Source organism: Diabrotica virgifera, chromosome 1 (assembly GCF_917563875.1).
Source record: "Diabrotica virgifera virgifera chromosome 1, PGI_DIABVI_V3a".
Lineage (NCBI taxonomy): Eukaryota > Metazoa > Arthropoda > Insecta > Coleoptera > Chrysomelidae > Diabrotica > Diabrotica virgifera.
The window spans coordinates 140,557,633-140,621,547 of NC_065443.1; the positions used below are offsets into that span (position 1 = coordinate 140,557,633).

General features: G+C 33.7%; 1 protein-coding gene across 2 annotated transcripts; it reads right to left on the reverse strand.

The window, feature by feature from the left end:
• Positions 1-10,671: 10,671 nt before the first annotated feature.
• Positions 10,672-20,875, reverse strand: LOC126881074 (uncharacterized). 2 transcript variants are annotated; one of them, XM_050645110.1, is made up of 4 exons: positions 20,810-20,875; positions 15,300-15,348; positions 14,612-15,046; positions 10,672-10,797 (listed from the first exon to the last, which is right to left on the reverse strand). In XM_050645110.1, exons 1-4 carry the CDS (start codon positions 20,813-20,815, stop codon positions 10,787-10,789), a joined length of 501 nt encoding a protein of 166 aa, XP_050501067.1. In that variant the 5' UTR covers positions 20,816-20,875; the 3' UTR covers positions 10,672-10,786. The 2 variants fall into 2 exon arrangements, with proteins under 2 accessions (XP_050501067.1, XP_050501065.1); XM_050645108.1 differs by lacking the exon at positions 20,810-20,875 and adding an exon at positions 19,495-19,695.
• Positions 20,876-63,915: the final 43,040 nt, after the last annotated feature.

The window sequence follows — 63,915 nt, forward strand, 5'->3', positions numbered from 1 at the left end:
AAATCCTCAGCGAAAAGTACGAACACACCTCACAAAGGCACAAAAACACCACCCTAAAAGTGCAGTAGAACGAACGACATTACCCCGGTATTTAGGACGAAGAGGACTTATGGATATAGGTGAGCAATTAGATAAACAAATTGCTAATTTAAGAACTTATTTTCAGATGCAGGCTGAGACATCTACTCTACATCGCGCTATCTGCGCAGTAGATGACACAACACCGATCAAACTGAGGGAAGCAGAATTGCGCATAAACCACCTTACTAAGGACGAAAAAGTGCGCGCCTGGATGGGTAAACCTTTGCACGGACGACATCCCAATGAGGTCAGCCAAGATTATGTCGACAATATAGCGTCGAACTACTGGTTGACATCAGGAAAGATGTTCCCTGAAACGGAAGGTTCACTACTGGCCATTCAGGATCAGGTTATACCAACCAGAAACTACCTGAAATATATCATCAAAGACCCTCAGGTTCAAAACGACAGATGCCGATATGGATGTCAAGCCCAAGAAACCATCCAACATCTTACAGGGGGCTGCCAGGCATTTGCTGCAACTGAATACAAGGAACGGCATGACGCAGTGGGAAAAATTATTCATCAAGAGATAGCTATCAAGCTGGGACTTCTCCAAACGGACCATCTCCCGTATTATCAATACGTCCCTGAGAGTATGCTTGAGGATGGCAACTACAAGCTATACTGGGACCGCAGTGTGCTCACAGACCAAACAGTGGCACATAATAGACCAGATCTCGTGCTAGTTAATAAATTAACAAAACAAACAACACTAATTGATGTGGCGATACCTAACAACCATAATCTACGTAGTAAATTCACTGAAAATATCGCCAAGTACAGAGATCTAGAAATTCAAATAAGAAGACAATGGAGAATGCAAAGTACCCAGACGATACCTATTGTTATGTCTACTACTGGAGTCATTCCGAAGAACCTCCTCGAAAGCATAAAAAGGCTGGGTCTAAATGAACATCTTTACAAGACCATGCAGAAAGCTGTACTACTCGCAACCGCCAGATGTGTACGAAAATTTTTGGGAGATACACCTGCATACCAAGTCATCTAGGGCTCGATAACACGGAAAGAGTCCCACCAGAGCTCAATCCTTTTGATACCGTAGGTATCTGGGATGAGTCAATTTTCCCCTTCGAGGGAGTGTGAGCCGTATGGCTAAATCTGGATAATAATAATAATAATAATAATAAACAAAAACTCTCCGTCTATTCAGGACGATTAAGAAGGTATAAAGTTAGTAACAACCGAAAATGTGACAATGCACTTTTTGAGAACTCTGAGAAGGCGTTTTACCGAAAACTCAATTCCACCGTGGAAAGTGTCGACAAGTCTTACACAAGCCAAGAAGAAATTCATAAGTTTTGGGGAAATCAACTTTCCACGCCAGCTGCTTTTAACAACAATGCTGGCTGGATAGAAGATACGACGCACAACTGTCACCACTACGTCACTGCTAACTACGAACCACTCACGACTGAAGAAGTCTCAAATGTCGTCAAAGAGCTTCATAACTGGAAATCTCCTGGACCAGACGGAGTTCAGCACTTCTGGCTTAAAAAGTTTTATAGTATTCATGAGTGCTTACCAAAATTAATTAATCATGTTATTTCTAATCCGCAGGAGTTACCATCCTTTCTAACTCAGGGAACTACTTATTTATTACCCAAGGATCAAAGTAACACCCAAGATCCATCCAAGTACCGCCCAATTACTTGTCTTCCAACTTTGTATAAATTGGTCACATCCTGTGTAACCCGGCGTATCTACCAACACTGTGCTCTAAAGGATATCATAGAGCCTCAACAGAAAGGATGCGCTAAGGGTTCCATGGGTTGCAAAGAACAGCTTATCATCGACTCAGTCATTTCTAATCAGGCATTAACTAAAAAAAGGAACCTTTTTACTGCTTTTATTGACTACAAAAAGGCCTTTGATTCAGTACCGCATGAATGGCTAATAGATATTTTGAAAATATACAAAGTTGATGATAACATAGTGACCTTTTTAAGTCATATAATGAGAGATTGGAAGACTAAAATTCACCTCCAAATACCTGTTGAAAAAAATATTGAAACCGAAAATATCGCAAGCAACCGGGGCCTGTTTCAAGGAGACTCGTTGAGTCCACTGTGGTTCTGTTTAGCTTTGAACCCCCTTTCCCAGCTATTAAACTCCACTGAGTCAGGTTTTAGCATTAAAAGCAATAATACTGTAGTAGCGAAGCTCAATCATCTGTTGTATATGGATGATTTGAAATTAATGGCTTCCACTCGAGAACATCTAGAAGAGATGCTAAAAACTGTAGAAACATTCTCTAATGATATTAGTATGCAGTTCGGTCTAGACAAGTGCCGTGTTTTGAATATAGTCAGAGGAAAGGTACAGCCCGGTGGATTCGATATGCAAAATTGCCAGAACATCGAGGCCATGGGCGATAACGATATGTACAAATATCTTGGAGTAAAGCAGGCGCGGAAAATTGACCATAAGCAAATGAAAACTGAGATAACTACTGAGTTTATAAGAAGGGTAAAACAGCTGCTTCGTTCACAGCTTAACAGTAAAAATTTGTTTAAAGCACTGAACACCTACGCTTGTTCTGCGCTTAGCTATTCATTTGGTATTGTTAAGTGGACAAAAACGGATATAGAAAATCTTCAGCGAAAAGTACGAACACACCTCACAAAGGCACAAAAACACCACCCTAAAAGTGCAGTAGAACGAACGACATTACCCCGGTATTTAGGAGGAAGAGGACTTATGGATATAGGTGAGCAATTAGATAAACAGATTGCTAATTTAAGAACTTATTTTCAGATGCAGGCTGAGACATCTACTCTACACCGCGCAATTTTCGCAGTAGATGACACAACACCGATCAAACTGAGGGAACCAGAAATGCGCATAAACCACCTTACTAAGGACCAAAAACTGCGCACCTGGATGGGTAAACCTCTGCACGGGCGACATCCCAATGAAGTTACCAAGACTATGTCGACAATACAGCGTCGAACTATTGGTTGACATCAGGAAAGATGTTCCCTGAAACGGAGGGTTCATTACTGGCCATTTAGGATCAGGTTATACCAACCAGAAATTACCTGAAATATATCGTCAAAGACCCTCAGGTTCAAAACGACAGATGCCGATATGGATGTCAAGCCCAAGAAACCATCCAACATATTACAGGGGGCTGCCAGGCATTTGCTGCAACTGAATACAAGGAACGGCATGACGAGTGGGAAAAATCCTTCATCAAGAGATAGCTAACAAGCTGGGACTTCTCCAAACGGACCATCTCCCATATTATCAATACGTTCCTGAGAGTATGCTTGAGGATGGCAACTACAAGCTATACTGGGACCGCAGTGTGCTCACAGACCAAACAGTGGCACATAATAGACCAGATCTCGTACTAGTTAATAAATTAACAAGACAAACAACACTAATTGATGTGGCGATACCTAACAACAATAATCTACGTAGTAAATTTACTGAAAAGATCGCCAAGTATAGAGATCTGGAAATTCAAATACGGAGACAATGGAGAATGCAAAGTACCCAGACGATACCTATTGTTATGTCTACTACTGGAGTCATTCCGAAGACCCTCCTCGAAAGCATAAAAAAGCTGGGTCTCAATGAAAATATTTATAAGACCATGCATAAAGCTGTACTACTTGCGACGGCCAAAAGTGTAAGAAAATTTTTGGGAGATACACCTGCATTCCAAGTCACCTAGGGCTCGATAACACGGAAAGAGTCCCACCAGAGCTCAATCCTTTTGATACCGTAGGTATCTGGGATGAGTCAATTTTCCCCTCAGAGGGAGTGTGAGCCGTATGGCTAAATCTGGATAATAATAATAAGCCTGTGGGAGTTTTACGTCAGTTCTTCTATCAGGCGCGGCCCCCTGCGAATGGGGGATGCTTTCTGGGTATTCGTAGCGCCAATACCCAGAGAGTAGCAGGAATACTTGCCGTGGAACAAAAACTGACACCTGGCAGTAGGTATAAAATGCACACCCATGAGAATGGAGACTAATAGTTTATGTTTAGGGCCGCTGCCTGGGGATCGCCAGGGCACGTCTGGAGCCGACGCTGGACGTGACAGCATGCGGGACGTCGGTGGCAGGGTGTTGAGGAGGCGGGCCCCTGTCACACAAACAGCTACAGCCCAACAACAAGAACAACAACCACAAGCGAGCCAAACAACAGCAAGAGCTCCACTCGCTGAAGGTGCTGAGCCGGAACATCAGCCGGCTCTCACTCAAGCGGGACGACCGAGGCAGCGCATGAAATGGACTGTGTCCATTAACGAAAGCATTTTGCGCTTCTATTATAAGGTGACAAACCTCGGTCAAGAAACGATCGGCTACAGACAACAGCTGCATGCCGAATTTTGCAGGGAGTACCCAGATATTCAAGTATCGGAGCAAAGAGTATCAGATCAATACCGGGTAATCGTAAGAAACAACCTTATCCCAGAGAATAGACGCAATACGATCAAAAGCGAAGTCGAACGGGAGATTAATAACCAAGCGCTAGTTTTAGATCAAGTCCCTAATGAAATCCTTGATGAGCAGCTTCCTGAGATTCCCATACCAGAAACTCAACCTGACAATACACAGCAGGAAAACAACGAGTTGCGCGATAGTCTAGAAAACGAAATGGCTCGTGCCGTACAAGAGTTTAATGGAACAAATCCACTTAGCAGGCCACCGCTACCACGAATAAACTCTTGTAAGAAACTAGGTGCCCTGTTAAAAATTGTGAATACTGAAGTCCTACCCAATTATGTCATAGAAGCCCACACATTGGAGTATCTGCATATGCTAATCTACTGTGCAGCTACAGCAATTGCCAATGTAATGGGCGTTAAGATCAGAACACGACGGGGGTACTAATAACGGAAGGACTGGTAACAGAATTGCACCCTGGAAAAAAAGACTTCTCGGAAAAATTGAATTACTGCGTAGGGATATTGGTCAAGTTACAGAATATAAAGAGGTGTAACAAGTAGAAAAGTCATTAAAAGAGCTGAAGAAATAATGCGGAGCACTGCAAGACACTCGAGATACGATCCAGAAAATAACACAGCCCAACAGTGTCTGGATACATTAAAACAAAAACTCTCCGTCTATTCAGGACGATTAAGAAGGTATAAAGTTAGTAACAACCGAAAATGTGACAATGCACTTTTTGAGAACTCTGAGAAGGCGTTCTACCGAAAACTCAATTCCACCGTAGAAAGTGTCGACAAGTCTTACCCAAGCCAAGAAGAAATTCATGAGTTTTGGGGAAATCAACTTTCCACACCAGCTGCTTTTAACAACAATGCTGGCTGGATAGAAGATACGACTCACAACTGTCACCACTACGTCACTGCTAACTACGAACTATTCACGGCTGAAGAAGTCTCAAATGTCATCAAAGAGCTTCATAACTGGAAATCTCCTGGACCAGACGGAGTTCAGAACTTCTGGCTTAAAAAATTTTGGAGTATTCATGAGTGCTTATCAACATTAATTAATCACGTTATTTCTAATCCGCAGGAATTACCATCATTTCTAACTCAGGGAACTACTTATTTAATACCCAAGATCCATCCAAGTACCGCCCAATTACTTGTCTTCCAACTTTGTATAAATTGGTCACATCCTGTGTAACCCGGCGTATCTACCAACACTGTGTTCTAAACAATATTATAGAGCCTCAACAGAAAGGATGCGCTAAGGGTTCCATGGGTTGCAAAGAACAGCTTATCATCTACTCAGTCATTTCTAACCAGGCATTCACTAAAAAAGGAACCTTTTTACTGCTTTTATTGACTATCAAAAGGCCTTTGATTCAGTACCGCATGAATGGCTAATAGATATATTGAAAATATACAAAGTAGATGATACCATAGTGACCTTTTTAAGGCATATAATGAGAGATTGGAAGACTAAAATTCACCTCCAAATACCTGGTGAAAACAATATCGAAACCGAAAATGTCGCAATCAATCGGGGCCTATTTCGAGGAGACTCGTTGAGTCCATTGTGGTTCTGTTTAGCTTTGAACCCCCTTTCCCAGCTATTAAACTCCACTGACTCAGGTTTTAGCATTAAAAGCAATAATACTGTGGTAGCGAAGCTCAATCATCTCTTGTATATGGATGATTTGAAATTAATGGCTTCCACTCGAGAACACCTAGAAGAGATGCTAAAAACTGTAGAAACATTTTCTAATGATATTAGTATGCAGTTCGGTCTAGACAAGTGCCGTGTTTTGAATATAGTCAGAAGAAAGTTACAGCCCGGTGGATTCGATATGCAAAATGGCCAGAATATCGAGGCCATGGGCGACAAAGATATGTACAAATATCTTGGAGTAAAGCTGGCGCGGAAAATTGACCATAAGCAAATGAAAACTGAGATAACTACTGAGTTTATAAGAAGGGTAAAACAGCTGCTTCGTTCACAGCTTAACAGTAAAAATTTGTTTAAGGCACTTAACACCTACGCTTGTTCCGCGCTTAGCTATTCATTTGGTATTATTAAGTGGACAAAAACGGATATAGAAAATCTTCAGCGAAAAGTACGAACACACCTCACAAAGGCACAAAAACACCACCCTAAAAGTGCAGTAGAACGAACGACATTACCCCGGTATTTAGGAGGAAGAGGACTTATGGATATAGGTGAGCAATTAGATAAACAAATTGCTAGTTTAAGAACTTATTTTCAGATGCAGGCTGAGACATCTACTCTACATCGTGCTATCTGCGCAGTAGATGACACAACACCGATCAAACTGAGGGAAGCAGAACTGCGCATAAACCACCTTACTAAGGACGAAAAAGTGCGCGCCTGGATGGGTAAACCTTTGCACGGGCGACATCCCAATGAGGTCAGCCAAGATTATGTCGACAATATAGCGTCGAACTACTGGTTGACATCAGGAAAGATGTTCCCTGAAACGGAAGGTTCACTACTGGCCATTCAGGATCAGGTTATACCAACCAGAAACTACCTGAAATATATCATCAAAGACCCTCAGGTTCAAAACGACAGATGCCGATATGGATGTCAAGCCCAAGAAACCATCCAACATCTTACAGGGGGCTGCCAGGCATTTGCTGCAACTGAATACAAGGAACGGCATGACGCAGTGGGAAAAATCCTTCATCAAGAGATAGCTATCAAGCTGGGACTTATTCAAACGGACCATCTCCCGTATTATCAATACGTCCCTGAGAGTATGCTTGAGGATGGCAACTACAAGCTATACAAGCACTGTGCTCACAGACCAAACAGTGGCACATAATAGACCAGATCTCGTACTAGTTAATAAATTAACAAGACAAACAACACTAATTGATGTGGCGATACCTAACAACAATAATCTACGTAGTAAATTCACTGAAAAGATCGCCAAGTACAGAGATCTAGAAATTCATCTTTACAAGAACATCTTTACAAGACCATGCAGAAAGCTGTACTACTCGCAACGGCCAGATGTGTACGAAAATTTTTGGGAGATACACCTGCATACCAAGTCACCTAGGGCTCGATAACACGGAAAGAGTCCCACCAGAGCTCAATCGTTTTGATACCGTAGGTATCTGGGATGAGTAAATTTTCCCCTTAGAGGGAGTGTGAGCCGTATGGCTAAATCTGGATAATAATAATAATGAAGTTGAAGGAGTGTGAGCCGTATGGCTAAATCTGGATGAAGTTAAACAAAAAAAATCAATTACAAAATTTAAATAAATTGCAAATGCATAGTCTACCTAGTAATTAATAAGTTTAAAAGTAAAGCTGCTGCATATGACACCCACAGACCCACATATAGATAAAAAAAAATAATAAAAATACTACTTGTGCAAAGGGTACTCTAATTTCTTAGTTATTGATTAAGAAAATCTTCTACTCAATAATATAGTCTTTCAGATAAGTAGGCTTTTGTCAGTTTATGGAATTTGGGGAAAGATGCTGCAGATTTAAGTTGTAGAGGGAGATGGTTGTAAAGTTTTTTTGCGAAATATAATATATATTTCTTTACTAACTCAGAGGACGAGGTCGGCAAATAGACGTCAAACGTAGAATTTCTCGTGAAGTAGTCGTGATTAGCTCTTGGTGGAAAGACATGTAGATGTTTACGGATTAAGCAAACAGTTTCTAAAATATACAAAGATGGAAGGGTTAAAATTCCGTGATCTTTGAAGTAACTTCTGCAATGTGTTGTTCTTCTGAGGCCAAACAGATATCTTATTGCTCTTTTTTGTAATTTGAAAATAACATCGAATTGGGCAGCTGTACCAGAACCCAGCTGTACCCAAAAAGGAAGTCCGTAACGAAGATGTGGCTGGAACAAAAAAAAATATGTTATTTTGGAAGATGCTAAATTGAGTTAATTCGAAACAGATCTTATAGCATAGCAAGCTGAAGATAGTTTCTTCCTTAACAAATCGATATGGAGGGACCATTTAAGGTTGCTGTCTAAAAAATACCAAGAAATTTTACAGAATCAACAGTACTGATCTGGCTGTTATTAAGAGGTAAGGGTTGAAGAGCTCCTTTATAAGACAATCCTACTGTTTTATCTACGTTAAACGAGAGTAAATTAGAGTCAGACCAGGTTTTTATTGTAAGTAGATCAGAAGTTATAGTAGCATGAAGAGTTGCAATATTTGAGTTGTTCTAAGTGATACTGGTATCATCAGCAAAAAGAAAGATTTTTCCATCGATTTTTAAACTAGTGATGTCATTAATAAAGATAACTTGTTACTTCGACTGCTTGAATCAAAACTTCTCTAAGAACTGAATTCCTGTCCAAACTAAAACTGAAAACTGGCTGTATCCTGAGAACCACAGTACCACCCCTTTTCGATCATAGGATACTTTCATCTTTTCCCCGCCCAGAGAGATGTGATGGTACACGACAACCCTCACGGAATTTTCCTAATTTATTTGTTATAAAAATAAGGTCAATATTATAGTTGCAATTTGTATAATTTATTACGACAGTAGCAAAGTTCAAAGTATTCAACTCATTCGAAAGACTGCAAACAAAGCACACGTCATTATTGAAATACGTATAGTATAACCATATATGGTGATACATATGGGCATTGTTTTTAATATAATAGATATAAATAGGAAGTTTGAGTACCTGAGAGATCTTTTGTGTTCGTTGCACTCTGTCGCGCTTAGTCAGGAGATATAGTTACCGAGATATGGGTCACCTTGACCTATCATAACGATAATGTCGGTCGACGTAATTGTAATTGTACCTTTAACCTTATAAGAATAAAGTTTATGAAAAAAGTTTAAGTTTGTTTGTTCGGGGTAGTGTCTTCGTCCAGCAACCCCCAACTTCACACTATCCAATTAAAAAAATCAAATATTCCTTCCAGTCCCTTCAGACCAATAAAGAAAGTAAAATAGGTATGTCTTCACTCACGCCTACAAAAGTAGCCATCAACTTTTGAACCAATAGAATAATGATAAATGAAGACGTCAGGTGTTACCCGACCAACAAGTTACCAACAAGTTCACACGCAACTGTACTGAATACAAAATAATGCAGCTGTGGTTTTTTGACTGCAAACTCAAAGCCAAAAAGACCAAAAGAAGAAAGATATAATTGAATCAACACATAGAAATAATGACAGAAAATAGAATAGTACGAATAGCAAGAGACAAATCGCTAAATGGAAGAAGATCATTGGGACGACCGAGGAAAAGATGGTCAGACAATGTCAATTGAGGCTAAAAACCGAAGTAAAACAGCCATTGAGCCTATTTATAAAGTAGGAAGAAGAAGAAGAAATTCAAAGCATTTATCGGCTTATATAAATAATTCCAGCTATAAAATAAACATTCTTCAATATGTTCGTCGCCTGCCAGATAATTAAATTCTTTATCGGCGGACTTACTATAAACACTCCAAAATAAAACTTAGAGCAGAGAGATAAAAACGATGATTATAATAATGTAATAAAATCAGCGGTTTTCGAAATGGGATCCTCAGAGATAGAATATTTATACCGGGGGCGCTCAATAAATACGGTCTTATAAAATCGGATATAATTAAAAAAAAGTAAGGGGTGAAACGATCGTGATTTTGGCACCGTTTTGCCATCATTATTATTTTAGTTTCATTGTTGTCGTCTATAGCTTTTTGAAGGTCTTCGTAAAAAGTATTGATTTCAGTATCAGTTGCTTTTTCAGTTGGTTAAAACATAAGCCTGCACAATCGTTATTCTGGTTTCTGAGTTTAGTTTGAAGATCATGCATGTAACCCTGTCCGAGATGCATAAAATCCCAAATATCTGAAACTAGAAATTAACGACGAAATATTCGAACAAATCTCGAAATTCGAGTATTTTAAAGTAAAACGATCTTTAACCGAACCTAACCCAAACACCTAATTTAAAAATAGAAACTTATTTCCCTCCTTGCCCTATTCATCTAATTTCTTTTGCAGATTCTTTACTCAGATTACTGCAATATAGGTTTGGTATTCTTACACTTCTGAGAGAATCTCTAGATTTTTCAAAAATATGTTTCAATATGAAATCTAAATCCTAATATGATATGTACGGTTAACCTAACTTATAGCCAAAAAAAAAATCATCATATAAAAAATATACATTTATTATCACTTAATTATATTTTACAATTTTTACAGCTTTTTTGGCATTTTACTTCTTCGTTGATCAATCGCTTTAAAGAACTGAGCAGAATTAAGTAAATTTACCACCAACCTGAAACACAAAACATGCATGATTAGAAGAAAGATAAATTTTCATAGAAATTTTTATGGTTACAAAAAACGACATATTTTCCTAATATTCTTAAGTATGTCTTAGAAATAGAAAACACTTTTACACACGCTATATTTATACTGAGGCAAGTTTAAGACAAATCGTTATAATACTACAAATTGGCATATTTATGTTTCGTGGACCTTAAAAAGGCATTTGAGAGTGTCATAATACAGGACAATATCCATTTATTATATGCCAGAGAGATACCTCTAGAATTAAAACAATCAAAAATATAGTATTTTTACTACAAAAACGTTATTACGTAGGTCAAAATTTTTGACGTAAGAGAACTGTCAAAACATTAGAACGTGACTTTTCATTATTAGATATGTTTATTATAAACATGGCAATAATTAAAAGACACATTCTAATGTTTTGACAGTTCTCTTACGTCAAAAATTTTGCCTTCGTAATAACGTTTTTGTAGTAAAAATACTATAACTACCGGAACAACACAATAAAACTAAAAGTAGAGGAAGAACTAACTGACTCAATTGAAGCTGGCAATGGGATCATGGATGAAATAATAAAAATAAGAACTAAAAAAGAATACGAAATGGGAGAAAAACAATTTAAAATAATTTGCTATGCAGACGATGCAATACTAATCTCTCAAAATGAAGATTATTTACAACGTATGCTGCACCAATTTAATGTAACGAACAGAAAATTTAAAATGTTAATTTCCCCAAAAAAACACAAAATGCATGGTTATGACAGCAAATCTACCAAGATGTAAATTAGAGCTGGAGGGTCATATAATAGAATAAGTGATGATATTGTGATCCCTAAATATCTAAACTTCAAACTACGGAAGGCTCGAAACAAAAGTGGAAGATCAAGTTAATAAAGCAAACAGAGCCGCAGCCGCAGGTTGCCTTAGTGAAACAATATTTAGAAATAAAAATATCGGAAAAGAAATGAAAAGCAGAATTTACAAAACAATCATCACACCCGTAATGACATACGCGGCAAAAACACCACCTAACACAGAGAAGACAAAAATAATTCTAGAAACAGCAGAGATGAAAACCCTTCCAAAAATCTATGGTAAGACTTTAAGGGACAGAGCTAAAAATGAAGGATATGCCAGGTAGAAAACATTTATAACTGGGTAAGATACCGAAGAGTAGAATGGAACGACCACATAAGCCGAATAACAACAAATAGAATAGTAAGGACGGCGATTGACGGTTCCCAATAGGAAGACTATCAGTGGGAAGACCACGAAAACAATGGAACAACAATTTACTGGAGGCATATTGAAAAAAAAAACAAACAGAGTTATGTCTACATAAAATAAGAAGAAATCGAAAGCACTTTGTAATGTTCTCTAAATATTCTAATCCTTGCCTTGTATCCATAATGTATGACTTGGATTAAACAGTTCTCTCCTCATATATATTTTTGAAAATTTGTAGCATCCATCTGAATACCTTCTGGAACTCAGTGTATCTATTTAAATCTTCATTTTGGATTTACCAAATATCTTTTCACCATTTTGTATTTTGTGTAGGCAAGTTTATATCTGGTTTCTCAGATTTTTTTTTAAATATAGTTGTAGCCAAATAGATTTTCACAATTTTCAAAATGTAAAACAGGGTTGTGTCTTATATTGTACATTATTACTTGGTTACTTTCATCGACTGTAATTACAGACAGAACTTGTTTTTAATACATTTTCTGTCATAAACAAATAAAAATTGCTCATTATTATGTAAAATTTAGGCAATTTAGCTGGTTTAACATCAAATTGTGTCTGTACGATCTTATTTAAAGCTAGCGTATAGGCCTGGAAGAGGCCTATCTCCAGCAGCGGACGAACACAGGTTGAAGAAGAAGAAGAAGAAGAAGAAGAATAGTCTTTTAACTGTTGTTTCCGACGGAGCAGAGTCAAAGTAACACTTAAGCGCTGGTTTCCTCGAAAGAGGTGCCGAAAAACTGAGACCGTAACAATGCGATGAATGACGTCATAGAAAACTGTACCATGCAAAACATTAGCGGTGGTTTCCAAGGATGCGTTGGAAGCCACCCCTTGCTGAGCTTGCACATTCCATTACCCCAGTGAAGAATCTTGAATTTTTCACCGTAACCTGACGTAATTCATCGCAGTGCTACGGTCGCAGTTTGTCGGTGCCGCTTTCGAGGAAACCAGCGCTTTAGGTCCGCTTGCTCATTCGGAGTTCAACTCAAGTACAGCGCAATAATCGAGTTCAAGGCATGAAGTTCGTTGTACGGTGGTACGCACTTCATGCCTTGAACTCGGTAATGGCGCTGAACTTGAGTTGAACTCCGAATGAGCAAGCGGGCCTTAGTCATTGCTTTGTTGAAAAGTATTTTTTCTACGAGCGTGCAAAAATGTCTACTTTCGCGAACGTGTTTTAGTTTAGAATGTTTTACTTTTCCGCATTACTTTTCCGCACTACTTTTCCACACTAAATTTAGATATTTTAATATAGCCTTAAAATAATTATAATACGAACAATTAACTAATATTTAGATATTATTTACTAATTTATTTCAAATGTATCTTATTGTGTTCATGTTTTAATGAAATTAACGCGGCAATTCGATGAAAAAAAATTATTTTGACATAATATTTGAAAGTCAAATCAGTAGACAATAACAGTGGTTTTGAATCTTCGTCTTGGAAACCAAGATCGTGGTCATGCTAACCAATTATTCTGAAAGTTCGGTTTTCACAACCTTGTCAACGAATTAATTTGTGTATGTATTTTAAGTAGTAATTGCACAAGAGCTCTAAAACTATTGAATTTTTCCCGAGTGTCACTTTGGAAGTTTTAATTTCACGAGCCGAAGGCGAGTGAAATTATGTCAAAGTGTCACGAGGGCAAAAATTCTATATTAATTTTAGAGTTCGAGTGCAATTTGTTGCGATTATTTCATGAATAAAACTGTTCAAAACCAAAATTTTATTGTAATTTATATATGTAAGTACCAATTAGTGAAATTAAACACACAGTTGTTATAAATATGTATTTGACGGTTGAAAGTCATCACTTTTATAATTTTTAAAACATTTGTCATTAATGTCACTGAATGTATTTTTTCGTAGCAACGAAGGGCATCTGACGTAATATGCTTAACGACGGGAGATTATCAAAAATTATCACCTTAATTTGCATGTCTGTAGCTTTCTATTGGTCAGAATCTCCTATGAATGAAATAATCATATTAATTAAATTAATTGATTAAGATTTGGTCATTTTTTAAATGCTCGTAGAAAAAATATTGTTCCTAACTCTTGCATAAACTCCCACTTCGCGTCGTTCGGCAAACTGCAGTGGCGTGCAGAAAAGTATGACATTCTGCACTTGTTAGGAAAATAACTATATTAATATTAAGACGATATGTTTTTTCAACACCATAAATTTCATCTTTTTCGTGACGTTTGAAAGTTACTACTTTCCAAATTTTACTTTGATTTGTCATTAGTGACGCCATATTAGTGGTGTGGTATACAATCTTTAAATTTTCAAGTATTTCATTTTATAATTGATGGATTCGACCGTTACTTGATGGAAGTTCATGTTATCTCACAATAAAACACTGAAAAACGTTTGTTTTTCTATACTTCCACAAAATTTATCACAACTATGTTATTACTACAGCTCTTTCGGCAAAGTGCCTTTCTCAAGTGATATATTTTACAATGTGTTTGCCTTTTTAAGTCTTTAACTGAAGAGGTTGAGGTTCATTTTATGTTTTTATGAAAAATATAAAAAATTACCTGGGTTCCATCCGCCACCACTAGTCGTTACAACTCTGACAACTTTGAAAGCTGGTGGTGGGGGAGCTACATATCCAACGCCTCCGCCATATCCAATGCCTCCTCCATAACCTCCTCCATATCCATAACCTCCTCCAACACCGTAACCGCCTCCATAGCCACCGCCGTTAACGATCTTGATGATTTTGACTGGTGGTGGTGGTGGTGGTGGTGGTGGTGGTAGTGGTAGAGGTGGGGGTCCAGCACTTATTATTTTGACAATTCCAACACCTCCTCCAATACCTCCTCCAATGCCTCCTCCGTAGCCCCCATATCCACCATATCCGCCTCCATAACCACCTGGATATCCACCTCCATAACCACCTGGATATCCACCTCCATAACCACCGCCGCCATATCCATAGCCACCTCCATAGCCACCGCCGTAGACTCCAGCTGAAACAGAAAGAGCATTAAAAAGGGATTAGGAAAATATATTTTAAATTATGTTGTTATAAAACTCATCAACGAAGTCTCATGTGGGAGATAATTCTTTTTTTAAAGTCTGGGCCCAAGGTCTATAAGAATATTATACTGTAGTGCCTCATTATATCTCCAAGGTACGCTATTTTCCTGGATTTGCCGAAATATGTGTAATGATAAAAATATATAATTAAAAAATATTTTAATTTTAATTTTAAAATATTACCTTGGCTATAGGCTGCCAAAACTGCGAATACCAGTGCCCCCAGGAAAGCCTAAAAATTGTTTTTCAAATATTATTAACAGTTTAAACTTAATAAATTTATGGTAATAAGAATAAAATATATGTATACTTAAATTAAAATTAATATAACAAAAACAAATTTTAAACAAAACACAGATTCGAATTTAATAGTATAATTTATGTAGAGAAAGTTAGGAAACTAACAGATTTTAATACTGGTTTCAAGAGAACGAGAAAAAACATATTTACTTAATTATTATAGCAGTTTATCCTGCTTTTATTGTTTGTGTTATTGTTATATTTTGTGTTATTGTTTGTGTTATATCTGCTATTCAACAAATAACACATGATCAATTTGCGTGATTTAACCTCTACATGAATTTAAGTCCAAAAGAAATTTTCATTATCATTAGAGTTGAATTCTATTGCTTCATCATATTTACTTTCGGTGATCAGAAGTTTTCAACTTTTAACGTGAAAATTTTGTCTAAAATAACTTATTTATTCAAAAATTATTATGTATTAGATCGCTTATTATTAATAGAAGAGCTTCGAACTTAAAATAAATAAGTTGATTGAAATTTGCCAAGGACATTAACGCCAAGTTTCTAAAAATTTTAAGAAGAACACAGGAAATTATTATAGAATCATAATAGTATATTATGCAACGAGCATTTAATGATGGTCATTATGATGCGAGTAAGACGAATAAGAAACGAGCCGCGTAGCGGCGAGTATATAGATTACGAGCTTCATAATGATAATTAAATGCAAATTGTATACATGATTTTATCTATGATCATTCACAACAAAAAAATATTCAAATTTATTAATTTTGTAACTGACAAACTTTTAAATTAGTCAGTTTGTTTACATAGTGAGAACTGTCAAAGCGTATGTATTTGACTCGACATTAGTCACAGTGCGCGTGCCACCTTTATCGCGAATGTCATGTCGCGATTATATTGGTTAAAAATCTGTATCATCATGAAAATCTGTATCATAATGAAGTTCATTATTAGTCTGGCCTGATTATCGGAGAATAGGCCATTTTTGGGAAAAGTTATTTACCAGCAATTTTATTGCTGGAATCGAATTATAAGATCCTATATATTAATAATATAGGTATGCAAAGTCCTCAGATAGTGTGCTACTTTTTTTATAAACAAAATGGCGCCCGAAAATCGTGTTTTTTTCAATTATAGCTCTATAACTCCGAAGATTTTAACTTTACAACAAAAACACTCAAATAAAAATTTACCGTGATTAAATTCTGCATAGAGACGTGTTTTTGCGGATCTGCTCCGACGAAAATTTTCCTCGGAAAATGCGGGTTTTCCCAACAAAATCTTTAATTTCCAAAGAAAGTTTTAGATAAGTAATTATCTACCAATAATTAAATAATTTGGTGACTTAAAAGCCTTCTTGGTTTAGATTATAGTTCCAGAAGCTGGTGAAAATTAAACTAATATTTTAGCAACAATTCAATTGTTAATTAATAATTTATGGTCGCAATAATAACCAAAATAATTATGATACACTGATCAAAATTTGAAATCTTATAAAGACGAGATGCCTATTTAACATTTTGTCGACAAAATATAATTTTTTTGCAAAATCTTTAAATGTTTAAAAAAAATAGTTATAAACAAATTAACGTTTCTCAGAAAGTTTTTATTATATTATAATTTTAAAAAATAGCTAAAATGCGTATTTCAAATATCTTGAAAATGAATGCTTTAAAACTTTTTTGCAACCATTTTCAAAAAGTTATGAAACAGCAAAATAAACATACGATTACTACGGTGTTTATAATTTTTTTAAATTCTTTCAAAGCGTATAAGTGAGTTTAAAGTACAAGCTAATTATTTACAAAAAAATATCGATTACCAGTTGAATGGTTATATTTTAATTAAAGATTATAAATATATCTTTTTGTAATTTACATGGGTGAAAGTAGACTAATACAGTACTGTAGCTAAAATTTTCACTCGGAGCGACGACCGGCCGTGCAACGTACACTTTTAATAAATAATGTATGCTGCGTGTCAGTCGCTTCGAGTGAACATTTTAGCTCCGACTCTGTATCAGGCCTACTTTTGCGCTAAAAATTACAAAAAAAAGTATTTTTAATCTTTGATTAAAATATAACCATTGCACTAATTTTTGACATTCTTTGTGAGTAATTAGTTTGTACCATAGATTCACATTTAAGCTTTGAAACAATTAAAACAAATTATAAACAACGGAGAAATCGTATATTTATTTTGCTGTTTCATAACTTTTTTGCAAATGGTTGTAAAAATTTTTTAAAGCATTCATTTTCAAGACCTATGAAATACGCATTTTAAGTATTTTTTAAAATTAGAATATAATAAACAATTTCTGAGAAATGTTAATTTGTTTATAACAATTTTTTTAAACATTTAAAGATTTTGCAAAAAAATGAAAAAATTTATATTTTGTCAACAAAATATTAAATAGGCATCACACCTTTATAATCTTTCTAAGTTTGATCAATGTCTCATGGTTATTTTGGTTGTTATTGCGACTGTAAATTGTTAATTAACAATTGAATTGTTGCTAAAATATTCGTTTCATTTTCACCGGCTTTTGAATTTATAATCTATACCAAGAAAGCTTTTATTTCACCAAGCTATATAATTATTGATAAATAATTACTGGCCCAAAAAATTTATTTGAAAATTCGAGATTTTGTTGGGAAAACCCACATTTTCCGAGGAAAATTTTCGTCGGAGCAAATCGGGAAAATCTTGCCACTATGTAGAATTAAATTGGGGTGAATTTTTATTTGAGTGTTTTTGGTGTAAAGCTAAAATCTTCCGAGTTATAGAGCAATAATTGAAAAAAAATACGATTTGTCGGCGCCATTTTGTTTATAAAAAAAGTAGCACACAAAAAAGTAGATATTATTTAAAATCTTTTGGACCATTACAAACTAAAAAGGTCTTTTGTAATTTTCCTCTTTGAGTTGATCGTTTTTGAGTTATAAACAATTTAAAACTGAAAAAAAGAACAAAAGATGAGCGACTGTCAAGCCTTAACAATATAAGTAAAAAATACCAATTTTAAAATTACAAAGTGCCTTAATTCATGTTCAAACCTTATTCTATGCAGTTCTTGATAAGTATTTCAGATTTATTTCATTTTAAAAAAGGGTTTTTAGTTGTTAATGCCCGCCCGCCCGTCTTCCCATAAGGAATCTTCCTCATTACCCATTAAAAAATATATTATTATTTTAGAATAAAACATGGCAAATCGGGATCTGATAGAAGAAGGTTTGAACTTGAATTTAGGTACCTACTTGATGATTACAGAAATAATGTTTACAAAAAACTTGTGTTTTTGATCCTTGAAAATCGTCATCTTTCGTTCTTTTTTCAGTTTTAAATTATTTATTAACTCGAAAATAATCAACTTAAGACAAAAATCACAAAGGGCCTTTTTTTGTTTAGAATGATCTAAAAAATCTGAAATATCTGTCAGGGTCGATTTTTTTTTTAATTTATAAAAAAATGTCATTTTTTAGTTATTAATTAATTATAGTCAGAACAAAATTATATCGTAACGATATTGTTTTTTATAATTGTTAACATAATATTACCTATCCAATAATTTTTATTTATTAAACAGATCGGCGCAGATCGACCTTATGTCGGATCCTCTACTAATATAAAAGATCTCACAAGCAAAGGGAGTAAAGCTCAAAAATCTACTAATATTAAAAACAGTCACATAAGTAAACTACCAAACCGAAGACCACGTGGACGCCCTCGGATTCGTTGGCGACATAATATAGCAGGATACCTTAAAGCTATGGGTTTGGAGAATTGGATGGAGAGTGCTCAAGACAGAGAGGAATAGAGGTAAGTTGTCGAATCGGTGCAACCAGATCGGTCGGTAGAAAGTAACCAAATGAATTTTACAGTACCCACTGACAACAATTGAAACAACACAAAACTTGAACAACTTACCCACTATATATAAAGAATTAATACTAACCAAAACTTGCTTGACTCTACACGATCACAAATAGAATGATCAACTGGAATCAGAATAAAGGAAGAAATAATTAACCAAACTTAGTTGTGAGGTAAATATATTCGCGGAAGCATTAGAAACATTAACATATTAAGCGTAGACTCGGCATACTCACCAAAAAAGCGTAACGCGGAAACAGCATGGAAACAGTCGATCGGTGGTCTATCTATCTCATTTAACCAAACGATCCTGCACATGTGACTGACAAAGGTGGCTAGACCTCTCAATCCTATGTCGACGTTACACCCCTATGCATTGAGTGGCATATCCCTTGCCAAGTCTATCCTTTTACGTGTCTCTGATTAGAAAGCACGAAATTAGGCATTAAGGTGAACCAATTAAGGATACCAATTAGCAACCGACGTGACGTTATGCGGACGACACAGTGATTATAACCGACAATTTGGAAGATCAGCAGTTATTATTAGATAGGGTGAATAGCATAGGTAAAATCTATGGCCTCAACATCTATGGTTCAACATTTTGAAAACGAAATATATGGCCATTAGCAGAAACCCTCCAGAAGACCCAATAATATGCATAGGTGACGATCGTATAAAATGCGTGAAAACTTTTAAATACCTTGGCACCACAATCAATGACCAATGGGACCCACATGAAATAAAAACCCGAATACAAATGGCAAGCCAATTTCTAAATACGCTACAGAATGGTCAAGTGCTACATATGGTCCATCTTGCTTTATGGCATGGAAACGTGGACTTTGAAAATAACATCAGTCAACAAACTGGAAGCATTTGAAATGTGGTCATTGAGAAGAATGATGCGCATACCGTGGGTGGATAGAGTTCGAAACGATGACGTCCTTAAGAAAGCTGGCGTGGAAAGAGAACTATTTAGATTATTTAAGAAACGTAAGATTAATTACCTTGGACACATATTAAGAAGAGCAAAATATGAAATACCACAGTTAATCCTACAAGGGAAGATCGAAGGTGGGAGAGGAGTCCGCCGCAAACAACTATCCTGGTTAAAGAATATTAAAGAATGGACAGGAATACACAACACAGACGAGCTGTATGACGCCGACCTCAAGAACAGAACCTTATGTAACAGAACCGTAATGATATAGTGTATGGCATGTTAAGAAGAAGAAGAAGTTGTGAGGTGGAAGTCACGAGGTCATAGAAAATAAAGAAAAAAAAAAGAATTACTTTAAACAAGAATTAGTCAAAATATCCATATACTAGTTTAGATAACCCAATTTATGAATAAAAAACGAAAACAAATATAATAAAATAATAAATGAAAAATAAGAAGTAATCTATATTAATTAATAATAAATAACACGTCAATCTAAATTGAATTTACGATTGATTACTGTAAACTTTGCACACTATTTTTACTATTTTCTTCACTAACTAATCACTACAATTAAAAACGTAATGGTAATTTCGAATATTTTTTACCTTCATTTTAGTGAGTTTACTATTTAGATTAAAAAACTCGACTATACTTTTCTTCAGAAGCCATTCGGTTTATATACCTACCAAATTCAACTAATGCATGCCCCCTTAGTTGACATGACAGGTCAACGATATTACCAAATTTTTGATATTTTGAATAATTTTGCTGTTTATTTACAAATGTCATGATTTTTGTTGATGTTTCTTAGATTAAAGTAATAAATTAGACTTCTATCACCATTTTTACCGGTACGACCGCAGACTCATTTATTGATGCACCTCGATTTCACTTCTTTATTGTCATTTTAATGGGGTGATTGGTTTCAAAAGTTTCTTCTTTTTGGCAAAAAAAGGAGCAATTCTCTAACATACCTAGCTTCTGACGGATGTTGCAAACTTTTTGTGATGTAGTGTAGCGTAAAATAGTTTTACATTTGAAGGTAAGTTTTTTAGATTAATTATTGACACTGAATTTTTAATTGTAAGGTTGCTGCCTTGATTTTTGTAATAATATATAATATACAACCGTACGTTACAGTACCATCAATAGTGATGGGGTGGAATAAACTTTTATCTTTTTTTTAATGGAACAACCAGTATATTTTTACATTTCCGAGGGCATCGAAGGTTTTACAATGTTATACGGAATGGTATAAAAGATCATTGCAATTTTTTAAATAATTTAGTAGCAAAATTAATACCCCGTAGAATTGTTGTGATTTGATATAAAACAATCTATTTATATTAAAGCGATTTTTACTTATACATTAGTATATACTATTTACTATTTACATTAGTATATATATTTACTTATACATAGAAATATTTCATTTTGGTATATAGGGTTGATCGAAACTCGGAATGAAAATTTTCTGAATGAGAGTTTTCTTAAATAAAACATTCTGCATTTTAGTAATATAACGAACTTTTAGCTATTTTATGGTACTTAATTATTTCTTAATTTCCTATACCTAGTTGCTTTAATTTGTCAGTTATTCGTGATTCTTTGATGGCCGGTTTCACCAACGACAAATAGTAGTTTATTCGATGAATAAAGTTATTTGACCAATAAAACTGACAAACATATGTTTCACGAACGTCAAATAAGACTTAATTTATTTATTTATCAAATAAATATGAATTCTTCGAATAAACTGATAATTTAACCTCGCTTTAAATATCGTCAATTTAACTTTAAATTATCAAAATTGTATTGAAACACAATAACAATATAATCGCCTAATTTTTATTCGACGAATAATCATTCAACGATTTATTTGTTGTTGGTGAAACCGGCCCTTATCCAAACATTAATATTGCGACAACAATTAGGTGAAATTTTGTTAGGTTGGCCACAAAGATATTAAATCAAAAATAATTTTTAGCAAATAAGACATAATAATCTAAAGTGATCCTTAATTTGTTAATATTAGATGGGATATCAAAAGACATGTATTTACATATATGATATATAATGTATTTACTTAACAAAAATAAGAAAATTTAGTTTATAATAAATGGTTAAAATGCCCCACAGTCTACTGAAATGTTACATTTAGGGTTGCATTTCTTAGAGGAGTCAATTTTATTTTTTTAATGTGAAGGGGGGAACAGTAGAAGCTTAAGTTCAAGTTTGTGGGTCGCCACCCCTTTCCCCCGGCCGCCATCTTGGAAAAAGGGGTGCAAAAGGCTTTCGCGCTGTATCTCGTAAACTAGCAGCTCTATACAGAAAATTTAATTACACATAAAATATAGCAAACTAAATTTTCCATAATTTTTTATTATTTACTTTTCAAGCAACCAACAAAAAAGTTATAAACAAAAATAAGATAAAATTTTGTAACAAGTTTCCTTTTGGAAATTATAACTTTTTTTCCGTTCATTTTACAATAAAATGACATAATAGCAATTTTGTAGAGTTTTTCAACTAACAATTTCCAGTATAAAGTTGTTTAATATTATTTAATTATCTTGGTTTAACAGCTCTCCAAACTTAACCAGATTCTCGAATGCTCATAGGGATACAATAAGAACAAAACGTTAGGCTTACTATTACTAACTACTTATTCTATCTATAAATTTTTATTCATACAATTTATTGTGATCTTAATTTTCCTATGCTATTAATAAACTATTTTTGCACCTTTTCCATTGGCATTATTCACCTTTACACCAATATGCCTTTACACCAATAGAACGACCCTGTATTAAGAATCATAGGAGCCACTTTGTTATTGATGGTGGTTTGCAGATACATAAAGTGGGTTGGGAGAGAAATTCCTTTTTTAAAAACATTCTCGATAAGTATTAGTGGAGTCACTGAAGGTGGATATGAGCTATTACCTCCGATTTCGTTCAACCTCAATCGATTTGCATGAAAATTGGTGAGTGGTTAGAGGATATCTCAAGGAACAAAGGTGACATGGTGCCAACTTGCGCTTTTACCCTGGGGATGGATACCACCCCTTCTCGGGGTGAAAATTATTTTATTAAAAATAACCCCATAATTAGATAGGGGGACAAATTCTAAGCAAAATTTGTTATATAAAGTTATTAAAATAAATCAAAACTTTTTAAGTTATTAAAGATCAAAAATTTTAATTTTTTGTAAGAAAAATGCATGTTTTTAACCGATTTTTCATAGATAACTCAAAAACTATAAGTTTTTACAAAAAAGTTATTATAAACAAAATTGAAGCTAATAAAAAATTAAATAAACTCCTTACTAAAATACCTTTTAGTATTAACTAAAAGTGAGTTATAGGTAATTGAATGCATATTTTTTTCGGCGAGTAGCCAAATCTAAGTATTCAAGCTTAAATTACGGGAAAATGGTGTATTTTATAAAATAAACTTATTAAACATTAGTGAAAGTACTTAGAAATACCTATCAAATGAGATATAGGCTATTGATTATATTCGAAATAAGATAGCTAAAAGGAACTACAACGTTAACGGGGTTTTATTATTTCATATGGTCAATGGACATCTATATATGAAAAAACCGCGGAGTGCTACCATTTAAAGGGGTGCGTTTTTGAGAAATGGGTGAATTAGTCCCTGGGCACAGGTTACATTAGGGTGAGTTCTATGCACTTTTGGTACAAACATATCTACATAAAAATTGTTCCTGGTTAAATTTCCTATCTAAATATCACTTTATAAAGTCAATGATACTTTTTTTTACAAAAATATATTCAAAAGAAAAAGCACAAAGAAACCCAAAAGAAAGAAATTTTGTTTATTGTCCTATAACTTTTGTCCATCAGGATATAAGTATAGACATTACTTTACAGAAAACAAATCTGCCTATTTCTTCTTTAAAATGCTGTTTAGTAGAGGTAATTAGGATTTATAGTTTTCGAAATATGATTTTTCAAATTTCGCCACTCACAGCAATTTTGGGCAAGTTTCCTTGTTATTTCGCAAATATTGTTCTGTAACTATTTTCTACGTAACTTTAGGTATATGCAACGGTACACGTAATAGGAATAGAAGTCAATTACTTTTAAAATGGTCTACTGTATATCGTTGTACGACTTTTTTTAAAGAGATTATGGTTTTTCAAGGTTTTATACTTTTAACGATTTTTTATAATATAATATAAAAATAAAATAACATTATTATATAATATATTATATATTATATAATATTATATTATATATAGTATATATAATATTATTAATATATTATATATTATATAATACCTAATACAAAAAGATATTATTTTTACATTTTTTACGATTATTTTTGAAATTTGTCATTATAACTTTTTTTCTTGTACATGAATATACTATATATTGCTCAATAAAGAGGGCTTACTTTCTGTTCTTTAAAATGGTGTAACATCTACATTTAAATAATATGTAATGGAAACCGAGTGATTCTTTGATATTTGTTTACCTGTATTATTTAATATTATTTCTTTTACAAAAATTACATAAACATTAGTCTTAGAAAACATCACTTTAGCTAAAATTATTTAAACGTTGACATTTAAAAAATTTTCAAAATCAAAGTCCATCTCTTGGTTATTATTAGCTTCAATAACTTCCTCTGACACCTCATGAACAACTAATTCCTATCTTCCTACAACCGCAGTTTTTTTACATCCTTTGGTACATTTACATGCTATTTTTTCAAGCAAAGCTTGTGGTGCAGGAGCTTTGACAATAAATATTGGAATTAATCCATATTTTGAAGTTTGCCCGACCGAGTCAAGTGGATCCAAAGTATTACCTATAAAAAATAAGCTTCAATCATAACACACAATCACATAAAAAGTTATAATGGGGAATTTAAAAAATAATCCTAAAATCAAAAAGCTTTGCAAGTACTTATTACATTTTGAAAAAGCATATCTTATTCAAAAATAATCCTATAATTTTTTATAATACACCATTTTAAAGTAAACAGAATAAGCTATCTTTTTTATTATATAATATATACCTAAATGTAGAAAAAAAGGTTATAATGGGAAATTTACAAAATAATCGTAAAAAATATAAAAACTCAATAAAAGTATAAAGCCTTGAAAAAGATAACCTCTTTAAATGAAGTCGTACAACATTATACAGTAGAATATTTTTAAAGGTAATTGATTTCTATTCCTCTTACATGTACCATTGCCTATGCCTAAAGTTACGTAGAAAAAAGTTACAGAACAAGATTTGCGAAATAACAAGGAAAATTGCCCAAAATTGCTGTGAGTGGCGAACTTTGAAAAATCATATTTCGAAAACTGTAAATCGTAATGACCGCTACCAAACATCATTTTAAAGACAAAATATGTAAGTTTTTTTTCTGTGAAGCAATGTCTATACCTATATGCCTGTGGACAAAAGTTATGGGACAAAACAAAATTCCTTTCTTTTGGGTTCCTTTGTGCTTTTTCTTTTAAATATATTTTTGTAAAAAAAAAGTATCTTTGACTTTAAAAAGTTAAATTTAGATAGGAAATTTAACCAGGAACACTTTTTATGTAGACGTGTTTGTAACAAAAGTGCATAGAACTCACCCTAATATAACGTGTGCCCAGGGACTAATTCACCCATTACTCAAAAACGCACCCCTTTAAAGGGTAGCACTCCGCGGTTTTTTCATATATAGAGATTCATTGACCATATGAAATAATAAAACCCCGTTAACGTTGTAGTTCCTTTCTATAGTACATAATCAATATCCTAATACCGAACAAGTTAATAGCATTAAAATTTATGCTCCAAAAATTTTTCAAACTATATCTTTTAAAAAATTTTCCAAAAAATGTTATCGTTTTTTTTTTTAATAACTCAGTTAATTTTTAAGATATCACGTTCACCTAAAAACGGTTTGAAAGGTAATTCTAAAGGCTATTAAAATGCTTTGAATTTAATCTTTTAAACCCCTTACTTTTTTAAAAATCAAAGATTAAATGGCCACGGTTACATGGTTCTCGCAGCAAAATTTAAGCTTTAAACGTTTTTATCTCGGTTATTTTTCACCCTATGGAAATGGTAAAACAGGTATAAGATTTGAGATACAAAAAACTAATATTTGGTTAATTACCATTTTTTACGCATATTGAGTAATTTTATAGTTATTATCAAAAGGAAATTAAAATGACGATAATTTTAAAAATTCTGATTCTTTTAAATTATATCTTTTTCTCAAAAATATGCATTCTAAACCGGTGAAAATTGCTAAATGCATTACTTATACTAATAAATACAAAGAAATTTTTACCCGTGTTGAGCTGCCCCCCCCCCCCACTTGCAAAAATTAAAAAACAAATAGCCCTGATTTATGAGCTATTTATGAGCTCTCATATTCCGCAAACTAAAAATTTTGAGCTCGTTCCACTGAGCAGGAATTTAATACCCTAGTGGGGGGTCTGAGTCAGCCCCCCCCCCACTACTTAAAAATAGGAATATTGAATCGGTTTTTGCGGCAGATTTACGAGCTATTTATGAGCTCTTGAAATTATATAGTTTCGATTTTTGAGCTCATCCCCTTCACCCCCAAACAACCCTTTAATTGATTTAACTTTAGAGAAAGATGCTGAGGAAACTTAAAATATATCGTATTGCGGATATAATTCATATAGCTTATATACTCTAAGAATAAACTATTAAATCAAGAGCATTTCGATTATTGAGCTACAACCCCTTCGCAAGAAAACCACCCTATCTTCCCGGCTTAAGAGAAAGTTGTACTTAAAATGCATTAAACTAATTATTTGGCGACTACATATCATTTAATAATTTATAAGCTTCCAAATTACGCGCATTTAGATCAGCAGATTGCAATTTATTTTGTATAGTGCAGTCACTGAAGGTAAAAATCAACGATTACCTTCAATTTCGGTGAACCTTCATCGATTTTCACGAAAATTGGTCAGTAGTTAGAGGATACGTCAAGAAACAAAGGTGACATGGTACCACCTTGCGCCTTTACCCTGAGGGTGGATACCGCCCCTTCTCGGGGGTGAAAATTATTTTATAAAAAATAAATGCACAAATCAATAAAAGAACAAATTAAAAGCAAAATTTATTATATAAAGTTAATAAAATAAGTCAATACTTTTTAAGTTATTAAAGATCAAAGATTTTAATTATTTGTGAAAAAAATGCATGTTTTGAAATAGTATATTGTGCAACAAGTGCAGAAAGGTACTAATTTCTCACGAGTTTGAAAAGTTGCGGTACGAGCGCAAGCGAGTGCCGCAATTCAAACGAGTGAGAAATTACCTTTCTGCACGTGTTTCACACTATACTTTTTCTACAAGCACAGTTTTTCCTAAAAATAAAAATCACAATTTCCAAACGACGATTAATTATAATAGGTACCTATGTGATAAATTTTAAACTGTATTTAATTAATACCTACTAATCAATTTAAATTCCTTATACCTAAATAAATTGCACAGAAATCAGTTAAAAAATTAATGCACTGCCTTAATTTGTTTAAATTTAAACAATTATTACACATTATTGACATTATATTTATGCAGTCACGGATTTACACAAAACCTACTTTATTCGACGTCTCTTGCACAGGTTGCTAAATCCTTATTGGTTATTTGATAATTATAAAATGTTTAATAAGAATAAAATTGTAAAATAAAACAGTTGTAACATCCATAATTTAGTTTCTATGCTATAGTTAAATATAATAATTGTCTTATAGGTTATATATTTGTCTAAAGTTTAACCACGGATGTAAACAGAATATAACGTTACTAGAATGCGGTAGTCCACGGATGTAAACAGAATATAACGTTACTCAGAATGAGGTAGTCAACTGTGCAGAAAAGAACTTTGCGGCACAGAAACGTCACTTTGCGGCACAGAAACGTCACTTTTCTGCACACTAATGTCAAATATCTTATACTGTGAGAAAATATCAAGTTTGCTAACATAAAACCGTGCAGAAAAGTGCACTTTGAATAGTGGTTGTAGAAAAAGGTTTTTTGTAAATCACTGAAAAACTTTAAGTTTTTACAAAAAATTTAATAATAGTTTAATTCGTATAGCTTATATTCTAAGAATAAACTCTTAAATCACGCGTCTTTCGATTATAGAGCTACAACCCCTTCGCAAGAAAACGACCCCATATTCCCGGCTTAAGAGAGAGTTGTTTTTAAAATAATTTAAATTAATTATTTGGCGACTACATATCGTTTAATAATTTATGAGCTTGCAAAATATACGCATCTCAATTATTGAATTGCCATTTTCTTTCTATAGTGCAGTCACTGAAGGTAAAGATCAACTAGTACCTTCGATTTCGGTAAATCTCCATTTATTTTCACGAATTGACAATAACAACTTGGGGTTTTAGCCTGGGGTATATGTCACCCCTTCTCGGGAGTGAAAATTAATTTATTAAAAATAACCCCACAAATCGAGAGAGGGACAAATTGTAAGCAAAATTTGTTATATAATGTGATTAAAATAAATCAATACTTTTTGAGTTATTAAAGATCAAATATTTTAATTTTTGGAAAGAAAATGCATGCTTTAGAGCGATTTTTCATAAATGACTCAAAAACTGTAAGTTTTTACAAAAAAGTTTTCATCACTAAAATTGAAGCTAATAAAAAATGTAATAAATTTCTTACTTGAAAAACCCTTTAATGTTAATTTAAAGTAAGTTATTGGTAATTAAATGTATATTTTTTTCCGCGACTGTTAAAATCTAAGGGTTCAAGCTTAAATAACGGGAAAGAGATGCATTTTATAACACTTAGGTACTAAATACTTGTCAAAGTACTTAGAAATACCTATGAAAAATAAGATGCAGAAAAAGTTGATAGTATCAAAATCCGCTCACCAATTTTCGTGAAAATGAATGGAGATTTACCGAAATCGAAGGTACTAGTTGATTTTTACCTTCAGTGACTGCACTATAGAAAGAAAAGGCAATTCAATAATTGAGATGCGTATATTTTGCAAGCTTATAAATTATTAAACAATATGTAGTCGCCAAATAATTAATTTAAATTATTTTAAGAACAACTCTCTCTTAAGCCGGGAATATGGGGTCGTTTTCTTGCGAAGGGGTTGTAGCTCTATAATCGAAAGACGCGTGACTTAAGAGTTTATTCTTATAATATAAGCTATACGAATTAAACTACTATTAACTTTTTTGTGAAAACTTAAAGTTTTTCAGTGATTTACAAAAAACCTTTTCAAAACATGCATTTTTTTCACAAATAATTAAAATCTTTGATCTTTAATAACTTAAAAAGTATTGACTTATTTTATTAACTTTATATAATAAATTTTGCTTTTAATTTGTTCTTTTATTGATTTGTGCATTTATTTTTTATAAAATAATTTTCACCCCCGAGAAGGGGCGGTATCCACCCTCAGGGTAAAGGCGCAAGGTGGTACCATGTCACCTTTGTTTCTTGACGTATCCTCTAACCACTGACCAATTTTCGTGAAAATCGATTAAGGTTCACCGAAATTGAAGGTAATCGTTGATTTTTACCTTCAGTGACTGCACTATACAAAATAAATTGCAATTTACTGATCTAAATGCGCGTAATTTGGAAGCTTATAAATTATTAAATGATATGTAGTCGCCAAATAATTAGTTTAACGCATTTTAAATACAACTTTCTCTTAAGCCGGGAAGATAGGGTGGTTTTCTGGCGAAGGGGTTGTAGCTCAATAATCGAAATGCTCTTCATTTAATAGTTTATTCTTAGAGTATATAAGCTATAGGAATTATATTCGCAATACGATATATTTTAAGTTTTCTCAGCATCTTTCTCTTAAGTTAAATCAATTAAAGGGTTGTTTGGGGGTGAAGGGGATGAGCTCAAAAATCGAAACTATATAATTTCAAGAGCTCATAAATAGCTCGTAATTCTGCCGCAAAAACCGATTTAATATTCCTATTTTTAAGTAGTGGGGGGGGGCTGACTCAGCCCCCCCACTAGGGTATTAAATTCCTGCTCAGTGGAACGAGCTCAAAATTTTTAGTTTGCGGAATATGAGAGCTCATAAATAGCTCATAAATCAGGGCTATTTGTTTTTTAATTTTTGCAAGTGGGGGGGGCCAGCTCAACACGGGTGAAATTTTTGTAAGGATTACTATAAATTTTAATTTTTGTGGAAATGACGTATGTTTTATTTTTCACTTTTTCCTAAAAAATTCGAAAGGGTTCTCTTAGTTTCATCATCACTTGTTTAATTTTGATGCTATTAACTTCTTCTGGAGCTCAATTGTTAGGTATTATGGAGTACTTTGATAAGTGTTTAGCAGGTATATTTTATAAAATGCATCGTTTTCCCGTTATTTAAGCTTGAATACTTAGATTTGAATACTCATCGAAAAAAATATACATTCAATTACCCATAACTCACTTTGAATTAACATCAGTTTAGTACTTTGAGCGAATAGTCTATTCAATTTTTTATTGTCTTCAATTGGTAAAAATAACTTTTTTGTGAAAGCTAATAGTTTTTGAGTTATACGTGAAAAAGTGCTTTAAAACATGAATTTTTTACGAAAAAATAAAATCTTTGATCTTTAATAACTCAAAAAGTATTGATTTACGTTAATAACTTAATATAACAAATTTTGCTTAGAATTTGTCCCTTTATCGATTTGTGGTATTATTTTTAATAAAATAATTTTCACCCAAGAAAAGGGGTGGCATCCACCCCCAGGGTAAAAGCGCAAGTTGGCATCATGTCACCTTTGTTGCTTAAGGTATCCTCTAAGTGCTCACCAATTTTCATGAAAATCTATGGAGGTTTAACGAAATCGGAGGTGAAAACCTTCAGTGACTGCACTATATGTTTGGTATGTGCAACAACATTATGGATTGTCTACAAGTATAGTATTTGATGGCTATATCGAAAATCCTGATATCGCAGGAACAAAGTCGTAGGAGCGCTTGCGTCGCACTACAAAGCAACAATCGACAGAGGTACAATTTGATAAGACATTATCATGGACATTACATGGTACTAACATTATCGCAAGAAAAAATTCTTGGGTAATGAAACGAACAAGGCTAACTTCATATGCCTTCTGAAGACTGCTCTATCAGAGGTGGGTTTTAGCGTCGACCAGGCTAAAATTGATGCAGATGCTGTCATCGTCCGTTGTGCGCTTGCTGCATCAAAGTCATATGATTCGGTAACAATCATAACAGAAGACGTCGACATCCTTGTCTTGCTCACGGCATTAGGAAGAAACCAATCTAATTTCTTTTTTAAGCCTTCAAAAGGGCGTACGTCCGAACAATTGTACTGTCCTTCAAGTTTTATATATGATGACGTAATTGCAGAGAATTTTGCTGTTTGTCCATGCCTTCTCAGGATGCGTCAGCACTGTGTAACATGGACAAAGTAAAATTCATAAAAATTTTGCAGAAGCATCCTGAGATAGCTAGTGGAACAACATTATTTGTCAGTGAGAAAGTCGAGCCATCTTTATATGGTGGAAATAAAGACGATTCTCTGGACACCCTGAGATACAAACGATTCGCTAAGACAGTGACAAAAAATGAATTTAATCTCTCTTTACTTCCTACAATATCAGATGCAGCCCTTTTCCACAGTCTCCGAGTGTATCACCAGATTCAGTCATGGCTCTTTAAACATTGTGATCCGAAATGTTGTATACCACTCCAAACTTTCAAACCTCCAGCACCCCCCGAGCTTATGAAATTATTAATATTTTGCAGATGCAAAGGAAACTGTGGAAGTGGGTGCGGTTGTCGAAAAGCAGCCCTCAAATGTTCAGCAGTGTGCCTCCATTGTGGTGGTGAAAGCTGCAGCAACATCATGGTCATTTCAACATTAATTGAAAAAACTGAATTGGAAGACGAATTACCGACAATGACACCAACGCTAACTATAATTATACCACAAAAATTCACCTCGGATACTGATTCAGATCTTAACTCGCAGCCTGGATCATCGAAAAAAATGAAAAAATAATAATCAAAAATGAATAACCATTTTCAATTTCATTGCAACACGAAACTACAGCCGCATCATTATTCCTGTTCAATTAGAGAGTGCAGCAAGCACCTCTACCGGTTTCGAAACTTATTAGTCTCTCATCAGGAGGCACATAAACTATATCAATAAAATAATAACTATGATAACCTTTTTCAATATACATATAATAATAAATAATAATATTCTGTCTAGCAGTTGTCCGTGGATTAGGCCCACTGGGGATACCACACAAAAAATCGCGCGTCCGTACTCTACCTCATGGGTGGTGGGGAAAAGGGTCAAAAATAGTTTAATCATAGCAAAAGAATATTAAGAATTATAAAGAATTGTATGAATAAAAAAATATATAAATAGAAAATTAAGCCTAACGTTTTGTTTTTCTTGCATCCCTATGAGCATTCGAGAATCTAGTCAATTTGGAGCGCTGTAAAACCTAGATAAATAAATAAAAATAAACAACTTTATAGTGGAAGTTGTTCGCTGAAAAACCCTCTTAACGTTATTTTATTGTAAAATTAACTGAAAAAAAGTTATAATCTCCAAAAGGAAACTTGTTAAAAAATGTTCACTTATTTTTGTTGACATCTTTTTTGTTGGTCACTTGACAATAAACAGTAATAGGATCAAAATTGTAGAAAATTTTATTTGCTACATTTTATGTCTTACTAAATTTTCTGTGGGGTTTGTAGTTTACTAGATACAGCGCGAAACCCATTTGCACCCCTTTTACAAGTTGGCGACCGGGGGACAAGAGTGGTGACAGCACAAACTTAAACTAAGCTTCTATTGGCCCCCCCTACACACTAAAAAATTAAAATTGACTCCTTTTCCAAATGCAAGCTATGCCCTAAAAATGTAACATTTCAATGGACTATCGACACCCCCATGCGTAATTGACGTAATCTTAAAATGAGCAGCTGAACCAGTTCATACATGTCTGTATGATACAGTTGAACATGTATGAACTAGTTCATACATGTCTCATACATTAATTTTTAATTACAGATCTCCTTTATATCTTGTTCTCCTTATATCTTGTTTTGTTGCTGGGGTTTTATATACCTTATCTTTCATATAGCACCGGAAAAAAATTCTAGCTTGTTTAACTCCGGAGATCATGGAGGCCACCTTCGGGTTCCTTCCCTTCCAACAAATCTTCCAGGAAAATTGCCATTTAAATTTTCATTCACAAAAAATTTTGTTGTACTGGAGCGCGGTCATGTAATATCCACATTCTCTGACGGTAATTCCTTGTCCAGAGATTTGAAAGTTTTCCTCGATAAGCTCTTCATGTCATTGTGCATGACATGGATGCATCTGGTTGTTTTTTAAAATTCGGTCTAAAATATTTACAATTTTCTTCTTACTAATATACGGAACCCTTCTAATAAAATTTTAAAAGCTTTTCTTTTCGTTTGTCATCTATCAGGGAATTTCTGATGATAAATTCTTGTTGCTAGCAGCAAATTTTGTATTCAGAATAATGTCAAGAAAAAAGTCCACTATAGAAAAACGGGTAGAAATGCATATTTCCATTATAAAGTACGTAAAATGTATCCAAAAGTACATAGACATGTCAAAATAAGAATATTAAGTGTCAGATTCTGTTACTTAAGGGTTTTTGAGGTCTCTGAACACGACAGGGTCACTGCTAAGGGACGTTATCGGAACGTTCGAGGGTTATCGTCACTAAATTGATACAAACAGATCATATGGAGGTTTTTGGAGTCGCTGAATACGAATACGTCATCAAAACTAACCCCCGGAGCACCTGGTGTCCCGCCCAGTGTCACTGCTAAGGCACGTCATCTTCTTTAGTTTTGAGGGTTTTCGGAATTAAATTGATGTAAATAGATTACTCGGGCGGTGTTTGGGGTTGCCAAAAACGAATATGACATCAGAACCGACCCGGAGCACCTGGTATCTAGGGTCACGTCATATTCTGGAGTTTTGGGCGATTTCGGCACTAAATTGATGCAAAAAGATTACACGAGGCATTTTAGGGGTTACTAAACACGAATACACCATCAGAAGTGACCACTGGAGCCCCTGTTGCCCTCGTACACTGCTAAGGCACGTCGTCTTCAGGAGTTTCGAAAGTTTTCGGTCTAGAATTCATGCAAATAGATTACTAGGGGGTTCTCGGATCACTGAATATGAATACGCAATCAGAACCGACCCCTGAACCACCTGGTGCCCGAGGTCACAGCTAAGGCATGTTATATTCTAGAAATTTGGAGCATTTTTGGGTAGCAGGTGCACCGGGGCTCGGTTCTGATGGCGTATTCTTGTTCAGCTACCCCAAAAACCCCCAAATAATCGGTATGTTCAGATGACGTGCTTTAGCAGTTAACTTGGGCACCAGGTGCTCCGATGGTCAGTTTTGATGGCGTATTCTTCTTCAGCGACCCCAGAAACCCCCAAGTAACAAAATCTGGCCCTTAATACACTTATTTTGATATGTTTATGCACTTTTGGATACACTTTATACACTTTAAAATGCAATTATTTATTTCCACTCATCTTTTTATAGTAGACTTTTTCCAAACGTCATCCCTAACACAATAAAAAAGTTGCAAGTCTCTAGGTGCTGCATTTAAAAAGTGATTTATTTGGTGCCGAATATTCTGGTCTATTTGTGTACTACAATTTTTTTGAATATTATCTTTTTTAATAAAACTACATACAAGATTTTGTGGATAAAATAATATTTAATGTACAAGGTAATTCAAAAGTCTAAACATAAAAAATCCTTAACTTTCTTAAATATAAGAAAACAGTATAAAATTATTCGACTAATTCAGCATCATCATTATCAACAGCTATTCCATCCAACGTCAGATGTAAGCCTCCTTTATGCCTCCTCTACGCAGACGCGTCCGCGGACGGCATCTGCGTACGCATCCGCAGATGTGTAGATGGTGTAATTTGATCGTTTGTTGTTTAAATATCACGTCGGCGGACCCGTCTGCGAAATATCCGATTGTTGTCGGTATTCTTAGCGCAGATCAAAGGGTTTCGGTGCGAACGCCCGATGCCTCTCCACACATCTGACCTCTGACCTATACGCATCTGACCTCCTCTACACATCGGCAGACGCGTCTGCGGATGCATCTGCCGATGTATCATCACGAGCTGACCACACATCTGTAGGTACACATCTGTAAATCGTTCAGTCTGTGTTAATTCTCGGGTGACGCAATATGTACTTTGAATTCACTACGAAAACTAATGCGTCGTAAAGGGTCAGAGGTCAGATGTGTGGAGAGGCATCGGGTGTTCGCACCGAGACCCTTTGATCTGTGCTAAGAAACCGACAACAATCGGATATTTCGCAGACGCGTCCGCCGACGTGATATATAAACAACAAACGATCAAATTACCCCATCTACACATCTGCTGATGCATACGCAGATGGCGTCCGTGGACGCGTCTGCCGATGTGTAGAGGAGGCATTAGGTGTGTCCACTTATTTCTGTTCGTTGTTCTTGGCAACCATTCATGGCCAGCCATTCGCATGAAGTCATCAGTTCATCTTTTTTGAGGTCTGCCTCTACTTCTCTTACTTGCTCTTGGTCGCCATTCAAGAAATCGCTTTGTCCAACAACGGTGGTCTTCCACTCTCCCTATATGTCCTGCCCAGTTTCATTTTTACACGGCAATCTTTTGGATTACACCTTTTTGAATTAAAGACGGTTTTTAATCGACCATATTATTATGCTGTCCATGCTAAAGAACATCTTCTATTTAAATAAGCCTTTAGGTTAAGCTTTGGCAGTTCGATTTTTTATCTCAAGTATATACAGGGTGATTTACTAGTGGGGTAAAGCTTCGTAGATCCGTTATAACAATAGATAGCGATAAAAGTTAATAACAAAAATTGTATCCAACTTTGAGCTTCACATTAAAAAATTAGTTAGAATGTTACAGGGTGTTCGATAACATAGTGGCAGACCAAACTTATGATTTTTTAAATGGAACACTATATTTTATTTTATATTCAAAATCTTCTTAACTTCTCCAATACAAAAATATAAAGGTTTGGTATGTTATACAGGGCATTTACAAAGTTATAACCAATTTTTTATGAAATTCGTAACAAGTTCAACTCCCCGTATAAATAAAAATAAGCACAACGGCAATGGTTTATTGATGCCATATGTTTTTATTTATTGCCAAAATTTTCATAAATGATTGATATTGTTAATTTTCTTTATATTGAATACAGGGTGAGTCAAAACGCAATTAAATTATTTTCTCAGTAATTTTAAATGGAACACCCTGTATTTTATATCACTATAGCAAAGTACCATTACCGTACTTTAATTTGTACTTCCCTATGTCTAAATGTATTAGTTTTTGAGATACTTTCATTTTTCCATGGACCAGTGGCGTGGCCACCCTGATTACCAGAATTTAATCAATTGGTCCGATTTTTTTGGGGTTACTTTAAGAATGAAGATTATAAAATGTCTCCAACAACAAGAGATGAGATGAAAAATAGAATATAAAGTGTATTTTGAAGTGTTGAAGTGTTAATTTACAAATGCTTCGTAGTGTAAGTAACTCATTCAATGACCGTTTTTAGGCATGCATAAATGTGTTAGGTCATTTTGAACAACTTATGTTATTAAATATTTAAAATATTTCATTAAAAGTAGCTTTTAATTTTTTCAAAAATGTTGTATTTTGTGTTCATGTTTTTTTTGTAAAATTTTTTACTGATAAATTATTTTTTGTTCTTTATTTGTTACATTGTTACACTTACATACAAAAGTAGTTTTTAATTGTTTTCACAAATTGTTGTATTTTGTGTTTGTGTTTTTTTTGTAAAATTTATAAGTAATATTTTATTTTTTTCCTTTATTTGTTACACTTACATACAAAAGTAGTTTTTAATTTTTTCAAAAATGTTGTATGTGGTTGTGTGTTTGTTTTGTAGAATTTATTACTAATAACTTATATTTCTATTTTTATTTGCTACATTGTTAAATTTATTATCAGATTGATAATCAGTAATCGTAATTCAGTCATGGCTTACTTAAAATTTGGAAATATTTAGACCCGTAATTAATAGTTTGCTCTGAAAAATGAAAATATCTCGAAAACTAAAAAATTAAAGTACGGTAATGGTACTTTTCGATAGTGATATAAAATACTGTGGTGCTTCATTTAAAATTACTGCGAAAACAATGTACTTGCGTTTTGACTCACCCTGTATTCAATATAAAGAAAATTGGCAATATCAATCATTTATAAAAATTTTGACAATAAATAAAAAATACGGCATCAATAATACATTGCTTTTGTGCTTATTTTTATTTAGGTATACACTGAGTTGAAGTTGTCACGATTTTCATATAAAATTGGTTATAACTTTGTAAATACCCTGTATAACATACCAAACCTTTATATCCTTGTAATGAAGAAGTTAAGAAGATTTCGAATATAAAATAAAATACAGGGTGTTTCATTTAAAAACATAAGTTTGGTCTGTTACTATGTTATCGAACACCCTGTAAAATTCTAATTAATTTTGAAATGTGAAGCTCAAAGTTGGCTACAATTTTTGTTATTAACTTTTATTGCTATCTATTACTATAACGGATCTACGGATCTTTACCCCACTAATCAATCACCCTGTATACGACTCAACCTTTTCCATATTATTATTGTCCAGAGTTATATCATCAGCTAGAGACTCATTGGTTCCTTTTTCTCTTGCCGTATTAATCACCAACATCATGGGTGCTTGATAAGGTACTTTAAAAGAAGCCTAATTAGAACTCCCAGAGAATCACTCCCATATAAAAACAATAATTAAACCTTGAATAATATACCTTGAAGACAAATATTGACTTCGTAATTCATTTTTCGCTTAAGAGAGTAGACGCAAAATTTCGAGCCAATGCGTTTTAAATGTATTCATTTTTTTTTTCGAATCCTGAGAAGACTAATAAGTATTTTTGAGCATTTTAAGCGCAGAATGAAAGACTACCTATTACAGAAGTCCCTTAGACTAAACAATAAGTTTTTTTTAATGAGATATTTGAAATTAAAAATCAAACTTAATGTTCTCTTTTTTTCACCCCTGTAATTTATTAAAATAAACAGTTTTGCACGATTGATCATTTTTGACTGTTTACCGTGACAGATTTTACGTCAGTAGGTGACATTTACTAGCAACTCGACGGTAAGTAACCCAACTCGACGGTAAGTACTCCAACTCGACGGTAAGTAATTCACTTACCGTCGAGTTAAAAAATCTCTTAATTTTAATTTATTTTTTGAAAGAATATAGAAAACTAACGAATTATTTATTAATATTGAAACTTATGGTACAATTTGTTAAATTATTTAATGAAATCCCACTTGTTTGGGCTGTGGTTTCACTTCTAACAGAAACTCCTGCAGAATCGCATACATTAGTAGTATTACTAGTATTTCACAATATTTTTCGGCAAAATCTATTTTATTTTGAAGAGAATCTTCTACATAGCTTTCTGCCACTGTCGATGAACGCCAACCTCCATGATGCTTTAATCCGAGGACATCAACACCTTTATTAGCCAAAAGCGTTGCTGATGTCCTCCTGAACGAATGGCCAGTATAGTTCTCGGGATTAGGCAAATTTAAGAATTTGGCAATTTGAGAAGGCCAGCCCCCGATTGCTCCTTTCCCTATTACTTGAGCACAACATTTTCCTTTGGCGTATCTTAAGAACAAATGATTTGATTTTACTTGTAATGGACGAAGTTTTATATACTTTTCTTCGATTCTTAAATTCTTGCCTTCGCACCATTTTTTAAAACTTTGGTAGGTATTTTGATAACGGATTTTGGATTTTTCGGGAATAATTGCCGAACACCCTTCATCCCAAGCCCGTTCAATTTCTTCAAATTCACTTTCGCTCATATTTTAATTTATAATAATCAAAATTGTACTTAAAATTATTGACAACTAAATAAAAACTCAATTCTCCATTGTTGTTATGCACCCTAGTTACTACCTAACAACCAAAATATCTATCTTGATAAAATGAATGAAACTAGTCAATATGACGAAAATGTTTAATTTTATAATTTATAATGGTATCAATCGTGCAAAAAACGTTATAAGCATGTCGAACGTTAAGCGTAACCGATCTCAGACAATAATTGGACAAAAACTGTCTCTGACAAAAACAATTGTCTTCGATCGGTATAAAACCCTTACCGTTATCCATACTTAATATACTATATAGAAGTTTTCAGGAACTGTCTGCCCTCCGTAATAATGCAATCCGTCATTCTGCATTTAAATTTTTCAAAAATACTTATTAGGTTTCCCATGATTTCAAAAAAATGAGTGTATTTAAAAAAAATTGACGCGAAATTTTGCGCCTATGCCCTTAAAATTTAATCGATTTTTGTGACTGAAGCCAAATTAGTAAAACAATAAACAATAGACTTATAAGTCGTTAAATAGTAATTACCTAACAAGTTTCCTCAATGAATGTTTCAAAATTATTTAAATATTTCGAAAGAGTTATTCTCACGATTTGAACTCATTTTCTAAATTCGTAAATCCAATAGGTCAAATCAATTTGTCCGTCTCTTGATCTTTTATTTCCTCGTTAGATATGTAAATCTTTTTTTGATTTTAGTTCACAAATGTTAAAGAATTGCATATTAATGCATTCACTTTTTAAAGTGTTTAGAAGAAAATACTTTTAACAAGTCTATGATTGATGAATCATATAGATTCGTGAATATCATTAAGGTACTAGTACACTTTAGAAGACCAAAAATAATAATTTTTTTAAGAATTTTTTTCTCAGAACCTTAATTAAAAATGAACATAAAACTTTCTTAATATTAATATCTAACTCTTTGGAGAGTTAAAAAAATATATCTTTTTTCATTTATGCACGTACACAAATATTGTAGAGGGCGCCAAAGTCGAGGCCTCGAAAAATGATGGCGGACAGTTAATATCAGGATTGAGATATCTGAAACAAAAAAAAATCGTACTCTATTTGAAAAAGGAAGGTTTCTTACGTGACAATTAAATACAAATTGACCAAAAAAATAAAAAATAAATATTTGTTAACCATGAAAAACTGAAGAAAAATTTCACAAATTTTTTTCAAATTTCCGTCAAATCTTTTTTTTTTGCGGAATTTTTAACTAACGGTGGTAAATTGTCATGTAAGAAACCTCCCTTTTTCAAATGCCGTACGATTTTTTTATTTCAGAGATCCTAATCCTGAGATTAACTGGCCGCCATCGGAACTACTTTTTTCGAGGCCTCGACTTTGGCGCCCTCTACAATATTAGTGTACGTGCATAAATAAAAAAAGATATATTTATATTCTCTAAGAGTTAGATATTAATATGTAAAAAGTTGTATGTTCATTTTTAATAAAGGTTCTAAGAAAAAAATCTTGAAAAAATGCTTATACATATTTGGTCTTCTAAAGTGTACTAGTACCTTAATAAATTATTTTGAGAATTTTTTTAAATTATATAAATATGCAACAAAAACCATATAATGAATATTTCTTGGACAAACTCTAATATCATTTACATAGATCTTCTTTTTTTTATTTTTTTGTATTTTGTATTTTTTCCAATAATGAATATTTTTTGGTGTTTTGGGTTAAATCTTAATATTTTGAGGTCTAGAATCTACAACTCAGATATTGGATATTATTAATTAATCACCCTTTATACAAACAAGCATACAGTTGGGAAACGTACCGATAGAAAAGGTTGATAAATACAAATACCTAGGAACCTAATAATCCGGTCAACTTAGACAACAAAATAGGTACCTAGTTGGCAAATAACAAAAATTGCCGGAGAGCCAAATTGTGGTGGAGAACTAGAGTTTACCATAACAAATAAAGTTTTAAAAGTCCCCATCGATCCCATGTGTGCAACAAAAGTTATTCGGCGTCTAAGGTCAAAATTTGAGATTTTTTGGATTTTTCTCGAAAACGGTAAGTTTTATCAAAAAAAAAAAACATCAAACCAAAGTTGTATATCTTAACATTCTCTACAAAAACAGACCTTACAATTTTTTTCCTAAGAGTTACCATTCCTGAGATATCGCGTTTTTAAAAGTTACTTTATACATTATATGCACATATAAGCCACGTATATGCATAATGTGGCACTTAAGACAAGTATAAATGCCTATTTGTGTCTCTTTTATATAATATATTATACTATTCTGAAAATATTTCTTCAAAAGATAATCAGTCCCAAACTGAATTTCCTCTATCCACGTTGCCTTGAAAAACATTTGGCTATACCATTGTGTAAAAAAGAACAGATTGTCTATTGTAAACAATGGCTACAGCATTGTCCGTAGATCTTGTTTATATTATCTGTTTCTTTTAGTGCTAAAGTTTCAGTTCAAGTAAATATAAGTGCTTATTACAAGCGTCTACCATTTAGCAGACATTACGGGCTTACAGTGACATGGTATTTGACGGCTACAGTGACTCTACAAAGAATATTAAAGCTGCAGAACAACGTCGTCGAACTACAAAAACTAAAACACCATCGGGTTCCGAGATTATTTTTGATGAAAATATAACAGTTCCAACGAATCAACAAAAATTTTTCGCTAACATTAATAATAAATCTCGTTTCATTTCCATGTTAACTGACAAATTAACAGCTGCGAATATTGAAGTGAAACAAGCTAAATAAAAATGACGCAAATGTCCTTATAATTGAGACAGCAATTGAAAAATTTAAGGCAACAAACACAACAATTGTAGTTGGTGAAGATGTTGATTTGTTAGTACTGCTTACTACAAGGACTCCAGTAGATAAAGTTATTTATTTTCTGAAACCTGGAAGGGCTCAACAGCGAACAGAGATATATTCTTCGAAGTTCATCGGCTTATCCCAAATGCCAAAAGTACATTTTATTTTTACATGCGATAATCGGCTGCGACACTACGTCAGCAATGCACAGAAGGGGCAAAACGTCAGTACTTAAATTATTCGAAAAAAAGATTTTACAGAACTTGATTCCACACCTCAAACAATAATTACGGAAGGAATTCGCTTTCTTCTTGCGGTTTATGGAGCTCCAAAAAAAATTAGTTGTCTTGATAAATACCGATACTTAACTTTTGTAAAAAATACGCCAAACCAGAAACAAGTACAACTATCATGTCTTCCTCCAACATCAGCATCTGCTTTTCAACATTTGTATCGAGTATATTATCAAGTTCAAACATGGCTAGGCAAACATGAATCCAGAAGACTGGGGTTGGAAATTAATAGATAATACTCTGGAACCGATTAAAACCTTACTCCCACCTGATCCGGAAAAACTCCATAGCACTATTTTTTGCAATTGCAAAAAGATTGTAGTGCCAAATGTGGATATTAAAAAGTCGGGTTGCTGTGTTCTCTAGCGTGTACCAACTGCCAAGGTCAGTATTGCTCAAATGTCCAGTTTAGTACAACAGAGGAAGACTACTGTGATTTTAATGAAGAGACCAATGACTCAGTCACATTTGAACAATTTTTGAACATCCAGCAAGAGGAAGAGGAAGAAGATGAAATCGAAAAAGACTTGATTGTTGAAGTAGACTTTCAAGAATATGAATCTGATTAAAATATCTAAAGAAATCAAAACAATAGTTAACCTAATAATCAATAGCAATATCAATAATCAATATCAATAATAAGGTAATATCTTTAACTTGACCGGTATTGTTTCCTTAAATTATCCTAAAATTGTAAAAACAGTTAGTGGAGTAGGGGAAACCAACCTACAGGGGAAACCAAGGTAAAAAAAAAACGCGCCGAGTACACTACCTCACAGGTGGTGTGGAAACGTGTGCATTAGGGTGGGTCGTTTTTATACTTTTTTTTTATTTCGAGACGCCTGTAGTTGAAAAAGTTGCTATTGGTAAAATTATCTTGTACAATTTTAACTTTTTTCGTCACTATTTGAGCCCGTTGCCAGCCCCCTCAAAAAACAAAAAAAATTAAATCAACAAATTAATTTTCCTGTATTATGAAATAATGCAATATGTTTCTCTTATTACCTAAAAAAAATATTTTTAATTTTTAGATATATTTAGGCCCCCCCCCCCCCCGTCCTTAAAGCTTGTTACGCACGGGGAGCTATAAATAATATATTATATCATATCGCTCTCATAGTAATAAGTGAGGCTGAATATATGGAACTAATGCTTCCGTGTGTGCAGGCTCAGTCATTACTATATTCAGCGATATGGTATGCTATAATATATGTACATTATACTATAGCTTCCCGTACGTGACAAGTTTTGGCTAAAAACAATCAAGTATACTTTTCCACTTTGGAGCAGCTCTTCGCTTATTTTGTGGTTTAAAATATACAAAATAACCTAGAACTCATCACGGGGAGGTAGCTGCCATCGAGTTCCATCCCTGCCCACCCATCCACCCAACCATATAAGCAATTTTTAATTTCATACTTCATAGTCTGATGTGCTACTAAACTTTGGCATGTTGCTTCTAGATGCTATAGTTGAACGTATCCAACCATCCGTATTAGTAAACCCACATATGGCCAAAGATGCCTCCGTCACTAATTTGACACCTCTTTGAACAGCCTCTGTGGCAGGATAACTTTCATAAATCTCCTTCTGGATAGCTACCAGTTTTAATAAATTCTTGAATGTCTTCATCAGCCAGATTTTTCGTCATTAGCGGCTTTGATTATCTGCACTCTTGCCAATTTATTCAGTCAATCTAGGATTTCGCTTCAAAATTATTGAACTTAGGAATTTCCAATTTTCTCGCAGTGATATTCAAATTTATAAGATTTTATTTCGCTTTCGATCTGCACTTTAATATTCTTTTGTATCCTAATTTTCTTATATGACTACGTAAGTCAAAGATCATCGTTAGTAAAATGTTTTCAGGATGGCCATAAAAGCCATTTCGTTGGATCACAGTGTCAACTACAGCTTTTAGTTTAGTTCGTCACTTAAATATCTGGAATATTCAATTAGCTTCCAAAGGTGAAGAGTTCCAAATGTACACACTGGTACAATTTTTATTAAAAACCAAACCTTAGCATATACTCGCAGACTATACTCTGTTAAAATTTTTAAAATATGTGGCGGATTCTATACTGCAATGTAAGCCCTCAAAATACGATTCGCCGTAGTTAGTCATCTTCCATGAGATAATTTGCCAGGAGGGTTATTCGCTAAATTATTTGGAGAGTTTTCGGAAAATATCTGGCCCATCTGGTATAAATATTTTTGATTGCTGCTTAGTTCTTTTAAATTTACCTCAGGCAACTCAACTTTGAATTTTTCTTAGCACACAACAGGTAATCGCTCATAAGTTTCAATAAGTTTGCCGATAGAAAACGAGAATGATAGAGGTCCTATGATATTTCCTTCCAGATATCTAACCAAATGTCGCAGTGGCAATTCGTTTGTATGTAGTTGACATATTTTCCATTGCAAGGGTCGTTTATGACGTACTCGCAATTCCATAAAATGTATTACACCAGCGTTGGGCCCAGTGTTAACGACAGTACCACCGCAGCCAACAGCAGTCAACTCGCTAATTGACACCTGATTTTCTGTTAAATAGTTAAAAATCGTTGATGCTATGGTCTTTGCAATAACAGGTTCCTTCAATAACACTTTATGTTCTTCGACAGTGGTTTTTCTAGATGACGATTCTCCCTGTTCTTGATTATGAAGGATTTGATTTTTGTGACCATCAAAATAGAGAGCTTGCAGACTAGCATCATCCTTTATGTTTCTTTTTTGTAAATCAAGTCGTTGCCTTTTTCTTTGCCGATCTAATTTAGACTTGTCTATTACATAGACTTGTCGTTTTTGAATATCAACGCAATATCTTTAACAACTGCATTAGCGATCATTGCTCCTTTTCTACTCGATAATCCAGTTCGGTATATTGTAGTCAAAGGTAGGCGGTGTAGGCGTAGAGTGCTTAGGGGTATTAGGGAGGTACCTTAAGCTAGCATGGCCACATGAGCAAAACCCAATTTAACCTATGCCATAATTTTTCACCAATTTTTCACTAATTTATTACCGCCCTAATAATTTTTCACCCCTTAACCCCACTTCAGGAGAGATGTCACGCTAGCTTAATATTCAAGCTAGCAAAATTCTCGATAAAACGGCATTGCATGAGCGGAATCCAATTTAACCAATGCAATAATTTTTCACCCATGTTAAACTAATTTATTACCACCCTAATAATTTTTCATCCCTTAACCCCGCTTCAGGAGAGATGTCACGCTAGCTTAACATTCAAGCTAGCAAAATTCTCGATAAAACGGCATTGCATAAGCGGAATCAAATTTAACCTATGCAGTAATTTTTCACCCATGTTAAACTAATTTATTACCACCCTAATAATTTTTCACCCCTTAACCCCGCTTCAGGAGAGATGTCACGCTAGCTTAATATTCAAGCTAGCAAAATTCTCGATAAAACGGCATTGCATGAGCAGAAATTAATTTAACCTACGCAATAATTTTTCACCCATGTTAAACTAATTTATTACCACTCTAATAATTTTTTACCCCTTAACCCCGCTTCAGGAAAGATGTCACGCTAGCTTAATATTCAAGCTAGCAAAATTCTCGATAAAACGGCATTGCATGAGCGGAATCCAATTTAACCTATACTATAATTTTTCACCCATGTTAAACTAATTTATTACCACCCTAATAATTTTTCACCCCTTCACCCCGCTTCAGGAGAGATGTCAGGCTAGCTTAATATTCAAGCTAGCAAAATTCTCGATAAAACGGCATTGCATAAGCGGAATCCAATTAAACCTATGCAATAATTTTTCACTCATGTTAAGCTAATTTATTACCACACTAATAATTTTTCACCCCTTAACCCCGCTTCAGGAGAGATGTCACGCTAGCTTAATATTCAAGCTAGCAAAATTCTCGATAAAACGGCATTGCATGAGCGGAATCCAATTTAACCTATGCAATAATTTTTCACCCATGTTAAACTAATTTATTACCACCCTAATAATTTTTCACCCCTTAGCCCCGCTTCAGGAGAGATGTCACGCTAGCTTAATATTCAAGCTAGCAAAATTCTCGATAAAACGGCATTGCATGAGCGGAACCCAATTTAACCTATGCAATAATTTTTCACCCATGTTAAACTAATTTATTACCACCCTAATAATTTTTCACCCCTTCACCCCGCTTCAGGAGAGATGTCACGCTAGCTTAATATTCAAGCTAGCAAAATTCTCGATAAAACGGCATTGCATAAGCGGAATCCAATTTAACCTATGCAATAATTTTTCACCCATGTTAAACTAATTTATTACCACCCTAATAATTTTTCACCCCTTAACTCCGCTTCAGGAGAGATGTCACGCTAGCTTAATATTCAAGCTAGCAAAATTCTCGATAAAACGGCATTGCATGAGCAGAATCCAATTTAACCTATGCAATAATTTTTCACCCATGTTAAACTAATTTATTACCACCCTAATAATTTTTCACCCCTTAACCCCGCTTCAGAAGAGATGTTAGGCTAGCTTAATATTCAAGCTAGCAAAATTCTCGATAAAACGGCATTGCATGAGCGGAATCCAATTTAACCTATGCAGTAGTTTTTCACCCATGTTAAACTAATTTATTACCACCCTAATAATTTTTCACCTCTTAACCTTACTCCAGGGGAGATGTTCCGCTAGATTAATATTCAAGCCAGCAGAATTCCAAAAAATGGCACCTCGTGAACGGAATTGTTTATAATAGGTGTTATTACTGATGAAAGAAATTGCCTTTAACAACATTGTGTTTTGTAAATAAAATTTGCTATTTTAGTGGCCGATGGTATGTTAGTGATAAGCCCTTGAAAAACGTCAGCCTCACCACCCAAAATCATCACCTCCACTTTTCACCCTCCTTATTTAACTCCGGAACCGTTGATTTTATAACAATTATGTATAGGACCTTTTTTTTATGGAATTTTGTTAAATTTTATGTAGAACATTTTTGTATAGAACATTGTTTATCCTAAATCATAGATTTAGAAATATTGACGAAAAACGTAAAAAACTACTAATTTACCGACTTCTCCCCCATCTCCCCCATCTCTCCCCGCCCTCCAAACCGGACGCTCAAAATGAACAATATGTGGACCATATAGAACAATTTGGTATAATTTTTTAAAATAAGGACACAAACAATTTTTTTCCATAAGTGGTTTCCACACATTATAATTTCAAAATTTCACCCTGTCTTATTCATAATATACATACATGATGTAGTTCGATGAAATCAGGTTGTTAAGCAACTTTTAAAAGTATAAAAATATATAGGGTGTTTCATTAAAAATAAAGCTTATGGACTATGCTAGACTTGCGTGAATCACCCTGTACAATCAAATTTAGGTTTAAAAAGCGTATATTTATATTTAAAAATGGACGGGTCTTGGCATTTTTTAAAATTGTTTAAAACAAGGACAGAAATAATTTTGTTCCATAAGTGCCTTCCACCCTATACAGGGTGAGTCATGAGTAGGGAGCGGATTTTATGCTAAATGCATACTGCATGCATATTTCGCATATTTGAGAACTTTACTAAATTTTGCATATTTTTAAAGAAACATGCATATTTTGTGCCTATTTAAAAACATTTAAGTCCAAAAAAAATTTAAAATTTTTTAATTCAACACAAAATATTTCCCAGCACAGGCTGTCGTATGTATATATGAAGGGCTTAATGTGAAACAATGACAAGCCACACATGATTTCAAAACAAGTTAGTGTTATTCTTGGTTAAAGTAATAGTATAACAAGCCACTAACAAATTATCTCAGCCCTTCGTTAATAGATGGCCCGATAAATCTATGGTCACACTATTGCATAGGTCTAGTTTGTCTCTAGTATCTACTCGACATAATGACAAGCCCATAAAAATGGCGAACATGGGCGGAAGCAATTCGGATAATTATTGAGTTCTGATAGGTCTGGATCCCGCGTATGAAAAAAAAGTTGATTAATAGCCAGCTGAAAATTTGTTAATAGCTTAAGAGTGTCTAGTCGGATAAACTTTGATATATGGGAACACTGTAACAGGGGCAGTTTTAATTGTGGAACAGGTTAAAAATTTGGAACGGTCAGAACACGAAAATGGCACATTTATTTTGTCTGACAGAACAGACATAAACTCTCCGAACAGAGATTAAACTCTCATGCAAAAATCAGACTGCTATTTATCACCTGTCATAATTCCTGTCATTTGACATATTCTACATGTTCCACTCATTAAAACGCCAATTTGGTGATAAATAGCAGTCTGATTTTTGCATGAGAGTTTAATCTCTGTTCGGAGAGTTTAAGTCTGTTCTGTCGGACAAAAAAAATGTGCCGTTTTCGTGGTCTGACCGTTCCAAATTTTTAACCTGTTCCACAGTTAAAACTTCCCCTGTTCCAGTGTTCCCATATATCAATGTTTGTCCGACTAGACACCCTTAAGCTAATAACAAATTTTCAGCTTGCTATTAATCAACTTTTTTTTCATACGCGGGATCCAGACCTATGATGATTCTAGCAAGAAAAATAGTAAAGTTGACTTGACTTTCGATGACAGTGACCGTAACCCTGACTATGTACAATCTAGAAGTGACTCAAGTAATGAAAATACAGTGATATGTAATTTTTTCCTAAATGTGGCTTGTCACATTATTACCATTCAAGATTAATGTAGTGGCTTGTGACGTGGCTTGTTATATTATTGCATTTGGTTGTAGGATAATGAACAAGGTCCGTCAATAAAAAAGACAAAACCAAACACACCCGTCAAAAATTCCAACAAGTTGATGGAGACAAAGAAATAAACACTGTTTAACACGTATAGGGTTGAAACCACCACGAACTCAGTCAATAATAGAAAATTATGAATCTACATATATCTAAAATTTGGGTATTTATTATTAATGGAATAATGTAACATGCCACTTTTTTTTAAATAAATGCTGTTTTTTCTCGAGTTTCAAGTAATTTTATTATTGTTGTCAACTATGATCTCATAGGGCATGATGCATCGAAATATCTAAACTAAAACAATAAAAGTTGTTACTGGATTTTTTAATATTATTTTTAACATTCAAAGTCAAATATCTCATTTTTACCTTTTTGAGGCTTCTCATTGTTTCACATTAAGCCCTTCATATATAATATATTAATTCGAGGACTACCTGAAGAAAGACGGCTCATTCACTGCCTTTCATTTTTTCTTAGAAAATACCCGATCTTTACACAAAGTACTTATTTACTAGTGCTTATCGTACGCCGTTAGAAAATGATTGTAGGTTGTAATGATGAAGGATGGTTTACCTGGAAATCCGAATTTTATTTACTTTTATTATATTTAGTAGGTACCTATAATTCTGATAATTCTTTTAAATCCTCTATTGTCAAAAGAATCTACACCTTTAACCATAGTTTTACGAATTTCTAACGGAAATTAACAAGTTATTTTAAATACGCCTTAATTACTTCTATTGATGTTGAAAGGAGTTTTTCAAGTTATAAAAATGTTTTATCTGATCAAAGAATATGTTTCCTCGTAAAGAATTTGGAAAAACAAATTTTAGTGAATTATAATCGAAGATAATTTATAGTGATATTGTTGTTTTATTTTAAATAGGTAACTATTGGTAGCAGTTTTTGTGAATAAATTGCATATATAAAAAAATTATTTTATTTGAACGATAATAAATAAGATTGCCACCCCCCCTATAAAAGAACCCCCTAGAATAGAATAGAACAGAAAATTTGTGGTTTCTTGAAATGCGCATTTTTTGAATTTTTGTGCATATCTTGCACATATTTCGTAATTTTTTACCGCATATATATGCGCATATTTCATCAAAATTGATCGAATATAAATCCGCTCCCTAGTCATGAGGAACTGTACATGCTCCTACCTCGTATAGAGGCCCCTATGGGGAATAACAAATGACCTAATAAAAAGTGTCTGCTCCCATTGTTTAATAATATACAGGGCGAGTTTCGCATTTTGACAGAAATTTGTATTCGTCATAATTTTTGAACGGTCAGATCGATGTGTCTCTTATTTTGGTCAATCGTTACACTATTACCACCTAATCAACTGATTTATTCAAACTGGAAAAAAATCAGGCCCGGATTTAAAAAATTAGTTCGTTTTGGTCTTAGAAAAAAATTTCACCCTGTATATGCTTTTTAAAAACTCTAATGTGAATTTTACAAATTAGACAAATAGGCAATTAAAATGGCATATTTATTTTTCCCCACACGGTTACTTAATTTTTTATTAAAAAATCAAAGGACCAGGCAACACTCCTTATGGAAAAGTGGTCCCGGTCAAATTTGATGCAAGTTTGGTCAATGATACTTCTTGATGTGTAGATTAAAAAAGTCCATGGCACCTGGGTCTGAATAACTACTATTCTCGAGTTACAGCCTTCTGAAGTTATTGGATTCGAGTGTTCGGTTTACGTTAAGTGCACTAATTTACGGTCAAGTGAACGAAAATATTTATTATTAGAAGAAGAGAAACTCAAGTTCTTCATACATACTTGCGTGTTGTATATGAATTCGTGGTCAAAAATAGTTGGATCGTATTTTAGTCAAACCTCCGAAATGTCTTCAGAAAATTAAAGAAGTGCGGTATAAAAGGTGCTGCTAGATCGATATAAGCATTATCATGTTGTCATGAATGCTTCTCAGTTATGGAATACCAGCAAAACTAAAGTTCCGTCTTATCTTTAGAAAACTACTGAACAGTGGCGGATCTCGGGGGGATGGGGGTAATTCCACTCGTAACATGTTCCAGAATAATTAAAGGAAAAATTGTTGAAACATAAAAAAATACATTAGTTGACATGAAACTTGTGCTGCATATCAGATATAAGACAGGTAGAGAACATGGACTTGATTTCAATACAAAAAAAAACAAAGTAAATGGTAGTTTGTAAATGCTAAATATTAATTACAATTGTCTATGGAAAAATAGGGTTTAAATCATCTTCGACTATTCGTATGTTAACATTTTGCTGATTTCGGTTAGATGCATCATACGTCTTGTTAACGAACGACCTATCAGGATACTTAACATTAGGTTGATGTCGTGCAAAGCCTAAAAACCATAACACACTGGTGATATGAGCACAAGTAATTACAGTTCTCGCACCAGATTGACAGGTACAGTAGTACCCGTTAATCGGTTCTTCTACAGGCTCATCTTCATCATTATCTTCATCAACCGTATAGAAAATGAATACTTGGTGTTTTGTAGCTTGCCGAAACCTAGAAAATATTCGAACTCTTATGAATCCCGGTTCATCCATATTCTCATCAATTTGAAACTCTTCGTCATTTTCTCTTATTATTTTATCATGTATGTAAGATGGTGCCAGTTTAATTTGATATATCCCAATCGTAAGGTCTTTTAGGTAGTCTAAGTCGAAAACAGGAAAGTTAGCAAAATCATGATTATGAAGCCTTCTCCATTGACCATTTCTTCTATATGAATATACCTAAGAATGAATATTATAGTTGTTATAAAAATAACCCTACAAAATTATTCTCCATAATATTTTGTATTAAAAAGCTCATCATGATTGGCTGTAGAACTCCTGGTGGACCTCGGTCTGTTCGAGAATCAGCTTCCATTCCATTCTATCCTCCGCCTTGGTTTTTCTGGGCCATGGGCAGGGGGGGGGCGTGACCCCCTGGCTTTTCGGGTGCTTTGAATTATATATGGTTATTCAAAGTATACAAAATATAATGTGCAACATCTTCACGTTTGCCACCCCCCTAAAAATTTTTATATGGGCGCCCGTGCTCTGGGCTTACGTCTTTTTGTCACACTATCTGCTCTTTGGTTATAAATGTGTTTTGATGGCTCTTTCTTGTTCATTTTCGTTAAATAAAGTTATTTCATTAATTCTGGAACATGTTACCGGTGGAATAACCCCTATCCCCCCTAGATCCGCCAGTGTTCAGTAGTTTTCTAAAGATAAAGCCGAACTGCAGTTTTGCTGGTATTGCATAACTGAGAAGCATTCATGAAAACATGACAATGCTTATATCGATCTAGCAGCATGTTTTATACCGCACTTCTTTAGTTTTCCGAAGACTTTTCGGAGGTTTTCTGAAGACTAAAATACGATCCAACTATTTTTGACCACAAATTCATATACAACACGCAAGTATGTATGAAGAACATGAGTTTCTCTTCTTCTTATAATAAATATTTTCGTTCACTTGACCGTAAATTAGTGCACTTAACGTAAACCGAACATCCGAATCCAATAACTTCAGAAGGCTGTAGCTCGAGAATAGTAGTTATTCAGACCCAGGTGCCATAGACTTTTTTAATCTACACATCAAGAAGTATCATTGACCAAACTTTCATCAAATTTGACCGGGACCACTTTTCCATAAGGAGTGTTGCCTGGTCCTTTGTCAAAATCGGAATTTTAACCCAAAAATAAAAAAAAAATATCACAGTTAACTCGCTACAACTTTGTTCCATTTTAATATTTTTTTTTCTAAAATTTTTACAGCACATATCTCTTACCATTGTGAAGATTATGAAAATTGTTGTAGACTTTTAGTCTTCTTCTCGTAAAAGTTATGAATTTTAATTTAATAAATGAAAAATGAAAAAATTTAAAATTTATCTATTTGATCACGTCTATGTTAAACTATAGAAAAGAGAAGTGTTATGGGGAGTTTTAAATCTAGACGTGTTATAGAAAAAAAAATGGTAAAACTTTTAATTTTAAGAAAAACGCTGTTTAATTTTTTTTATTTTTATGGTAAAATTGCGATTTTGACGAATTTGATTTTTTAATAAAAAATTAAGTAATCGTGTGGGGAAAAAATAAATATGCCATTTTAATTGCCTATTTGTCTAATTTGTAAATTTTTTTCTAAGACCCAAACGAACTAATTTTTTAAAGCCAGACCCGATTTTTTTCTAGTTTGAATAATCAGTTGATTGGGTGGTAACATAAATTAAATATTTGTTTAAAAAAAAATTAATTTTTGTAATAAAAGTTAATTTTTTTAAATCTATGGTTCACTTTACTTTACCAAACTTTTAATTCATAGTCAAATTTGATTTTTTTATAAAAATTTATGTAATCGTGTGGGGAAAAATTATGCCATTTTAATTGCCTATTTGTCTAATTTGTAAAACTCATATTAGAGTTTTCAAAAAGCGTATACAGGGTGAAGTTTTTTCTAAGACCCAAACGAACTAATTTTTTAAAGCCGGACCTGATTTTTTTCTAGTTTGAATAAATCAGTTGATTAGGTGGTAATAGTGTAACGATTGACCAAAATAAGAGATACATCGATCTGACCGTTCAAAAATTATGACGAATACAAATTTCTGTCAAAATGCAAAACTCGCCCTGTATATTATTAAACAATTAGAGCAGACACTTTTTAATGGTCATTTGTTATACCCCATAGGGGCCCCTATACGAGGTAGGAGTATGTACAGTTCCTCATGACTCATCCTGTATATAATAATATTAGATTAATATTATATTAAGATTTTAGAACAAGAGTCGCCAGAATTTTGCTAAGAATATCCTAAGTGGTTTTTAGAATATCATAAGAATGAAACGTTTATTGGTGTTTATCTCGATATGTATACAATGTGACATTGATTGTTTTTCCCCTGTACTCTATAACTTAGCCTACTTAAGTCAAAATATGAACTACTTAGCAGTACAAATTAATAATTAAGCATTTATACATTAGAATGCAAAAATATTTTGCATTCGGCTAAGGCGAATGTGTAGCTTGTGGAATGTTTCCCATTCAGTGTGATTTTGGCTGTAAAATTATGAGGTTGGTTAACATTAAGTAAAAACTTACCAGAGCCCTTTCTTATTTTACTTATAAATATAGTAGGTATAGTGAAATGTACTACATGTTTTATTTGTAAATAAGCCACAATTCAAGTTAAAAATGAAATTTATTGATGTTTCGACTTCCACTTCGGAAGTCGTCATTGAAATACAAAATATTAATAAATTAAAAATAGTTTGTTTGTGTTGCTTAGTAAAAAAATTCTTCTAAAAATTTAATTTAATCTGGCTTAAACTATAGTATATATTTCTAAATAAAATAGTAAATTTTTTTCAAAAAGATTCCACAAAGAAACAGCTTCAGAATAATATAAGGTACTATTATGATCTGCTTTTTATTAATTTTATATTAATTATTATTTATCTGATTAAAAATTAAGTAATAAATGTTCCAAAGGGCTGTGTTAGCTATATTCAAAATTACATACTTGTTAATTTAAAAATTATTTTACTTTTATACTTATATATCAGTTCATTGTCCGTAGATATATTATACCTATTCGTGTTTTATTCATTATTAATGATAAAATCTAAAAATCAGTTTTAAGACTAACTTTGATACAGTTTGAATTTTGAAACTCTTTTGTGGCGCGTTTACTTCAAATTGAGCAAATATTATGGAAAAATCTTTTAAAATAAAACTAGAATTTTGTTTTGCATCGAAATGAAAATACATTGTCGCGCCACGTAATATTCATATCAGATCTTTTGTAGCTGGAATATTGTATGCGCCACTCATTTTTACGGCATTTATCGGTTTTTTATTCTTCAATTGGGAGTTTTTTAAAGTTATTTATAAATTAAATGTATGAAGTTGAATGCAATGTTTTTCTCGATTACACGTTAAGCTTTATAAATGGTCTACTTTGTCGCATTACCTCCCAAATGACTTAGTGTCCATCGAATTTACACTCAATTTTTTTCTATTCGAAATAGATTGAAAAAAAATATTGGGATGGCTGGTAAATAAACTCTGATTGCCCGTTGCCAGATCAAATTTAGCGTCGTAATCACTACAACTACATAAACCATTTCGAGAATAATCGTTAACTGGATTATACTTCTGTAGCTCAATAACTTCTAAACGGTTTAACCGATTTTGATCACTAAACATGAGTTTGAAACGTATTGACAAGTAGTATCTGATGCATCTAAGGTCAAGTATGCTAACTGATTACAGGAATTATTGAGCTTGAAACCCGTTTTTTCCCATAGATAATAGATTGGGTCATATTTATAAAGCCTGTAACTTAAAAATTCGAATTTTCCCGGATATGGGGTACACATCGTTAGATTCGTCTAGAGTCCTTCTACAAATGCTCAGTTATTTACGCAATTCGTAGATTGAAATTTTTAGTAATTGTCGAAAAACCAAAATTTTCAAAGTTTAGTTTTTCAGTTTTTCGGCTATAATACTGAGCCGTGTGTATGTCTGATCCTGACAGCTCACAGACCATTTGAAATCTGAAATCAACACTATTGATTGGGTGTATTTGCGGTTCTCCTGTATATTCTTGAACTGAAGATATATAGCCCCAAAAAATATACCGTTTTGTACCTACCAAGTCCTATAACTGGCTTATGGGTGGTCAAAAATCACAAACTACACCGGTTCTGAATCGGCCCTAACCCCCTCTTCAAACACAGAAAAAAAAAATTCAGATCGGTTTAACTTGTCCACACACATACATACATACATACATAGATACATACAATATAAGTGTATACACTTGTATACACTTATACACATATACACTTGTACATATCCACAAACATTTTCCCTTTTTTAATTAGAAATTGAGTCATATTTCTGAGCTCGGTAACTTTTGAATGGTATAACCGATTTTCAAAATTAGACATGCGTTGGAAAGGTAATGATCAGTACTATTAGAAGCCGCAAAGCTAGCTTGAATATTAAGCTAGCGTGACATCTCTCCTGAAGCGGGGTTAAGGGGTGAAAAAATATTAGGGTGGTAATAAATTAGTTTAACATGGGTGAAAAACTACTGCATAGGTTAAATTGGATTCCGCTCATGCAATGCCGTTTTATCGAGAATTTTGCTAGCTTGAATATTAAGCTAGCCTGACATCTCTTCTGAAGCGGTGTTAACCCGTCATTACACGCGCTATGAGGAAATCCCTCACCATATTTGTTTATAACCAATGAAATTGTGTAAACTAATACGATAACCTTAAGCACCCAGGAATGCCTTTAGCATGGTTTATGAGAGGGTATGAAAAAGTTATAGAATATTTCAGGCGGCCAGTGTGCTGTGTGATAGTTGAAAGAAGAGACATCACTCTTCAAGTGAGGGAATTCCTCACTGCGCGTGCAATCACAGTGAAATCACGTTTCTATTATCACAAAGAAACTTTTAGGTTTTTATTTAATAATTAGGTAGGTTTAATTAAAATGTTATTATTTGGATTAGGTGAGGAACAGTGGCACACCGAGGGGGGGTTTGGGGGTTAAACTCCCACCCAGTGCATATAGAAATATATATAAAAGAAAGTAGGAAAATGTAACTTGTCTTTCACAAATAATACAAAAAACTTTCGGTGCCCAAGCAAACCCCCCCCCCCCAGAAGAAAATTATAGGTGCGCCACTGGTTATGAACCCATTTTTAAATTTACCTATTCTAATTGGGAAATAAGCCACAATTTAACTTGAAAAATTGATTTTATTGACGTTTCGAATTCCACCTCGGACGTCGTTATCAAAATACAAAATATTAATAGTTAGTTACATAAATGCCACAAAGAGATAACTTCAGAACAGTTTTTAATTTTAATTTGTATTTTTAGTAAAATGAATTCGCGTAAAAACGTTAATTTCTTCAGTGGCTTGCTGAAATTGAAAATTAAGAAAACCTGCTTTTGATCTATATTATTTTTAGTTTTGTTTTGTTAAATTAATAAAAAAAAAATTGGTTTACGAGACTTTCGATAATATGTGACTACAACCCATTTTATATTTTTACATGTTGACATTCATTCTTCCTCGAAATAAGTCGAATTTATGTAGGTGAGGGCGACGCTCATACGCGTGCAACCACGTCACAATTAAAGACGCGTGTAACGGCGGGTTAAGGGGTGAAAAATTATTAGGGTGGTAATAAATTAGTTTAACATGGGTGAAAAATTATTGCATAGGTTAAATTGGATTTTGCTCATGCAATGCCGTTTTATCGAGAATTTTGCTAGCTTGAATATTAAGCTAGCGTAACATCTCTCCTGAAGCGGGGTTAAGGGGTGAAAAATTATTAGGGTGGTAATAAATTAGTTTCACATGGGTGAAAAATTATTGCATAGGTTAAAATGGATTCCGCTCATGCAATGCCGTTTTATCGAGAATTTTGCTAGCTTGAATATTAAGCTAGCGTGACATCTCTCCTGAAGCGGGGTTAAGGGGTGAAAAATTATTAGGGTGGTAATAAATTAGTTTAACATGAGTTAAAAATTATTGCATAGGTTAAATTGGATTCCGCTCATGCAATGCCGTTTTATCGAGAATTTTGCTAGCTTGAATATTAAGCTAGCGTGACATCTCTCCTGAAGCGGGGCTAAGGGGTGAAAAATTATTAGGGTGGTAATAAATTAGTTTAACATGGGTGAAAAATTATTGCATAGGTTAAATTGGATTCCGCTCATGCAATGCCGTTTTATCGAGAATTTTGCTAGCTTGAATATTAAGCTAACGTGACATCTCTCCTGAAGCGGGGTTAAGGGGTGAAAAATTATTAGGGTGGTAATAAATTAGTTTAACATGAGTGAAAAATTATTGCATAGGTTAAATTGGATTCCGCTTATGCAATGCCGTTTTATCGAGAATTTTGCTAGCTTGAATATTAAGCTAGCGTGACATCTCTCCTGAAGCGGGGTGAAGGGGTGAAAAATTATTAAGGTGGTAATAAATTAGTTTAACATGGGTGAAAAATTATTGCATAGGTTAAATTGGATTCCGCTCATGCAATGCCGTTTTATCGAGAATTTTGCTAGCTTGAATATTAAGCTAGCGTGACATCTCTCCTGAAGCGGGGCTAAGGGGTGAAAAATTATTAGGGTGGTAATAAATTAGTTTAACATGGGTGAAAAATTATAGTGTAGGTTAAATTGGATTCCGCTCATGCAATGCCGTTTTATCGAGAATTTTGCTAGCTTGAATGTTAAGCTAGCGTGACATCTCTCCTGAAGCGGGGTTGAGGGGTGAAAAATTATTAGGGTGGTAATAAATTAGTTTAACATGGGTGAAAAATTATTGCATAGGTTAAATTGGATTCCGCTCATGCAATGCCGTTTTATCGAGAATTTTGCTAGCTTGAATATTAAGCTAGCGTGACATCTCTCCTGAAGTGGGGTTAAGGGGTGAAAAATTATTAGGGTGGTAATAAATTAGTGAAAAATTGGTGAAAAATTATGGCATAGGTTAAATTGGGTTTTGCTCATGTGGCCATGCTAGCTTAAGGTACCTGTATTAGGGGTCCTTCTGGACCTGAACAAATTTACCTGGCGGTGGGGTTTAAGGTTGTTTAAATTAAATAAGTATTTTTTAAGTGCATTTGAAGCTATTTTTAGTCGTTTGAAGCATCAGGTTTCATTGATGTAAGAATTAAACTTTTAATTTTTTTAGGGGTCGGTCGGGGGGGGGGGGGAAGGCTAAATAATAAAATAAAAAACAATAAAAATATCACTATTCATTCTAGACCATTTGGCAACTTTCTTCACTACAGGCAAAAAAAAACTAGAGAACCGACTCACCCTAGTGTGCATATCATGTATAATGTGACTCTTAGAATCGCGATATCTCAGGAATGGCAACTCTAAGAAAAAAAATAGTAAGGACTATTTTTGTAGAGAATTTTAAAATCTACAACTTTGGTTTAAGGTTCTTTTTTGATAAAATTTACTGTTTTCGAAAAAAATCTCAAATTTTGACCTTTGACCCCAAATAACTTGTGTTGCACACATGGGATCGATAGGGACTTTTAATACTTTATTTGTTATGGTATACCCTAGCTCTCCACCAAAATTTGGCTCTCCAGCAGTTTTTGTTATTTCAAATGTCTATATAGACCGGGTTATAAATTTCATACAATAATGATCAAACAACAGGAATAAGGGTCAGGATAAAAATAGCAAGAAATGCGTTGGTAAAAATGAAAACAATTCTCTGCAACAAAGATCTTAGATTAGAACTGAGAGTAAGCTCTTTGAGATACTACGTGTTTTCGATACTGCGATATGGATTTGAAAGCTGAGCATTGAAGCAAGAACACATAAATAAGCTGCAGTCTTTGAAATGTGGTGTTACGGAAAGATGCTTAGAATAGCATGGACGCAAGTATTGCGAGAAATGAGCAAAAAATTCGAAATAATAAACACAATAAAAATAATAGTCTAAGAGCTAGTGAACCCTCCGACTAACGGTCGTCCTGTAAGGCTAAAAATTTTTCTAGTGATAATTCATAGCACACCAAGGCTAAAAACCATGACCTGGCAGGCCTCAGCGGTGCACGTGTATCTACCAGGTGAATCGAAAAGTGCAAATTTAGGGGGTAAAATAAACTTTCTCCTGTAAGGTTTAAATTTAAGTATTAGTATAGTATAGTTGATCCAAAAGATGGCATAACCCAGACATCCAAAGTGAAAGTTATCCTTCAACACCAAATTGTTCTATATGGTCCACACAATGTCCAAAAAAAGTCACACCATTTTGAGCGTCGGGTTTGGGGGGGAGAGGGGGGAGAAATCGGTAAATTCGTAGTTTTTTAAGTTTTTCGCCAATATTTCTAAAACTATGCGGTTTAGCATGAGCAACCCTCTATACAAAATTGTTCTACATTAAATTTGAAATAGAAAAGGTCCTATGCATAATCTTTCTAAAATGAATGGTTCCAAAGTTACGGAGGTAGTATAGTATAACTGGTCCAAAAAAAGGCCTAACCCAAACATCCAAAGTAAAAGTTTTCCTCAAACACCAAAATGTTCTATATGGTCCACATATTCTTCAGTAAAAAGTTGCACCATTTTGAGCGTCCGGGTTGGGAGGGAGATGGGAGAGAAACCGGTAAATTAGTAGTTTTTTTACGTTTTTCGTCAATATTTCTAAAACTATGCTTTAGCGTAAACAATGTTATATACAAGAATGTTCGACATGAAATTTAAAACCAAGAATGTTCTACATGAAATTAAAAACCAAAAATGTTCTATACATAATTGCTATAAAATCAACGGTTCCAGAGTTGCGGAGGGTGAAAAGTCGAGGTTTTCGATACTTTTTATATTTTTTGGGCAATATTTATGATATAACTATACCAAAAACCCAGACATCCAAAGTGAAAGTTATTCTCCAACACCAAATTGTTCTATATGGTCCACATAATGTTCAGAAAAAAGTCACACCATTTTGAGCGTCGGGTTTGGGGGAGAGGGGGAGAAATCGGTAAATATAAAAAGTATCGAAAACCTCCAATTTTCACCCTCCGTAACTCTGGAACCGTTGATTTTATAACAATTATGTATCGAACCTTTTTTGTTTTAAATTTTATGTAGAACATTTTTCTATAGAACATTCCTGACGCTAAGGCATAGTTTTAGAAATATTGACGAAAAACTTAAAAAAACTACTAATTTATCGATTTCTCCCTCATCTCCCCCCAAACCGGACGCTCAAAATGGTGTGACTTTTTACTGAACAATATGTGGACCATATAGAACAATTTAGTGTTGAAGGAATAGACTTTGGATGTCTGGGTTAGGCCTTTTTTTTGGACCAATTATACTATACTACCTCCGTAACTTTGGAACCGTTCATTTTAGAAGGGTTATGCATAGGTCCTTTTTTATTTCAAATTTAATATAGAACAATTTTGTGTAGAAGGTTGTTCATGCTAAACCGCTTAGTTTTAGAAATATTGACGAAAAACTTAAAAAAACTACGAATTTGCAGATTTCTCCCCCCTCTCCCCCCCAAACCCGACGCTCAAAATGGTGTGACTTTTTTCTGAACATTATGTGGACCATATAGCACAATTTGGTGTTGGAGGATAACTTTCACTTTGGATGTCTGGGTTTGGGTCTAACTATACCATACTATATGTGTTTGAGTAAGTCATTTAGAAGAAATGTGTACAATGACAGGCGATTCTGAAGAGCATAAGACCTTGCCAGGCGAGGGGAAAGATTAGGGGTTTTTCCTAAAATTATTATTTTTGCATCAAACAATTTTTTTAGGTTTTTTTAATCATTTCAAACAGAAAACGTCTTTAGTGATTATTCTCTTAAGTTAATAGTTTTTGTTATATGAGCGATTGAAAATTTTGAAAATTGAGAAATCGGCCATTTTTAACCCTAACTAAATTGGACATTTATCTAAAAATTTCAATGTTACCAAGGTACGTAGCTATTCTTTAAACATTGATTGATGAAATCTAGAAGAGTTTTTGCAATAAAATATCGAAAACCCCTTTGTTTTTTTAATTGCTAATCAAGCGTGTGCGACACTGTAGTATAAGTGAGGACGTTTGAGTTTGCATAAATTCATTATCTCGAGAATGGGCAAATTTCGAGAGAAATCCTCAGACAGGTCGATTTTTATTTTTGAATTAGGACTTTTTGGCATATATATAATACTAGTGACGTCATCCATATGGGCGTGATGACGTAATCGATGATTTTTTTAAATAAAAGTAGGGGTTGTGTGATAGCTCATTTGAAAGGTTATTTAGTTCTCTATTCACTAATATAAACATTAACATAATTATTTATACAGGGTGTACAAAAAAAATTTTTCTTCTATTTGTCAAATTTAATCAAAGTTAATTTAATAAAACAAATTTTTTGTACACCCTGTATAAATAATTATATCAATCTTTATATTAGTGAATAGAAAATTCAATAACCTTTCAAATGAGCTATCACACAACCCCTACTCTCATTTAAAAAAAATCATCGATTACGTCATCACGCTCAGATGGATAACGTCACTAGTATTATATATATGCCAAAAAGTCCTAATTTAAAAATAAAAATCGACCTGTCTGAGGATTTCTCTTGAAATTTGCCCATTCTCGAGATAATGAATTTATGCAAACTCAAACGTCCTCACTTATAGGGCTTACAATACCGGGATTCCTGGATCCCGAATACTGTCCGGTATTAAAAACCGGTATTGATGTAAAAATACCGGTATTTTGGTATTACACTAGTTGATAAAAATTTAATTTATGCATAATATAAATCTAATTTAAAATAATATTAATTAATTACAAGAAATATTTTTGAAGATAAACAAACAATTTCGTTGTATTAAAATTATCAGGCATATTTATTACACATACAGTCGGAAAAATGAAAGAATACCCATGAACGAACATGTAAAACACGCTGTATTTTCCTGTCACCATGTCACACAAAAAATTGGCCAGCGCAAGTACATGTAATAATTATTGTTACATGTACTTGCACTGGACAATTTTCTTTGTGACACAGTGACAGGAAAATACAGTGTGTTTTACATGTTCGTTTTTGGGTATTCTTTCATTTTTCTGACTGTACCGAGCAGAGTATGGTACCATCGAGAAATTCGGAAAGTAGTGAAAAAATTTAAAAGTTCACCTTTTAAAAATGATAAATATTTACAAAAGTACGTGAGAGAACAATTAGGTAAAGAAACAGCGCTAAAATTAGATTGTCAAACAAAATTTATTAGATTTCATATACAGTGTGTTCCAAAGAAAATATGACCTCCCTCCCCCCCCCTGCAACTCATAAACCAAGAGATTCTTCACAATTTAAAAGATATGTCAATTTGTATTGGAAGTGGGACGAATTTTCATGCAAAATTCATACCCTCAAATGTAACCCCCTACTGCCCTGCATCAACCCAGTTTTTTTAACAGCAAACGTAGTCGAGTGGCACATCATTTGAAAGGTATTTTTTTTTTGCTCTACACGACCCTCTTATTTTTTTTAATTTGCGGAATAACTATAAAGATAATTTTGGATTTAACTAGTTTATAATAAATTTGTTAAGTACAAAATTATCTTGAAACATATTACGTAAATTAAAAAAACGAGTGTCGTGAAGAGAAAAAAATTACCTTTCAAATGATGTGCCGCTCGACCATACTTGCTATTTAAAAAAAAAAGTGAGGGTTGATGCGGGGCAGTAGGAAATTACACATGAAGGCATGGATTTTGCACGAAAATTCGTCCCCCATCTAATATAAACTGACGTGTTTTCTTAAATTTTGAAGAAGCTCTTGGTTTCTGAGTTTCTGGGGGTCAAATTTTCGTTGGAAGAGACTGTATTATTTGTAAACAAGTCAATATAACAACTGAGGTACGTAAAAATATAACTAGTAAATTTTTTATTAATAATACCGGTTTTAATACCGGTATCCCGATATTTCAAATTTCAAATATCAAATACCGGTATTCAGATTTTAGTTCGGTATTGTAAGCCCTACTCACTTATACTACAGTGTCGCACCTGCTTGATTAGCAATTAAAAAACAAAGGGGTTTTCGATATTTTATTGCAAAAAACTCTTCGGGATTTCATCAATCAATGTTTAAAAAATATCTACGTATCTTGGCAACATTGAAATTTTTAGATAAATGTCCGATTTAGGGTTAAAAATGGCCGATTTCGCAATTTTCAAAATTTTGAATCGCTTATATAACAAAAACTATTAACTTACGAGGAAAATCACTAAAGACGTTTTCTGTTT

Coding starts and splice junctions, on each gene's coding strand:
- LOC126881074 (XM_050645108.1), bottom strand. CDS start 19,521: ATGCTGTTTCCGCGTTACGCTTTTTTG. Junction 15,349..19,494: donor TTCCGCGTTACGCTTTTTTG/GTGAGTATGCCG, acceptor AACAATTTTTAG/GCTTTCCTGGGGGCACTGGT. Junction 15,047..15,299: donor TTTGGCAGCCTATAGCCAAG/GTAATATTTTAA, acceptor TTTCTGTTTCAG/CTGGAGTCTACGGCGGTGGC.